This window comes from Muntiacus reevesi, chromosome 2, assembly GCF_963930625.1.
Source record: "Muntiacus reevesi chromosome 2, mMunRee1.1, whole genome shotgun sequence".
NCBI classification, from domain to species: Eukaryota; Metazoa; Chordata; class Mammalia; order Artiodactyla; family Cervidae; genus Muntiacus; species Muntiacus reevesi.
The window spans coordinates 47,882,668-47,954,756 of record NC_089250.1 but is presented as its reverse complement, the minus strand read 5'-3'; the positions used below and the strand labels follow the sequence as shown (position 1 = coordinate 47,954,756).

Here is a 72,089-nt window from a genome sequence, read left to right as displayed (position 1 = left end):
GCTCTTACGAAAACAAAAATTTTTTGGTTTATTTTGGAAAGCTGTGTGAGGCATTTTTTCCCTTAGATTTATCCTCCTAATGGTGTTTGTTCTTGACAAATGAATGCCCCTCCAAATGTACTCTAGGTGGATGAAGTATCCCAAGAGTGTGTCCACTTGGAGATTAAACACAAAGCAGTATAGGATAAAAATGTGCACAAATCACTTGTAAAATGCCCCTCCACCCACAAAGGTGCAGTAAACAGTGAGTGAACCATGTAGACCTAGCAGTTTAGCGGTGAGTAAGGAACTGCAAAACTTCTGAGTAAATTACCCTTCCAGGAGTGGCTGTATCACTTGTGGGGCCCAGTGCCAAATAAAAATATAGGGTCCATGTCTAAAAAAATTATTAAGAACTTCAAACAGATAAACAACAAAGAAATACTGTATGGAATAGGGAACTACATTTAACATCTTGTAATCATCTGTAATGGAAAAGAATCTGAAAAACTACTTGTATATAAATATAAAATTATATATATGACTGAATCACTTTGCTGTTCATCTGAAACTAATAGAAACACTGCATGTCAACTATACTTCAATAAAAATAAATAATTACAAAATAAAATAAAAAATATTAACAACTTCAAGATGGTAACAGAAGAGCATTAATCCAAGTGGAAGCACTTCTGAGCATCCTGGCCTGTGTGACTACATAAGTCACACACCTTCTTTGATTAAGCCAACATCTCTCCTTCGCCTTTCTTATAGCACCTGTCACTTTCTATCACCCTTAGTGCTCTGAGTCTCATCCTTAATTCTCCCACTAGCCTGGACATTCCTTGCAGGCAGGGACTCTGAAAAGAGCATGGATTCTGAAGTCTAACAAATCTGCCTTTACATTTCCAGCCTCCACAACTTTTTTAGTTGTATGAACATAATCATGTTACTTAATTTCTGTGAGACTGTTTTCTCATCTGTAAAATGAGAGAGGAAAGAATTGCTGTGAGGATAAATTAATTCACAGTGTTTGGCCCAGAATGAGTACTTAAGAATAGTGGTTGTTCATATTACTGCATTATAAGGTTGCTGAGATAATAGAAAAAAATTCACAATATTCAGTGTTATAAAGTTGGCTGAAAATAGTACGACAGTGGTGTGTCTGGCCGGAGCACCTGTCAATGGTGCACCAATGTGCAACATCAACAGCACCTGAGAGCTAGTCAGGAATGCAAATTCATGGACCTTGGCCCAGGCCTATTAAATCAGAAACTCTGGAGGTGGTACTTTGCATGTGCTAAGCCTCTAAGTGATTCTGATATGCTCTCCAGTTTGAGAACCACTCATTCTCTGCGAGTTGGGGCTGTGAACTGATATTTTATTTAATTACAAAGCAAGGTACAGAAGCATTCACAAACTGATTTCAAGCCCAGAGATTTTCCAAAGTTGAAGCCTATTTCTCCACCCTGTCGACATTAGTGAGGATATTTCTCTGGCCAATGCTGGAGGAACTAGTCTCACTCTTAAGACTTGTAGCCATTTTGCTTTCAGGGAGAGATCTTCCTTTTTGACTTTCTATACTGTTAGAATTTTTTCTAACCATTCATATACATGTGCATGTGCATGTATATGTACATAAACATATATATATATATATAGTCATGTGGTTTTTAACAATATTCCTCTTTATTTTTAACAAATGTTTTAAAGTAAATGAGCACACACATTCTAAATTTGAAAAAAAAAAAAAAAAAAAAAGCATTGTTTTGATTAACTAGAATGAAGCCAGAATAAAAAGTGTTTGAAAGTCAGGCCAAGTAGTGAGAAATACTCCCCTAAAAGCAGGGAACCAGCCCTAATCTGTGGACCTCTCACCAATGGAGCTGAGCAGACCCTCCTTGCCTGGGGAAATCCTGACAGCAGGGCCTCTAATTTCATGAAATAAGCCAGGGTGACCTCAAAAACTGTTGGCAAGGAAATTATCCAGGAGCCAGGGTACTTCGCACAATCTCTCTTTGGGTTTTCATTCTTTTAGGGCTGGTTTCCATGGAAATCTGCACCTGCCGGTCCCCTGGGGTCTCTAAGCCTGAGAATTTTGAAAAAACAGGGAGAAGAAAAGTGTAGATTTTATAGGATTCCTTTACTTAGCATTTTTAGTTAAAGTGCTCTCAGAAGTATAATTGTGAGGCTGCAAAGAAATTCCATGTGTAATATCCCCTTTATTTACTACTTTCGTGCTTTTTGGAACCTTGAAAACATAAGATAGTAAGGCTTCAGTGCATAGTTATTTTGTATACAGATATGAAATTGGGCCCAAATCCAGGAACAGTAATTTTTTCAGAAAGTTTTGGTAATGATAAGAGTCATTTAGGTTTACAGAGAGAAATCTTTACCCAAATAACCCAGGGCCTTTTAAATCTTTGAAATCTGCTTTGAGCTAGAGAAGTAAGAGAACATATTTCTATAACTTTGAATCCAGAGTGTTAAAGTCACTAAGACAGGTGGTCACCAGCTGGGAAGCAGTGAACTCAGCAGGTGACCTCTGAAAGCCCCTTCTGAAGTAAGAATGTGTGACAATTGTAGTTACAGACCAGAATGGTCTCTGCTGACCCATATGTGAAGCTCAGCCCTGATTGGCTACACGACTCTGTGCCCTGCCTCTCCTCCCATAAGAATTTAGGTAGAGAAAGGTTTACATGAAGTTCTGCTTCAAATGGGAGGGAACAACAGGTTTTTTCAGGATATCAGTCAGCATTGAGTTCTGTTTGTTGATTCCTGTCGGCGGGGATAAGAAGGTGATAGCAAATAAATAGAAGAAAGTACCTAAAGAAGCATACAACAGTTTAGGAATACACAGTATACCACAGGCACCTAACATTTTCAAAGGGTAGAGTACTTGTGTTAATTTTATTCACCAAAATTAACCTTCTTTCTGAGATACTATTTCAAAATTGACCAAGAGGTTCAGGGCAGGTTGAATAAAAAATTGGAGGTTTAATAGCTTTTTTTTCCCCCTGGTATTTAGTTTGCTTGCTTTGCAGTTGGTTGGTTTTACCTAGAACATCTTTCTTAACAATTTTATTGAACTGTAACTTATATACAATAAACTGTCCATTTTAAGTAATTCAATGAATTTTAGTAAATTTACAGAGTTGGGTTACCATCAATACAATCCTGTGTCAGCAACTTTCATCACCCCAAACAGACCCCTCAGGCCCATCTGCAGTCAGTGTGGATCCCAAACAATGAATGAACTGCTCTCTGTCCCTCTAGCTTTTCCTTTACTGGGCATTTCATATAAAGGAAATCATACTATAAATATTGTTTTTTTGGCTCTGGCTTCTTTCATTTAACATAATGTTTTTTAAACTGATCGATGCTGTAGCCTGTATCAGTAGTTTTATTGCTGAAAGTTATTCCATTGTCTGAATAGACTACATTTTTGTTATCCATTCAATAGATGATGGTTGGTTTCTACTTTGGGGCTATTATGCATAAATCTATTATACACATTCACATAAAGGTCTTTGAGGGAACACAAGTTTTACTTTCTCTTGAGTAGATACTTAGAACTGGAATTAATGGGTTGCATGATAAATTTATGTTTAATTTTTAAAGAAACCATCAAAATATTTTCCAAAGTGACTGTGCCAACTTAAATCTTTTCAGCAATGTATGAAGATTTTTCTACATTCTTAATATTTCCTATAATCTCATTTTTTTAAATTATAGCTTTCTCAGTGCTATCTCATTGTGGTTTTGATTTGCATTTGTTAAATGACTAATGATGGTGAACACCTTTTCATGTGATATCAGATATTTGTATATCTTCTTGGTAAAATATTTGTCTATCTAAAATCTGTTCAATTTTAAATTAAGTTGTTGCTCTTGTATTGAATTATAAAGTGAAAGTGAAATTGCTCAGTCGTGTCCGACTCTTTGCGACCCCATGGACTTTACCCTGCCAGCCCCTCTGTCCATGGGATTTTCCAGGCAAGGGTACGGAGTGGGTTGCCATTTCCTTCTCCAGGGATCTTCCCAACCCAGGGATCAAACCACATTGCAGGCAGACACTTTACCATCTGAGCCACCAGGGAAGGTTTTATTGAATAATAAGAATGCTTTTAATATAATGGTACACATTCTTTACCAAATATATGGCTCGCAAATATTTTTATCCATCTATGATTTGTCTTCTCATTTTCTTAATTATGTCTTTGAAGTGCAAAGATATACAAAGATCATACAGGAGAAGTGTGAAAGGGATTAGATTTGATAGAGTGCCTGATGAACTATGGACGGAAGTTTGTGACATTGTACAGGAGACAAGGATCAAGACCATCCCCAAGAAAAAGAAATGGAAAAACGCCAAATGGCTGTCTGAGGAGGCCTTACAAATACCTGTGAAAAGAAGAGAAGTGAAAAACAAAGGAGAAAAGGAAAGATATATCCATTTGAATGCAGAGTTCCAAGGAATAGCAAGGAGAGATATGAAAGACTTCATCAGTGATCAGTGAAAAGAAATACAGGAAAACAATAGAATGGGAAAGACTAGAAATCTCTTCAAGAAAATTAGAGATACCAAGGGAACATTTCATGCAAAGATGGGCTCAAAAAAGGACAGAAATGGTATGGAGCTAACAGAAGCAGAAGATATTAAGAAGAGGTGGCATGCATACAGAGAAGAATTATACAAAAACATCTTCATGACTCAGATAACCATGATGGTGTGATCACTCACCTAGAGGCAGACATCCTGGAATGGGAAGTCAAGTGGGCCTTAGGAAGCATCACTATGAACAAAGCTAGTGGAGGTGATGGAATTCCAGTTGAGCTATTTCAAATCCTAAAAGATGATGCTGTGAAAGTGCTTCACTCAATATGCCAGCAAATTTGGAAAACTCAGCAGTGGCTACAGGACTGGAAAAGGTCAGTTTTCATTCCAATCCCAAAGAGAAGCAATGCCAAACAATACTCAAACTATTGCACAATTGCACTCATCTCACATGCTAGTAAAGTAATGCTCAAAATTCTCCAAGCTAGGCTTCAGCAATACATGAACCGTGAACTTCCAGAAATTCAAGCTGGATTTAGAAAAGGCAGAGGAACCAGAGATCAAATTGCCAACATCTGTTGGATCATCAAAAAAGCAAGAGAGTTCCAGAAAAACATCTATTTCTGCTTTTTTGACTATGCCAAAGCCTTTGACTGTGGGATCACTACAAACTGGAAAATTCTTAAAGGGATGGGGATACCAGACCAACTGACCTGCCTCTTGAGAAATCTGTATGCAGGCCAGGAAGCAACAGTAAGAACTGGACATGGAACTACAGACTGGTTCCAAATCGGGAAAGGAAAATGTCAAGGCTGTATGTTGTCACCCTGTTTATTTAACTTATATGCAGAGTACATCATGAGAAATGGTGGGCTGGATGAAGCACAAGCTGGAATCAAGACTGCTGGGAGAAATATCAGTAACCTGAGATATGTAAATGACACCACCTTTATGGCAGAAAATGAAGAAGAACTAAAGAGCCTCTTGATGAAAGTGAAAGAGGAGAGTAAAAAAGTGGGCTTAAAACTCAACATTCAGAAAACTAGGATCATGGCATATGGTCCCATCACTTCATGGCAAATAGATGGGGAAACAGTGGAAACAGTGGCTGACTTTATTTGCGGGGCTCCAAAATCACTGCAGATGGTGACTGCAGGCATGAAATTAAAAGATGCTTGCTCCTTGGAAGAAAAGTTTTGACCAACCTAGACAGCATATTAAAAAGCAGAGACATTACTTTGCCAACAAAGGTCCATCTAATCAAGGCTATGGTTTTTCCAGTAGTCACATATGGATGTGAGAAGTGGGTCATAAAGAAAACTGAGAGCCGAAGAATTGATGCTTTTGAACTGTGGTATTGGAGAAGACTCTTGAGAGTCCCTTGGACTCCAAGGAGATCCAACCAGTCCATCCTAAAGGAAATCAGTCCTGAATATTCATTGAAAGGACTGAAGTTGAAGCTGAAACTCCAATACTCTGATCACCTGATGTGAAGAAGTGACTCATTTTAAAGGACCCTGATGCTGGAAAAGATTGAGGGTAAGAGAGGAAGGGGGTGACAGAGGATGAGATGGTTGGATGGCACCACCGACTCAATGTACATGAGTTTGAGTAAACTCCTGGAGTTTGTGATGGATAGGGAAACCAGGCATACTGCAGTCCATGGGGGTCGCTAAGTGTCAGATGCAACTGAGCAACTGAACTGAACTGAAGATCACACTGTTTTCAATAACACATAGGGATGTAATTTTTTTTTTTTTTTTGTACTCTTTTCCAAGTCAAGTCATTCTATCTAGCAGTTATGCTACTGGTCTTCTTAACTTGCTACACCCCAACAGAGCTTCAGCACTAACTGAAATTGGTCTTGTGAATGGGGTAAATGGAAGTCTCCCCAGGCTAAAGTGACATCAATTTTCAAAGTTCCCCCCAAATTTCTAAATTTGATTTTTGTATCTTTCGTGAATTCAAGAGTTCTAAATGTTTGTTTTCACAGTTTTGCCCAATTTTATCATTGCTTTCTGTCAAGAGGATTTGCCTTCCTCCTTCTTCTATATAGAAGTTCAGAACTCTGGAATAAAATTGCGTATCTTTGGAATCCCAGCAAAGTGATTACTAATGGGAAGAAATCTGGAAAATATCACTTTATTGCAAAATAAAATAAGAATCAACAACCTTGAATTTGGACCTTTTGATTGAATAGTAATAAAAACGAATAGTTAAAAAATATTTTCATCTGGGAATTAAGATAACTGGGTTCTGGTTCTGATGTTGCCACCCATGAGCTGCAAATCCCAGTGCATTGGTTCATCTAGCTGAGCCTTGCATTTCTCAGCTGTCAAGCAGAAGTCCCTGTCAGAGTCTTTATAGGTCTAATATTTGAGCTTCATATGAAAACAAACAAAAATAGCTGAAAGATGCTTAAAAGATCACAGTGATAATGAAAATAAAGCAAGTGTGTTGCACTATAATACCCATAGCCACTTTGGTAAAGCACAATAGTGATCATGGATTTGTCTTAGCACACACTCAGAGAATGTGAATATATCACTAGACTTTTGACATGATTGTATAATCAAAATCTGATCCCTTGGACAGCAAGGAGATCAAACCAGTCAATGTTAAGGGAAATCAACCCTGAATACTCATCGGAAGGACTGTTGCTGAAGCTGAAACTCCAGTATTTTGGTCATCTGATGTGAACAGCTGACTCACTGGAAAAGTCCCTGATGCTGGGAAAAATTGAGGGTATAAGGATAAGAGGGCATCAGAGGATGAAAGGGCTGGATGGCATCACCAATGCAATGGACATGAACTTGGGCAAATTTCAGGAGATGGTAAAGGACCAGGAAGCCTGGTATGCTGCAGTCCACGAAGTCCCAAAGAGTCAGACACAGCTGGGCAGCTGAGCAACAACAACATAATCAAAATGCTCAACCAATGGCCTCCTTGATAATATAAACATAACTAAGTAACCAAGGCCTAACACACAGATAACAAGTATAACATGGTGTTTGTTCATCTAAAGACAAGGCTTCAAATCTCTGCTCCCTGCTTAGCAACTGTGGGTGAGAATCTTAAATCATTCTAGGCCTCAAGTTCTTCATCTAAAAAATGAGTATAAAATCATATATCACTATAGCAGCTAAGAGGATTAAAACAGACATAGCATTTCAAGTTCACAGCAGAGTGTGGCACATAAATGTTCCATAAATAATGGTAGGTATAAATATTTCATATCTCCAGGGTTTGTTCTGAGCTGGCAATAGAGGTGACTATGTGCATAAAGGTGGACATCCACACCAGATCCTTATCCCTTTGCCTAGACTGATGCTGGGATAAGTTATGCTAGGAAAGCCCTCCATAAAATAAATATCAGTACCTGTTACAAGCCTCACAACCCTATAATGTGGAATTGGGAAGGTACAATGGGATGAGGTGGGAGGGGAAGTAGGAAAAATGAGAACTGAGCAGCCAGGGAACAGAATCCCACAGAGGGCCACTGATTTGCTTCAGGTGGTGGAAGGAATAAAGTGAGAATCTGTGAGAGTGACAAGAAGCACACAGGAACACAGAGAAGACTGGTTCTGCCTAAGGCTACCTCACAGGTTCCATTTCAGAAACTAAAGTCTTCTCCCTTCTCTCTTTCACAGCCCCAAGCATCTATATATCTCAATGACTCACTGTTTTCTCTTCTTTATCAGCAAAATATGCAGTTTCACTCCTCCACCTTGCCTCCCAAATTGGTCCCAAGCCCAGAGATTTCCGAAAACTGTGTCTCATTTATCCCCCTTGGCAGGTGTCCCTAAAGGTTCTCCCCAGGCTGACATGTTGCTGACCATGTTTATCCACTCTGGTGTGTGTTGTTTTTTGATGTATGGGCTTTTCTTCCAAGGCTCTAGTCAACAGCCTCTCCAAGTGACTCATTAGGATGTTAGGGGTTATGTTGATTCTTGCAACTGACAAAGTCAGGGAGAGAATCAGGTATGGTTCACTCGGGCTTCATATGGTGTTCTTGCCTCTCCCCATCCCCAGCTTCATCATGAGGCCGCAGCAGTTTGAAGAATCATGGCTGCATAGCATCTCAGAGAGAGGGAGCAAATGACTATTACTTTCTCTGTCTCTGTCTATAAAGAAAAAAATCCCCATTACCGCATTTCCTTGAAAACTTATCCTTTTCTGAGCCTATTTCTGTGGTCAGAGAAATGCCATATACCAACTGACTATAGCCTGCATTCTTAAACTGACCCCTCGCAAATTCCTCAAAATCTCATGTCTACATGAACCCTCTGGGGATCTTGCTAAAATACAGTTTCTGAATCAAGAAATTTGGAGTGGCATCTGAGATTCTGCATTTCTAGCATCCCAGGAAACACTGATGGCCTACATTTTGACTACAAAGAAATAGTGGCTATATGGACTAAATATGGAAGAGTTATAGGGCTTCCTGAAAATGACAACTTTATTTCTATTCACCATTGAATTACCAGGGCCTATAATACTACTCTGGTAGCTCAGACAGTAAAAAGTCCACGTGCAGTACAGAAGACCCAGGTTTGATTCTTGGGAAGATCCCCTGGAGAAGAGAATGGCAACCCGCTCCAGTATTCTTGCCTGGAGAATCCCAAAGACAGAGGAGCCAGGTGGACTACAGTCCATGGGGTTGCAAAGAGTTGGACATGACTGAGTAAACAACACACTTATAATGCTAACAGTATATAATAGGTATCCTATAAACATTTGTTTAATTTTGAAGAACTATCTTCCAAAAATTGGGAAATTGATGACTAGCCAGGTAACAGAACTTCTCTGAGCACTACTGTTAACCTTTGAACCTTTCCAATATTATTTAAAACACCCAATAGATTCTGAAAGCCCAAACTGTATAAGTGATATAATACTTGCACTTTGAAATTGAAAGTTAAGTAACTCACCTTTCCTTGAGAATTTTCATAAGAAAACAGCTCAATAGCCCTCCTGAGATATCAATAATTAAACAGAGGACTATCTTTTCCAGGTACACACATTTTTGCAATTAGAAGTATTACATACAAAGGTTATTGAATGTTTGAGCCTCCAAGAAAAACTGCAATAATTTTTTGCAAACTTTTAAAAAATTGAAGTATAGTTATTGTACAATATTATATGAGTTACAAGTATACAATACAGTGATTCACAACTTTTAAAGATTATACCCATTTATAGTTATTATAAAATATTGACTATATTCCCTACATTGTACAATATCTTTATGGCTTATTTTATATTCAATGGTTTGTACCTCTTTTTTTTTTAAATTTTATTTTATTAGTTGGAGGCCAGTTACTTCACAACATTTCAGTGGGTTTTGTCATACATTGACACGAATCAGCCATAGAGTTACACGCATTCCCCATCCCTATACCCCTCCCACCTCCCTCTCCACCCGACTCCTCCGGGTCCTCCCAGTGCACCAGGCCCGAGCACTCATCTCATGCATCTCACCTGGGCTAGTGATCTGTTTCACCACAGATAATATACATGCTGTTCTTTTGAAACATCCCACCCTCACCTTCTCCCACAGAGTTCAAAAGTCTGTTCTGTACTTCTGTGTCTCTTTTTCTGTTTTGCATATAGGGTTATCATTACCATCTTTCTAAATTCCATATATATGTGTTAGTATGCTGTAATGTTCTTTATCTTTCTGGCTTACTTCACTCTGTATAATGGGCTCCAGTTTCGTCCATCTCATTAGAACTGATTCAAATGCATTCTTTTTAACGGCTGAGTAATATTCCATGGTGTATATTGGTTTGTACCTCTTAATCCCCTTCCCCAGACTTTCCTTCTCCTTTTCTATCTCCCCACTGGTAACCACTAGTTTGTTCTTCATATCTGTGAGTCTGCTCTTTTGTTATATTTACTAGTTTGTTGGGCCTTTTTTTTTTTTTTTTGACTCCACATATAAGTGATACCATAAAATATCTGTCTTTGTCTGACTTATTCTACTTATCGTAGTGCCTTCCAAGTTCATGCATGTTGTTGCAAATGGCAGTTTCATTCCTTTCTATGGCTGATTAGTATGCCACTGTATATACGTTACATACCACATCTTCTTTATTCATTCGTCTGTTGATAGATACTTAGGTTTCTTCCGTATCTTGGCAATTATAGATAATGCTGCTGTGAACATTAGAGTACGTGTATCTTTTCAAATTAGTGTTTTTTGGCTAGATACTCAGGAGTGGAATTATTGGGTCATATGGTAGTTTGGTAGTTCTATTTTTCATTTTTGGAAAAACCTCAACACTGATTCACAGTGTCTGCACCAAGTTACAATCTCACCAACAGAGTGCAAGGGTTTCCTTTTATCCACATCCTTGCCAACACTTGCTATTTGTGTTCTTTTTGATGAAAGCCATTCTGACAGATGTGAGGTGATATCTCATTGTGGTTTTGATTTGCATTTCACTAAAGATTAGCGATGTTAAGAATCTTTTCATGTGCTTGTTGTTCATCTGCATTTTCTCTCTGGAAAAATTCTATTCAAGTTTTTGCCCATTTTAAAGTCATTGTCTTTTCAATATTGAGTGAAGTGTTTATATATGTTAGATATTAACATGTTATTGATCATATTATTAGCAAACATTTTCTCCCATTCAGTAGGTTGATGGTTTCCTTTGCTGTGCATAAGCTTTTAAGTTTAATTTGGTCCCGTTTGTTTATTTTTGCTTTTATTTCAATTGTTTTAGGAGACAGATTCCCCGCCCCCCCAAATATTAGTATGATTTACATTAAGATTGCTCTGCCTATATTTTCCTCCAAGAGTTATATAGTATCTAGTCTTACATTTAGGTCTTTAATTCATTTTGGGTTTATTTTTGTATATGGAGTGTATGCATATTGTTGCATTTTGTATATGTACTGTTTAATATGGTTTGATGATATTTTGTTGAGAACTTTCTGCATCTATGCTGATCAGCAATATTGATCTGTAATTTTCTTTTTTTGTGATAACTTTGTCTACCCTCTTACCCATTTTGTTGTGGTTCCTTTTTTATGTCCTTTGCTTTGGGTCTTTTTCATTGATGGTCATCTGCAGATAGTTGTGATTTTAGTGTGCTTATGAGAGGAGGTGAGCTTAGAGTCTTTACAATTTTCCATCTCGGCTATCTCTTTGCAAACTTTTTAACATGCCTTCTCATACAGGATAAGGATAAGTGGCTTGTGAAACTGACAAAGTATCCAAATTATTTCGTGAAGGTGAGCAGAAGTGTCCTGCTCTAAGAGATGTCCTATGTGTCCCAGCAGGGCTCTCCCCTCTTGTCACCAAGCTATTTGCTCTAGGAGTTCCCCCTACGGAGGCTATATGGGTCATTCTATTGTAGTGGGCTGGCTATGGGGGTGGTAGGCTTGTTTGAATCTTAGCCCAGTTGGTTGCTAGGCCCTGCCTTGTGCAGATATACTAGCTGTTGGTTAGCAGGGTCTGGTCATGAGATGACTGGCTGCAGAAACCCAGGGGGTCCAAGGGCTAGTGCTATCTCACTGGTGGGTGGAGTTAGGGTCCAGAAGACTCCAGAGTTGTTGCCTTCCCACTAAATGGGTGGAGGGTGCAGGTCCTGGGGTGAATGTCAAATTACTAGCAAGTAGAGCTGGATCCTAGAGACTGACTGCAGGGCCCAGGATTCCCAGAGCTGGTGTCAGATCACTGGGGGTAGGGGAGGTGGGGGTGGGTGGGAAGGAGAGCCTGGTTCCTGACATAGTTGGGTATGGGGTCTTCAGTGTCCCAAAGCTTGTGTTGGTCTGCTAGTGGTCCCAGGGTAGGGTCTGGCCTGCTGTGGGTTGGCTGAATCATCAGGCTGGGTGATTGTGGTTTTCTTGAATCTGGTGTCTGCCCCCTGGTGGGTAAGGCTGGTTTAGAGGTTAGTGCAGGCTTCCTGGAGGGCAGGACCAATTCCTGCTCACTCGACAGGAGACTTGGGTCTTGGCCCTCTAGTGGGTTGAGGCCATGTCTAGATGCCATTATTGGTTCAGGAAGTCTTTAGGCAACCTGTCCACTGATGAGTTGGGCTGTGTCCCTACCTAGTTAATTATTTGCCCTAAGGGATCCCAACACTAGCACTTATAGGCTATTGAATGGGGCCAGGTCTTGGTGCTAATGAGCTAGAGGGTAGATTGCATGATGGTGTCTGTCTGCACCTGTGTTCATGCAATAAAAAGCTCCAAAATATGGCTGACACCAATATTTATGTTCCTATGGTGAGCCTCAGCCAACCCTCACTCCACACACCATCACCAACTCAATGGACATGAGTTTGAGCAAACTGGGAGATGGTGAAGGACAGGGAAGCCTGATATGCTGCAGTCCATGGGTCACAAAGTGTCGGACACAATTTGGTGACTAAACAACATCAAAATGTCTATGTTCCCAGGGTGAACCTCAGCTGCACCGCCCCACCCCCCAAACACACACACCCTACACCTAGTCCCTCCTGGAGACTCTCCAAGACCAAAGTACTGCTTTTGGTCCTACCAGATCACTGCTTTTCTCCTGGGTCCTAGTGGGCATGAGATTTTGTGTGCATATTTTAAGAGTGAAGTCTTTATTTCCCCCAGTCCTTTGGGACTTCCAAAAGTAAGCCCGGCCAGGCCTTCAAAGCCAAATGCTCTGGGGACTTCTCTTCCCAGTGCAGAACCGTGGGCTGAGGAGCCCAACTCAGGACTCAGAACTCTCACTCCTGTGGGAGAACCTCTGCAATTATTCTCGAGTTTGTAATTTGCCCACCTGGAGGTATGGGTCTTGATTCTATTTTGAGTCTGCCCCACGTATACATCTTGTTGTGGTTCCTTCTTTATGTCTTTAGCTTTGTCTTTTTCTTAGATGATCATCTGCAAATAGTTGTGATTTGGGTGTACTCATGAGAGGAGGAGAGCTCAGGGTCTTTTCACTCTGCCATCTCAGCTCTCTCTTTGCAAACTTTTTAACATGCTTTCTCATATGGAATAAGGATAAGTGGCATGTGAAAATGACACAAATTATCCGAATTCAGATCGAAATATTGAAATGAGATATCCTTTTGTTAATACAATACGTTCTGATTCATTAGAAAACATAAGAGCAGGTGATTTAGATTTGAAAGGACTTATAGTTCTTTCTAAGAAGTTTTTCTGAAATAGTTTCACATCTTCCCAAGTGTTTCTTCCTGTTTGCAGTACTCAGCAGTAGCTCTGCATTCTGTAGGAGTGAAGACACTTGGATAGATGCCTTCCTGAATTCCATGCATTCGCCTGAGTTGATGGCTCTTGAGAGAAAACATTATCTCCAAATGAAAAACTTCAGATGGAAGACTGTAGAACATAAAAACAAACAAAAAGCCACACTCAGACTTATGACCCCGGGCACTTCCCAGCTCTATTCCCTAATGGAACAACTTTTTCTGAACTTAGAGGGAATAACAGCCATCCTCACATCAGTCAACACTGATGTAAAGCCTCTGTGACCTCCATCCCATTTACCTCTTGCTAGTAGATCTCAGGTGACTGTCAGAGACTCAGTCAGTTCCTGGGAAAGGACTAATCCTCAAACCCCATTTTCTTATCCCCCTTCTCTTATCAGGGGGAAATGCACTTATTCCTTCTGGAGACTGACTTCCAGAGGTGACAAATGCAAACTGTGTTTTCTCAGTTGCCCCTAAACTCCAATCCTAGCTCCTGCCAAGCTCATAGGCTAGAAGGTTCCTCTCTGGCCAGGAAGTTTATGCATGACTGTCTTTTTTCATGGGAGAGGGATATACAGAATAAGAAAAGAGAAAACAAGGCACAGATATTATCATACATTCTTCCCTTCTCCCAGCAGAAAATGTTCAGTGCTTCACCTAAACGAAGTGTAGGGCACAAGACCTATTGTTTTCCCTGGCAATGAAAGGGGAAAAGAGCATCTTGTACCACTTTGGACAATTTTGAAAGCATCAACATAGCCAGTTCTACAGCTGAGGGACTGGAACATACTATAAACAACTTAGAAAAAGGGAATCTCAGTAGCTATTGTAAAAAGTACTGCAAAGAACATCAGAATTCTTGTGTGGCTAGGGCATAGAAGCAGCCTAGATGTCCACTAACAGATGAATGGAAACAGAAATTGTGGTACATATATACAATGGTATTACTCAACTTTGAAAAAGAACACATTTGAGTCAGTCCTATTGAGATGGATGAACCTAAAGCCTATTCTACAGACTGAAGTAAGTCAGAAGGAGAAAGACAAATGTTGTATATTAATGCATGTGTATAGAATCTAGAGAGATGGTACTGATGAATCTATTTGCAGGGCAGAAATGGAGATGCAGACAGAGAGAATAGACTTGTGAACACAGTGGGGGAGGGAGAGGGTGAAATGAATGGAGAGAGTAGCATGGAAAAATAGAAATTTCCATATGTAAAACAGATGTGTTGTGCTGTTCTAAGTTGCTTCATCTGTGTTTGACTCTTTGCAACTCTATGGACCATAGACCATCAGGCTCCTCTGTCCATGGGATTCTCCAGGCAAGGATACTGCAATGGGTTGCCATTCCCTTCTCTAGGGGATCTTTCCCTGTAAAATAGTTAGCCAGTGGGAATTTGCTGTGTGACACCAACAGCTCATCTCAGTGCCCTGTGACAACCTAAAAGGGTAGGATGGGGTATGAGATGGCAGGAAGGTTCAAGAGAGAGGGGACATATGTATACCCGTGGCTGATTCATGTTGTTGTAAGGCAGAAACCAGTACAATATTATAAATATCTTACAATAAAGAAATTTAAAAAAAAATCTTAGTAGCTAAACTGTCTACAAAAGTCCAGAAATTGTTGCCTTCCAAGAGATATTTTTCTTGTCAAGTTTTGTGGGAAGACCAGGGGACAGAAGTGAAGACAGTCATAAGCAGTAAGTACCCCAAATAGAACCCCAAATCCCTAGGAGAAACTAGAACTGTTATAACTCTTGCCTATCCTTGGAAGCCAAGAGAATTTTCCATAAGAATGACTATATATACACACACACACACACCTCATTCTTCCCTGCCAGCCACCCCTGTTCCCCTATATTCTTTTTAAGAACTTTCACATTTTTGGACTTCCCTGGTGGTTTCAGTGGTTAACACTCCATGCTTCCACTGCAGGGGGCACTGGTTCAATCCCTAGTCAGAGAACTAAGATCCTGGATGCCAAGCAACACAGCCAGGGAAAAAAAAAGCATATTTGTTCTTCCTGCAATGTATGTCAGTCTGAACCCATAAGATCTGGATGAACCAAAATGGCCACAAAGGGATCAAGCAGAGAGCCCACTTCACTGCTCCTAAAAGGTCCTTCCCATCTCTTATCCCCCCTTGATTTTAGACTCAAGAAGTTTCGAAGAATGGCGGTAGCAGTCAAAACTAAAGTAGAGAAAGAAGTTTTCTGAATGTTCCGTTAGGAAATATACTAGAATTAGGAAATTTTGCTTAGGAAAGGTAATTCTCTGAGCTTATCATGACCTTTGCAATACTGAAAACCTTTCAAGAAGTCTAGATAATGGGTTTTAAGAGAGTAGTACAAAATCATTTTTTAAATACTAAGCAATATAGATAATTTATATGACCAAAAGTGTTCAGATGAAAGTATTACAAAGTCATCACTGCAAAGTGGTGATTTTCCCCATCCTTTTCATTTCTATGCAAATCTTTAATCTAGGAAATGGTAGTGATTACTAAATGTCTCTCAAGCTTCAGGATACAGGGTGAATAATTGAAGTCATTCATTTACAAGATAAGGCATTAATGAGTAACTATGGAGATCATATAATCAATCTGTGGAAATTAACAACATTTCAAAGTTCAGTTAAATCCCCCTGAGAAGTCCTGGCTTTGTAATTCTAAACAGTGGCTGCTTACACTCTAAAAAGTAATTCTTTAGCCTTCTCTTTGGTACCTTCCTTGCTACTGCACCCCCATCATCCCTACTCCCAGTGCTTTTCTAACAAACAGAGAAAGAAAAAGGAAAAACAAAATAATAACTGTTAAAATTCCAAGGTTTTACTTCAAGCCAAGGCCACATTTCTAAGCAACTTTGATCAGGCAAATTACCTCTAAGTGTCTCAATGTTTCCTCTAGAAAATTGAAATAATGGATCTGCAAATTTGTAAGGGCATTTAGAGATTGAATGACGCCTACCTGCTGAGCTTTCTGCTTCCAGAAAGACGGAGTAGACATCCTTTGACTTATTCCTCCTGTTCAGTTCAACTAAAAACAACTAAACTAAAAACAAATATTAAAAGATCTCAAAGGTGATAAGAGGAGGGCAGACCAACTAGAGACCTTGGCACCTAAAGAACATAGGTAATGAGTTCTCTGAAGTTTCTCTGCAACTCATTTTTTTCCAGATTGAATACTGAAGAGGTAGCACCCTACTAACACCATAGATGGAAAAGGAAAAAAAAAAAAAAAGAAGCATGACAGAAAGCCTGCTCCCTGTGGCCAAAGGATAAGGAAAGGGGTAGTCTACAAGGTGGAAAGCAAAAACAAAAAACCTCAGATAACAACCAGTCTGCTCCAGCCGAGCAGCAAAGAATAAAACTACAGCCCAATCACTACCTCTACCAGGAAAGGCCAAGTGGAGAAGCTACACATCCACACTTTGGCAGCTTGAAATGACGGGCTCCAATCCTCTCTATCTCAGGGTTTATCAAAGGAAGCCTAAGGGAGAGTCAGGATTTTCACCAACATTCAGTAGTAACAGGAACACCACAGCCTACAGTGTCAGTGGAAACCATATGGGGATCCTGAAATCCCATCCTTTCCAGCAGTAGCAAGGAGCCTCTCTCCCCTGGAGTATCAGCAGAGGCAGAGGGAAGAAGCTGGACTCCAAACCCACTCAGCAATAAGGTGGTGGTACCCACCCTGCCCAACCTTCATCCACCAGAGCACTGTCAGAAGGTGCCTGATGCAACATGAGACTTATATAAGCTCTGGAATCTTATAACATACTAAACTGTCCGGGTTTCAAATTTTTTAATTAATGTATTTATTTTCATTGGAGGCTAATTACTTTACAATACTGGGGTGGTTCTGGCCATACATCAACATGATTCAGCCACAGGTGTACATGTGTCCACCATCCTGAACCCCCCTCTCACCTCCCTCCCCATGCCATCCCTCTGGGTTGTCCCAGACCACCAGCTTTGAGTGCCCTGCTTTATGCATTGAACTTGCACTGGTCATCTGTTTTACATATGGTAATATACATGTTTCAATGCTATTCCCTCAAATCATCCCCCCCCTCAACTTCTCCCACATAGTCCAAAAGTCTGTTCTTTATAACTGTGTCTCTTTTGCTGTCTTCCATATAGGGTCGTCATTACCATCTTTCTTAATTCCATATATATGTGTTAATATACTGTATTGGTGTTTCTTTTTCTGACTTACTTCACTTTGTATAATAGGTTCCAGTTTCATCCACCTCATTAGAATTCACTCAAATGCATTCTTTTTTTTATAGCTGAGTAATATTCCATTGTATATATACACCACAACTTCTTATCCATTCATCTGCTGTTTGACATCTAAGTTGCTTCCAGGTCCTAGCTATTGTAAACAGTGCTGCAATGAACACTGGTGTACATATGTCTCTTTCAGATCTGGTTTCCTCGCTGTGTATGCCCAGCAGTGGGATTGTGGGTCGTAGGGCAGTTCTATTTCCAGCTTTTCAAGGAATCTCCACACTGTTCTCCAAAGTGGCTGTACTAGTTTGCATTCCCATCAACAGTGCAAGAGGGTTCCCTTTTCTCCACACCCTCTCCAGCATTTATTGTTTGTAGACTTTTTGATGGCAGCCATCCTGACTGGCATGAGATGGTACTTCATTGTGGTTTTGATTTGCATTTCTCTGATAATGAGTGATGTTGAGCATCTTTTCACGTGTTTGTTAGCCATCTATATGTGTTCTTTGGAGAAATGTCTGTTTGGTTCTTTGGTCCACTTTTTGATGGGGTTATTTATTTTTCTGGAATTGAGCTACATGAGCTGCTTGTATATTTTGGAGATTAATTATTTGTCAGTTGCTTCATTTGCTATTATTTTCTCCCATTCTGAAGGCTACCTTTTCACCTTGCTGAGAGTTTCCTTCATTGTGCGAAAGCTTTTAAGTTTAATTAGGTCCCATTTGTTTAGTTTTGTTTTTATTTCCATTACTCTGAGAGGTGGGTCATAGAGGATCTTGCTGTGATATATGTCAGAGAGTGTTTTGCCTATGTTTTCCCCTAAGAATTTTATAGTTTCTGTCTTACATTTAGATCTTTGATCCATTTTGAGTTTATTTTTGTGTATGGTGTTAGAAAGTGTTCTAGTTTCATTCTTTTACAGGTAGTTGACCAGTTTTCCCAGCACCACTTGTAGTATAGTCTGAAGTCATGCAGGTTGATTCCTCTGGTTCCATTTTTCTTTCTCAAGATTGCTTTGGCTATTTGAGGTTTTTTGTCTTTCAATACAAATTATGAAATTATTTGTTCTTGTTCTGTGGAAAATACCATTGGTAGCTTGATAGGGATTGTGTTGAATTGGGTTTGAATTTTTAAAAAAATCATTTTTTACATCAAGAACCAGGAGGAACTCAACTTAAATGAGAAAAGACAATCTTTAGATACTGCCCCAAGACAGGATGTTAGAATTATATGACAAGGACTTTTATTTATTTATTTTAACTTTTATTTATTTATGGCTGTGCTGTGTCTTCATCTCTGAGCTGGTTTTTCTCTAGTTGTGGAGAGCAGGGCTACTCTCAAATTGTGGGCATGGGTTTCTCATTGTGGTGGCTTCTCTTGTTTCAGAGCATAGGTTCTAGGGCACACGAGCTTCAGTAGTTGTGGCAAATGGCCTCAGCAGTTATGGCTCTGGGTCTCCAGAACACAGGCTCAATAGTTGTGCTGAGTTGCTCCACATCATATGGGATCTTCCTGGATCAGGGATCAAACCCATGTCACCTGCATTGCCAGGTGGATTCCTTACTACTGTGAGCCACCAGGGAAACCCTGACAAGGATTTTTAAAACATTCATCATAAAGCTGCCTTACTGAATATTTAGAGAAGCTTTATAGAGTCAGCAAAAACTAGCCCTGGAGCTGACTGTATCTCAGATTATGGGCTCCTTAAAAGACCCTGATGCTGGGAGGGATTGGGGGCAGGAGGAGAAGGGGACGACAGAGGATGAGATGGCTGGATGGCATCACCGGCTCGATGGACATGAGTTTGAGTAAACTCCGGGAGTTGGTGACGGACAGGGAGGCCTCGTGTGCTGTGATTCATGGGGTCGCAAAGAGTCGGACGTGACTGAGTGGATGAACTGAACTGAACTGAACTGATTGCAAAATTCAGGCTTCAATTGAAGAAAGTAGGGAAAACTAGTAGGCCATTCAGGTATGATCTAAATCAAATTTCTTATGATTATACAGTAGAAGTGATGAATAGATTCAAGGGATTAGATCTGGTAGATAGAGTGCCAACAAAACTATGGATGGAGGTTTGTAAATTATACAAGAGGTGGTGACCACAACCATCCCCCCAAAAAAGAAATGCAAGAAAGCAAAATGGTAGTTTGAGAAAGCCTTCAAATAGCAGAGAAAAGAACAGAAGTGAAGGGCAAAGAAAAAATGGAAAGATATACCCAACTGAATGCAGAGTTCCAGATAATAGCAAGGAGAGATAAGAAAGCCTTATGTGAACAATGTAAAGAAATAGAGGAAAACAATAGAATGGGAAAGACTAGAGATCTCTTCAAGAAAACTGGAGCTACCAAGGCAACATTTCAAGCAAAGATGGGAAAATAAAGGACAGAAATGGCAAGGGCCTAATAGAAGAGATTAAGAAGAGGTGGCAAGAATACGCAGAAGTGTACAAAATAGCTCTTAATGACTCAGATAACCACAATGGTGTGGACACTCACGTAGAGCCAGACATCCTGGAGTGTGAAGTCAAGAGGGCTTTAGGAAGCATTACTATGAACAAAACTAGTGGAGGTGATAGAATCCCAGCTGAGTTATTTCAAATCCTAAAAGATGATGCTGTGAAAGCACAATAGATCAGCAAATTTGGAAAACTCAGCAATGGATACAGGGTGGAAAAATGTCAATATTCATTCCAAACCCAAAGAAGGGCAATGCCAAAGGCTGTTCAAACTATTGTGCAATTACATTCATTTCACATGCTAGTAAGGTAATGTTCAAAATCCTTCAAGCTAGGCTTCAGCAGTCTGTGAACTGAGAATTTATAGATGTAGAAGTTGGATTTAGAAAAGCCAGAGGAATCAGAGATCAAATTGCCAATGTTCGCTGGATCATAGAGAAAACAATGGAATTCCATAAAAACTTCTACTTCTGCTTTATTGACTATGCTAAAGTCTTTGATTGTGTGCACCACAACGAACTGTGGGAAATTCTTAAAGAAATGGGAATAGCAGACCACCTTACCTGTCTTCTGAGAAACATGTATGCAAATCAAGAAGCAACAGTTAGAACTGGACATGAAACAATGGACTGGTTCCAAATTGGGAAGTACATCAAGGCTGTATATTGTCACCCTGCTTATTTAACTTTTATGTAGAGTACATCATGCAACGTGCCAGGCTGGGTGACTCACAAAATGGAATCAAGATTGGCAGGATAAATATCAGCAGCATCAGATATGCAGATGATACCATTCTAACAGCAGAAACTGAAGAGGAACTAAAGAGACTCTTGATGAGGGTGAAAGAGGAGAGTGGAAAAAGCTGGCTTAAAACTCAACATTCAAAAAACGAAAACCATGGATGGCATCTGGTCCCATCACTTCACAACAAATAGATGGAAAAAAAGCAAAAACAGTGTTAGATTTTACTTTCTTGGGCTCCAAAATCATTACAGATGGTGACTGCAGCCATGAAATTAAAAGAAGCTTGCTTCTTGGAAGGAAAGCTATGACAAACCTAGACAGCACAATAAAAAGCAGAGACATTACTTTGCCAACAAAAGTCTGCATGGTCAAAGCTATGGTTTGTCCAGTAGTCATGTAGTATGGATGTGAGAGCTGGACCATAAAGAAGGCTGAGTGCCAAAGAATTGATGCTTTTGAACTGTGGTGTTGTCGAAGACTCTTGAGAGTCCTTTGGAGGACAAGAAGATCAAACCAGTCCATCCTAAAAGAAATCAACTCTGAATATTCATTGGAAGGACTTTTGCTGAAGCTCTAATACTTTGGCCACTTGATGCGAACAGCTGACTCATTGGAAAAGTCCCTGACTCTGGAAAAGATTGAGGGCAGGAAGAGAATGGGGTGACAGATGATGAGATATTTGTATGACATCACTGACACAATGGACATGAATTTGAGCAAACTCAGGGAGATAGTGAAGGACAGGGAAGACTGGTGTGCTGCATTCCATTGGGTTGCAAAGAGTCAGACACAACCTATCCACTGAACAACAACAATAAATAAACATACCTGAAATAAATGATTAATAGAAAATCTTAGCAAAGCAATAGAAGACATGAAGAAAAATCAAATGGAAATTTTAGAACTAAAAGAAACAAAATCACTGATATATAAACTCAGTAATGAGTTCAACATCGGAAGAAACAAGGCAGAGGAAAGAGTCAATGAACTTGAATAAAACAATAGAAATTATAGAGAGGAAATAGACTTGAAGAAATGAACAGACTCAGGGATATGTGGAACTATATCAAATGACTCTGATATCACATTTTTAGATGATGATATTTTTTAAGCAGATGAAGCTAACAAAATTACCCATACAAAAAGTGGCAAAGTTTCCTAAACCTGGCAAAAAATGAGAGGTAGGTGGGGTCCAACAGGTTCAAGAAGCTGAGTGAAACTCAACCAGGAAAAAAGCCAAAGAAATTGATTCCAAGAGACATCATAGTTAAACTTACGACAACTAAAGACAAAATCCTAAAAGTAGCCCAAGAAATGATGTATCACTTAGAGGAGAAAAATAGTTCAAATGGCAGTAGTGTGTTTCTCACCAGAGCTATGGAAGCCAGAAGGAAGGGGCAGAAGATTTAGGTGCTGTTAAAAAAAAAAAAGAAAAGAACTATCAATTCTGAATCTTATACCCAGTGAAATACCCTTTAAGAATGAAAGGCAAACTTTAGACATTCTCAGATGAAAAATAATTCAGAATATATTGCCAGCAGATCTACTTGAGAAGAATAGCTAAAGAAGAGTGCAGACTGCCTGCATTCTGGTAGAGATTCAGTCATTGCCAAGGCCAACATGGAACTCCTCTTCTCCCACCTCCTTCCCCGTAGGCAGCAACAGTCCTAGGGTAAGGATGTATTCAGACCCCCTCCCCAGACAGCACTGCAAACAGAATGAAAATGGTCAAAGAATTCTTGAAATATCAGTAAGGAAGAAAGTCTGCAGAAAAGAGCAAATAAATAGGTTAAGCCCAGGACTTTCCTTCTCCATGACTTTTCGAAGTTATATTTGATAATTCAAGTAAAAATTATAATATTGTCTAATGTGATTGTCAATGAATATAGAGAAACCATTTAAAACATCTATATTACAAATAGGGATGAGTAAAAGGACATTCAGGGAGGTAATATTTCTTAAATGGGATGTAAAATGATTATGTTGCAGCATATTTTATGCCTATAGTATTTATATATCATAGACATGTATATACGTAAAGCATATATATACATATATATATGAAGCAAAAATTGATTGACTTGAAGGAAAAAAGCAACAAATCCACAACTCTAGCTGAATATTTCAACAACTGGAGAGAATAACTAGACAGAAAGCAAAGATAGAGAAGAATTCAACACCACTATCAATCAAAAAAGTTTAACATCTAAAGACATTCACAGAACACTCTAGACAACAACAGCAGAATTCACAGTTTCTTCAAGTACCCACATGGCATATACCAAGATAGACCAAATCTTGGCAATAGAACAAATGCCAACAAATTTATGTTTGAAATCAAATAGAGTATGTTCTATGACCACAATACAATCAAACTAGAAATCAATAGCAGAAAGGCAAAGTGAAAACATTCAAACACTTGGAAACTAGACGACAAACTCAACATAATCCACAGATAAAAGAGGAAGTCTCATGGAAAAAAAACAGAATAAAGCATTAAAATTTGTGAGTCAGATAAAGGAGTGTTGAAAGGGAAATTTGTAGCACTAGATGAAGAATGAAGAAAAGTCTCAAATCAATAAACTAAGCTCTCATCATAAGAGATTAGAAAACAAAGAGCAAAAATAAACGCAAATAAGAAAAGGAAGGAAATAACAAAAAAACAGAAACTAATGAAATTAAAAACAACGAATCAATGAACAAAAATGTAGTTCTTTGAAAAGACCGATAAACTCTACAAATCTCTAGCAAGAATGATAGAAAATAAAAGAGAGAAGACATAATACTATCTGAAATGAAACAGAAGACACCACTGCAGACTCTGTAGACATCAAAAGGATAATAAAGGAATATTACAAAATATTATAAAAGGATAATAAAGGAATATTTAAATGGACCAATTCCTTGAGAAGTATGATTAAGAATAAGTCACTCAATATTTAATAGATAATATGAATAGCCCTATTATTTTTTTAAAATGAAATTGAATTCATAATGTAAACCATCCCCAGAAAAGAAACCTTTAACCCATATGGTTTCACAGAATTCTATCAAGTGCTCAAAAAAGAATTAATGTCAATTTCACACAATTTTTTCCAGAAAATTCAAGAAGAGAGAACACTTCTTAATTCATCCTGTGAAGCCATCATTACCCTCATAACAAAACCAAAGAAAAATATTGATAGTACCAAAAAAATGCAAAACAATATTCCTCATGAATATGGATACACATATCCTTAAAAATATATTAGCAGACAGAATTCAACAGTATGTAAAAAACATTATATTTAATTATATTTAATACCATGACCAAGTTGGGATTATTCCAGTGATGCTGGTAGAAAATTTGAAAATCAACCAATGTAACCTACCACATTCACAAAGGAAAGGAGAAAAATCATGTAATCACAGCAATAGAAGCACCAAATGCATCTTTTGTGCATGTTTAAAACTTTTAAAACACAGAAATAGAAGAAGGATTCTTTAACTTGATAAAGAAACGTCTTTTCAAAAATACCTACAGTAACATTCCATATAGTGGTGAAAGGAATTCAAGATAAGAGAAACACTAAGATGAGATAGGCCGTCTGACAGTTGGCCAACTTAGTGAGAAGATGACCTGGGGAAGAGGAGTGAGTGGGAGCCAGGAGGCGATTAGCCCCAGAAATTCCCCCTTGTCTTTGTTTTCTTAATGGAAGTGTTCATCCAACTTCTGTTTCAGAGGGAGGAAAGTATATTTCACCAGTGAATGTTTAAGTTCCTAAAGAGTAAATAACTGTTTCAGCTTTTGAAATTTCATGTGAAATTATCAGAGTCATGAGAAAAATGCTAATATCAAAATTAAAGTCAAATGAATCATGGCTTCTGGCTGCTAAGCAGAAGCCTTTGCTCTGGGCCTATGCTATGCTGAAGGCCAATGGGCTGCCGGCTCCCTCCCACCTCACCCCACCCCCCCTGCTGGACTGGCCTTTCCCCCCACCATCCCACAGGCCGGGTTACAGAAGAGACAGCAGGGCAGTTCCTCCTCCACCATAAGCATTTTCCACCAGGAAAGGTCATGGAGTTACTCCTTTCCCCAAATTCGGTCCCACAATCATGGGAAAAGTAAATCACAATAGGATCGTGTTCCTTGTTCAAGCTAGCATCTCAGAAGAGATCTCTGGCATTGTGTTATTTTAGTTCAGCAAATGCTCAGACTGGTGACAACATAGGACCAATTCCCTCTCCTTTGGTATCAGATAAGCTTAGGTTTTCTAACTCCTCTTTCCCAAATGCATTTCCTCAGACTTCCCTGGTACCCAGAAGAAGGGAGAAAGAGACACAAAGAGAAGAGAGAGACACAGGGAGAATGGGATGCAAATAGAAGTATAGGAAAATTCTAATTGGTTTTTTGAAGATTAGGTAAGTGATGGGACAAATAAAGATACCAATTTCCACTCCTGCTAAGCAAGAACCACCACTTAACTTACCCCATTACTAGACAGCCTGCAATGTTCTTTGGGACTTAGAAATCAAACCCCGCCCCCCACCAGAGATCCCTTGGCAGGAGCTTTCCAGAGAGCTGTGTTTTGGCAACAGCTGCTATGGAGGAAGACTCTTATTTTTACACCACTGGGGCTGAAACACCAGTATCTCCCTGAACTTCCTAGAAACGGTACATAGTAATACGTGGAAGTGTTCTCATCCCACAAGTTTCCTTAATAAATTTCCTCAAGATTACCAGCAGTGTTATAGTTTTAATGTCCTAACTTTAATGGTTCTGGGAAAGGGGATCTTTGAGACTACCCCCGATGCTATGAGACTACACCTGCATACTAGGAATATCTAGCAAGCCCCGCTCTGCTCCTTCATGTCATGTCCTTAAATGTAAGGCCAGAATCTATAAAGCTCTTAGAGGAAAACATGGGAAGTATACTCTAACAAATCACAGCAAGATTCTCTGACTTACCTCCTAGAATAATGGAAATAAACAAAAATAAACAAATGGGACCTAATTAAACTTAAAAGTTTTTGCACAACAAAGGAAGTAATAAATGAGATTAAAAGACAAGTCTCAGAACAGGAAAAAATTATTGCAAATAATGCAATTGACAAAGGATTAGTCCCCCAAATATATAAGCAGCTCAAACAGCATAATATCAGAAAAACAAACAGCCCAATCAAAATTGAGAAAACCTAAACAGACATTTCTCCAAAGAAGACATACAGATGACCAACAAACATGAAAAGATGTGAACATCAATATTAGAGAAATGCAAATCAAAACTATAAAAAGGTATCACCTTATGCCAATCAGAATGGTCATCATCAAAAAAATCTACAAACAATAAATGCTGGAGAAGATGTGAGAAAAGGGAACTCTCCTGCACTGCTGGTGGGAATGTAAACTGATACAGACATTATGAAAAATACTCTGGAGATTCCTTAAAAAACTAGGAATAAAACTACCATGGGTTTGCATGCATGTATGCTAAGTCTTCATGTATGGGCTTCAGTTGTGTCCAACTCTGTAGCCCAGAGAGAGTTGACTTTAGCCCACCGGGCTCCTCTGCCCATGGGATTCACCAAGCAAGAATACTTCCCCACCCAGGGATCAAACCCTAGTCTCTTATGTCTCCAGTACTGGTAGGTGGATTCTTTAACACTAGCACCACCTGGGAAACAAAATCACCATAAGGCCAGCAACAGCGCTACTGGGCCTAGACCCTGATAATAGCATGATTCTAAAAGGCATATGTACCCCAATGTTCACTTCAGCACTATTTACAATAGTGAAGACATGGAAGCAACTTAGATGTCCATTGACAAATGAATGGATAAAGAAGCGTGGTACGTATATGCAATGGAAATACTACTCAGCCATAAAAAGGAACAGATTTGACTCAGTTGTAGTGAGGTGGATGAACTTAGAGCCTGTTATACAGAGTGAAGTAAGTCAGAAAGAGAAAAACAAATATCATATATTAACACATATATATGGAATCTAGATAAATGATACTGATGTACATATTTGTAGGGAAGGAATGGAGACACAAGGGAATTCAAAGAAAACCCTACTTCTGTTTCATTGAACAGGTTAATGCCTTTGACTCTATGAACCACAACAAACTGAAAAATTCCTAAAGAGATGGAAATACCAGACCACCTTACATGTCCCCTGAGAAATCTGTGTGCAAGATAAGAAGCAACAATTAGAACCTTACATGGAACAACTGACTGCTTCAAAACTGAAAAAGGAGTTTGACAAGGTTGTATATTGTCACCCTGTTTAACTTATATGTAGAGTACATCATGTGAAATGCAGGGCTGGATGACTAACAAGCCGGAATCAAGATTGCCGGGAGAAATATCAATAACTTCAGGTATGCAGATGACACCACCCTTATGGTAGAAAGCAAAGAGGAATTGAAAAGCCTCTTGATGAAGATGAAAGAGGAGAGTGAAAAAGCTGGCTTAAAACTCAACATTCAAAAGACTAATATCATGGCATTTGGTCCCATAACTTCATGGCAAATAGATGGTAAAAAAGTGGAGGCAGTGATGAATTTTATTTTCTTGGGCTCCAAAATCACTGTGGATTGTGACTGCAGCAATATACTCTAGAGAGCATATTTAAAAGCAAAAGACATCACTTAGCCTACAGAGGTTCGTATAGGCAAAACTATGGTTTTTCTAGTAGTCATGAACAGGTGTGAGAGTTGGATCATAAAGAAGGCTGAGTGCCAAAGAACTGATGCTTTCAAGTTGTGATGCAAACAGACAAAGGAGTAATCTCAAAAATATACAAGCAACTCCTGAAGCTCAATTCCAGAAAAATAAATGACCCAATCAAAAAATGGGCCAAAGATCTAAACAGACATTCCTCCAAAGAAGACATACAGATGGCTAACAAACACATGAAAAGATGCTCAACATCACTCATTATCAGAGAAATGCAAATCAAAACCACAATGAGGTACCATTACACGCCAGTCAGGATGGCTGCTATCCAAAAGTCTACAAGTAATAAATGCTGGAGAGGGTGTGGAGAAAAGGGAACCCTCTTACACTGTTAGTGGGAATGCAAACTAGTACAGCCACTATGGAGAACAGTGTGGAGATTCCTTAAAAAACTGGAAATAGAACTGCCATATGACCCAGCAATACCACTTCTGGGCATACACACCGAGGAAACCAGATCTGAAAGAGACACGTGCACCCCAATGTTCATCGCAGCATTGTTTATAATAGCCAGGACATGGAAGCAACCTAGATGCCCATCCGCAGATGAATGGATAAGAAAGCTGTGGTACATATACATAATGGAATATTACTCAACCATTAAAAAGAATACATTTGAATCAGTTCTAATGAGATGGATGAAACTGGAGCCCATTATACAGAGTGAAGTAAGCCAGGAAGATAAACACCAACACAGTATACTAACGCATATATATGGAATTTAGAAAGATGGTAACCATAACCCTATATGCAAGACAGAAAAAGAGACACAGATGTATAGAACAGACTTTTGGACTCTATGGGAGAAGGCAAGGGTGGGATGATCTGAGAGAATAGCATTGAAACATATATATTATCAAGTGTGAAATAGATCGCCAGTCCAGGTTGGATGTATGAGACAAATGCTCAGGGCTGGTGCACTGGGATGACCCAGAGAGATGGGATGGGAAGGGAGGTGGGAGGGGGATTCAGGATGGGGAACACATGTAAATCTATGACTGATTCATGTCAATGCATGACAAAAACCACTACAATGTTGTAAAGTAATTAGCCTCCAACTAATAAAAATAAATGAAAAAAAAAAAAAGTGATGCAGGAGTCCCTTGGATGCAAGGAGATCAAACCAGTCAATCCTAAAGTAAATCAACCCTCAATATTCATTGAAAGGACTGATGCTGAAACTGAAACTCCAATACTTTGGCCACCTGATATGAAGAGCCAACTCACTGGAAAAGTCCCTGATGCTGGGAAAGATTGAGGGCAGTAGGCAAAGGGGACAACAGAGGATGAGATGACTGGATGGAATCACCGACTCAATGGACATGAGTCTGAGCAAGCTCCAGGAAATGGTGAAGGACAGGGAAGCCTGGCATGCTGTAATTCATGGAGTCACAAGGAGTCAGACATGACTTAGTGACTGAACAAACAACAATGGAGATAAGTCCAAATAGAGAATGGACTTAGGTGATCTTAGATGGGGAAGAAGAGGGTAGGATGAATTGAGAGAATAGCAATGACATATATACACTATTATGTGTAAAATGGATAGCTAGTGGGAAGTTGCTGGAGCACTAGGAGTCAGCCTGGCACTCCGTGATGACCTAGAGGATTGGAAAAGGGAGAGGGGAGGGAGGCTAATGAGTGAGGGGATATACATACAAACATATATATATATATAGTTATGGCTGATTCATATTGTACAACAGAAGCCAACACAAACCTTAAAGCAGTTTTCCTCATATTAAAAGTTAATTTAAAAAAATTACTTTAGCAAATTTATGAGTACATGGTTAAACAAAGGGACATCCAGGTCTCAACCCTACCCAGTCAGTGCAAAATGATATTCAGGCATAAAAGATGCTCACAAAAAAGATAGAGGATCTAGAGCTCACTTCGACATTATTCCCCAACAAGGCAGAAATGTCTTTTCCTTTGTTTTGCGGATGTTGGTAAAAGGATTCTAGAATTCTTAGACTTCAGCTCTTTTTCAGTTAACAACTGTTCTTGTTTCTCCATGGTTCAATATAAAGGGAGCTATCAAAATCACTTCTGTGCCTTCTCTATACAGGTCAAATACTCTATAGCATCATCATGGAAGGAGTTACTGTTCCATAGAGTATTTAAAAATTCACCTCTCTGCTCATAAAAGCTGCATGAATCTCACTCACATACGTAAATTTTCTAACTACAACAACCCTTAACTTTTTCAGTTTTCCCCATTTTCTTTTATTCAGCCAAGTGATCTTCCGGTAATAAACACACAGCAAACAGCAAATCTTTTGAGATTAGAAAATACTGGAATTTCCCTGGGCCTATTTTCCTATTTCTGTTTAGCTCGCTCATTGATTGCCATGAGATTTGCAGTCAGATTCATTTCTGGGCCTTGATGTTTAAGCATCATTATTGCTGTGCCTCGTAATACTGTCAAGACAAAAGTACTGGTGAGGACAATAGGTTTACTGGTGAAGTCAAGTGACCGAGCAATGTTTAAGTCAGAATTAACTTGTGATGGTGATTTAGTCACTAAGTTGTGTCCAACTCTTGCAACCCCATGTATTGTAGCCCGCAGGCTCCTCTGTCAATGGAATTTTCCAGGCAAGAATACTGGAGTGCGTTGCCATTATTAACTTGGTCAGTGGTAAAGAATCTGCCTGCCAATGCAGGAGATGCAAATGATGTGAGTTTGATCCCTGGGTTGGGAAGATCCCCTGGAGAAGGAAATTGCATCCCACTTCAGTATTCTTGCCTGGGAAATCCCATGGACAGAAGATCCTGGTGGGCTACAGTCCATGGGATCAACTTAGCAACTAAGCATGCACACGCAAGATTTCTTCAGCTGAGAACATTTTATCAAATTTATGTGTAGGGCCAGATGGGCTTCAGAAGATCCTAATTTCCAAAACAGTCTACGATGAACAAACTTCAGGGCTCCCTGTTTGATCCTCATGCCAGGAAATCCTGCCTATAAATGATTCAGTAAAGTTGGTAAAGTTTTCCATGGATTTGACTGAATTACAGCACAGGGAACCCTGCGAAGAGGAAAGACAGCATCTCAGAGGATGGAGGAGGGAAAAGGGCAGACCTGAAGTGAGCAAAGCATGTCAGCTACAAATTGTGTACACATGCAACATGAACTTGTGAACACACGTCCAACTTGGCAGATGTATAAAGATTGGATATTAATAACGTGTTCCTGAAACATCTTACTGAAATGATGATTTAAGTGACTTTGATTTAAAATTAGACTTTTTAAGAATTTTTTAAAACATTTCCAATACTATCTACTGAAAACCAAATGCAGCTTCTTGGTGAACATGTTCTGCACCAAGTGAAGTCTTGTTTTTCTGAATGTTACCTCAAAAAGTAATTTTTTTTTTTTTTAAAGCAATCTTTTCTCCACCTCTTTGCCTTGCAACAATTGAAGCAGCTGGGGGCTGGCACACACTTTATTAGTGATTTAAAATACACCCTTGGAAACTAAGCTGGCTTTTTTTTGCCCATCCAGGTGGGAAGCATGTTCCAGCAAATGGGAACAACACTTAAGAAAGTTCTCAAACAGATAATGCTTTAAGAGCTCTACTTCAACAAATCTTCTATCAGCCATCTCAGCAACAAAAGACCAGAGTAGCCTGGTAAGAGAACTAAGCTTTCCATATAAAGACAAAGATAAAACAGTTCAAGCAGCCAAGATTCGACATCTTTAAAAATGCCTTTTCAATCTTTAATTTTTGTCTGCTTGGTTGTCTAGCAACCAAGTGCCAAAAGAAACTCCACCCAAAACAAAATGAAACAATGCAGACACTTAGCTTCAGGAGAGCGTGCGTGTGTGTATTAAGATTCTCAGGGAGCAAAGCTAGAAACTCGCCTTCAGACAATTAAAACAGAAAAAGTTCTGACTGTAGATAGCAGGAAAGGAAGTCGGGAGAGAGGAAAAAGCAACTCGAAAATGCGTAATGTGGGATGAGGGTATAGTTTCCACACACCGGGCTAAAGCAAGGTTTACACTCTTAAGTAATAAAAACAAACCATTAAGCTCGGCCCAGCACTGTCAGGAAGTATAAAACAGTTCTTGAAACTTTGCAGTGACTATACAACAGCTTTTCATAAACTCTGTTTCCTGATCTTCATTAAATGTTCACATCAAGTTGCCATGGGGCAATTAGCTTGCCTCCTGAAATCAATAAAAAATCAACAATTTGGAAATAGTTGTACAGTAAAATAGTTCAATAATTATTCTCTCATCGTGTTGTGGCCAAGCAGTTCCAGTGTAAATGCAGTCCAGATGAGAGTCTGCTCCTCACGAGGGGAGCTTTCAGCAATGGGCAGTTTGCAGGGAAAGCTGCAGATCAAGACACACTGCAGCATGAATATAGTCCTGGCATGACTTGGAGCGGGGCCCAGGGCTTGGGGCAAACACAGGCTGGAAGTGGCATTCAAGCCAGTGTCTGGCTGTCTGGCGTACTGCCTATGCACTCAGAGAGACTCAGTCCAAAGTGTGGAGACCTAAAAGAAATGATAGACCCAATAGATACAAAATTAGGCACCCCACACTCAGCGTTTGGACCCCAGACAGGAACAAACCAAGATTATCCCCCTGGGTTATGTATATCTGCAAGAGAAAAAATATGTGTATGTCTGTGTCGGTGTGTATGTATCTATATCTATGTATATGTCAACATTATATATATAAAGAGTGTATCTGAGATTAGGATTCATTCATTTCAGCATTACTTCCACAAATATTCCAAACTGAATTGCTTGCAAGAAACCTTCAAAGTGCTCCCCCCAAAAGTAAAATGAGTCTAATAAACAGATGACCTTCCTAAGACATCTTGCTACAAAAAAAGGGGTCAAGACAAAGTTCCTTCTTTGCTGAGGGAACTTAATTCCTTTTGCTTTTTCTAGCCAGAGTCCATTCACTTCAGCACCTTGTTCGAAGCCAACCGCGGCATTACAAATTCCAATATCCATTAAGTCAAATGTCAAATACCAGCTTGGGAACCTTTGTATCACCCTCTAGGCTCAGTGGTGCTGTACAGTGAGCTGTCTTAGAACTTAAAAAAAAAAAAATCAAGCATCATTTTTAGTATAAACAAGTGCTTCAAATGTATGACATCTATTTGCTGCCTTCAAAGAGAAAACTTTTAACTCAGATGCTTGGCACTAAGATCACACGGGATCAACTCCATGGACTGACTTAAGTGTTAAACTTTTTAAAAGTACGTTAAAGGCTTGCACCTGCTCCCCCATCCACATAGATGTACTGACACGTATTTGACTAAACTGACTACCTACATGCCCAAGCAAGCAAGCTGAGCAGATTTTACAAGATAAGTAACCAAGTGTTTTCATGTCTGAGGGTGGCTAGAACACAAAATTGCCAGTCATCTTGTGGGGGAAAGAATGCCTTTGAAAAAAATACATAGGGCATCATTTCAGATAAAATGTATCTAAATGCCTTCCTGTATATAGGTTTGGTTGTTTTGTTTTTCTTTTAAGTGCTGCTTCTTAATGAGGGGCCTAAACTTGGTCTGACTTTCTGCTGTTGTGATGGAGAATTCTTAGAACCTACACCTGGGAACATGATGGAAATGTAGAATCTCAGGCCCTATCCCAGATTCATGGAAACAAAACGGATGTAACATGATCCCAAAGGGTCTGTAGATGCATCAAGGCTGCATTCTCCTGGAAGTGATACTGGTGATTCCCACGCACAACAAAATCTAAGAAGTTTTATTTAGAGCATCATTTGTTAGGTAGACGTTCACTTTGAAGTTTGCAGGGCAGGGAGATGGTCAGAAAATTCTGCCCTGGAGAATACCATAAGGGTATAATTTATCCCAGTGGGGTGGAGGCAAGAGGAAAAGCAATTTACTGAGTGAAGTAGACCTGCATTTATTCTCCATCTCACCTTACCCTACCTGCCCCCTGCAAAAAAAAAAAAAAATAAAGCAGAAAAGGAACAGAATAGTTCCAGGGCAGTCCTACTTCTTTGTGATTGCGCATCTATGCCACACTTATTTCTACATTTAAATTGTTCTTCACCGCAAAGTTGTGTTCTTTTTGCTTTATTATAGATTGGGGGGCTGTAGCATCTAACATTCAGTGAATCGATATCTTAACATTAATATGAGCTAAGAATAGAAATATACTATTTTAAAAAGTGCTTTGATTTGCACAAATGATTATTCCACGTCTGATAAAAAACTAAGGAAAAAATGTGGAACATTTAGATTATCCATAATGATGTAGCCTGTTATACAGACCAGACTGATAGATAATCTCTCCATTCTTCGCCTCTCGAGGTACAATATAAAGCAGCAGTTGGAGTAGAAATTATGAAAAACATGGAAGCATAGAGAAATCTGTAAACCACTCATCTTCTTCCTCCCCAATTTTGAAGGCAAAAAAATGAACAGAGCTATCTGGACCTGCCATACAAGTTAAAACCATACCAGGAAGCGGACACAGCCCAGACAAGCACAAAACCAGATGACACAACTTAATCAATTTTGAAAGGTGATCTCCCCAAATTCAGAAACTTACATTTTTTGAAAGCCAATTCTAAAAGGATTCAAAGGTTCCTACAGAATAGAGACTGAAAACTGAAAACATTCAGTGTCATGGGGTTAGTTATGACACTTCTTTTCTCTCAGAATGAAGAATGTGAGCCAAAATGTCTGTAGGAATGTAGAATATATGTAAGAATATTCTGTTTCTCTACTCAACTGCCAAGAGGGTCAGAGTCCTCAACTATTACAAAATCTCTGGAACTAAACTGAAAATATCATCATCTACCTATATGTAATACTTATCACATGTATCTTTATATGTATATTTATATATTACATATATGTCTCTATATATTTACACATATATTTGTGTATATATTTATATGTATTTATACATTTGTATGTATATTCATACACATATATTTACATATATTACACATATATATGTCTATATATATTTACACATCTATATTATGCAAGAGAATACACTTGAGAATCATTTTCCGTAAGAAAATCAGAACCAATTAAGCAGAGGTATAAAAAGGGACGAAACTGCCAAATGTATGGAAATTCTTGGGCTATATACTTTTGCACTGTCATCTGAAATATTTGGAAATGACAAAACATGGATTACTATTTTTTAAGATATTAAGACTGTGCAGCCTGCCCCTCACGTCCACGGCGAGAGGAAGAAGAGTGTGAGGGACAGAGATGATCTTGCCGCCTGTTGGGTGCAAGAGCGATAGGATAGGGATAAAAAGAAACTAAAAGATTTTAAAAGTGGAAGGAGTAAAAGATAACTTGTAGTAATTTTTCTAAAAAAATATGATCTACATAATCTCAAAACTTGTTGCTTCCCAGGTGACTCAGTGGTAAAGAATTCACCTGCCAGTGAAGTAGACACAGATGATGTGGGTTCGATCCATGGGTTGAGAAGATCCCCTGAAGAAGGAAATGGCAACCCCTTCCAGTATCTTGCCTGGAAGATCCCATGAACAGAGGAGCCTGGTGGGCTGCAGTTCATGGGGTTGCAAAAGAGTAGGACATGACTTAGGGGCTAAACAACAACAAAAACACTACTTTTCTTTAAAAAAAAAAAAAAATCTGCCTGCATAATCTCAAAACACAGGGTCAAACCTATCATACCCAAAACATCATCCAAAATGTAACATGCTCATCACAGGTTAATTCCTGGGAAGAATCTGATGATGACAAGTGTTCCTTTACTAACATACTCTTTTGTTTGGCCAATTCCAAGGCAGGGCTAGGAAAGGAAATTAGAATAAGACCTGACCAATCACAGTAGGACCAGAGGTGACACAAAGTCCTAGAAAATTGACCTTAAAATACTTCAAGTAAAATTATGGGGTGTTGTGGGACCCTTGGCCATATAAGCATACCCACCCAACCCTTCCTTGGGTCTAATTTCAATCCAGAACACAGAAGCCCTGTCCCTTGTAAGTGTTCATTCTGAGTGGCCTAATTTGACTTCATTCTGCTTGGGCTTCAGTCCAGTTGGCAGATGACCCTGTAGAAGCTGATCTTAGACACTTTCTCTTTCTAATTTTTTGGCACCATTGCCTCAGTTGCATGGAATATCACCTCTGAAACTTTATCTTGGGTTCCCCAGGTTTTGTCTATTTTGTAGCTTTGGTTTTCTCTTTAATAATCCTGCTCCAAAGAAGTGTATGTGCAATACTAAAGCATTGATCAATTCCTAAGAATGAGCCAATGACTTGCTTGCAAATTTCCAACAGCTCCTTGCCTTCTTCCTCCCTCCCTCCAAAATGAGTAGCCTCAGAAGCAAAAGTGTAAGCAAATGTAAGGTAACTTTGTGAACACTGTACAAATGCACCATTTTTTCTTGCAAGTTGGTCTTTATAGAATGAAATGAAAGAACTTTGATATTTATTATCTGAAATAGGTTTAACATTTGGAGAAATGTGTTTAAACACATAACCTTGGAAAGAGAAACAAGCTGATAGAACAGAGAACTGGGGTAGGCAGAAAACAATTTTGCTATGTGGGGGGCAAAGTTAGAAAATTGAGTCCTTCTGAGCATAAAGAGCTCCCGGTGAGGTAAAAGTGAAATACAAATTGATTTCCAACTCTTCATGAGGGCCACTAGATATCAATTTTAAATATACATGATCACGATATCAATAATGAAGAAATCTTATATTTTATTTAATACTTTGGCCAGTCCAGCTCCTTTGAAGGGGTCACTAGTTTAGGAAAGAACAACAAACCATCATTCACTTTCCTGCAGGTTCATCGTTTTCCTAATTATTTCTATTGGTCTTGCTTTACTCTTTCTGCAAATTAAGGGTTAGGGGAAGGGCTTCTATATTAGATCAGTAATGTCTGGTTCTTATCCAAATATTCCACCTAATAAGGATGTAAATTCTCACGGACTGGACAACCACTCTGCAACATTCCTGAGAACTGAATAATATAATAATCTTGAAAGTCAGCAGAGTGGATTATCCACTTTTTTTTTTTTCCTGGACTTGAACTTGTGACCTTAACAGTAGCACTGCAAAAAAAAAGCAAATGTGCTAAGCACTTTGCCAGAGTAACCTTCCATGTAGACTTTTCATCTTAAATACACACAACTGAAAACAACTACAATTTTTGGAAAATTATGTACAAACCCAATACTTCCTTTGATTACATATAAATACAAATTAGCTATTTTTCCTAAAAAGTGGTTATAATAGTAAATAAATACAAAATAAATCTGACCATTATACTTCATGTGCTGGGGGCTGAACCCATATAAAATGTACAACTAAATACATTTTAAAATCTTTAAGGAATAATTCTCTGATTAAAATATTTGTTTTCCCAACTTCTTTTCGTAGATATAAATATATTTTCAAAATAGCTGTTTTTTTTTTTTTCCTCCATTCCATTCCATAAATAAAGTCTTCATTGGGAAATATTAAAGTGTCAACTTGATTTTTTTTTTTTGCTGTTTTTCTAAAATATATATATATATATTTATTTTATTTTGCTGTGCTAGCGACACCCACAACCCTCGACAACCATGTCCTGATAGTTCTTTAACACCACCTTCTCATTCTCATCAAGGTAGAGCATGGAGATGGCGCTGAGTTCTGTTGGGACACAGCATGCCTTGGGAATCTTAGAGTTAACTGAGTTGACCAGAGTTTGGACAATGGCATGATTCGTGGAGTTCAGGTGATCGGCCAGGGGAAAAGGGCACTCCCCGTGGCAGTAAAAGGCATGATACCCCGGCGGGGCAACGATCCAGTCATTCCACCCCACATCACTGAAGTCCACATATAAAGGGTGTCTCTTACAGCTGGACTTGAGGCGTTTCCGCTGTTTATGTTTTGCTTGCCGCTTTTCTCTTCTGTGGAGTGGGTGTCCTTTCCCATCGTGGCCAAAAGTGACAAGCAAGGGCCTTATCTGTGACCAGCTGTGCTCATCCTGGTGCAAAGACCTGCTAATCCGCACATGCCTCTTGGAGGCCCCATGGCTGTCCTCTGGGTGGGCTACCTCCACCACGAACCCGTGGTTGGCGAGCCCCTGGGCGGTCCACCTCATGACGGCGGGGGTGACATCGAAGCTCTCCCACCTACTGGCATTCTGAGTCACCAACCTGGTGTCCAAAAGTCTGGTCACAGGGAACTTGGAGTTAGCTGTGGCAGGTTTTATAATTTCATAAATATTAATTCGGTGATGGAAACTGCTATTGTTTTCCAAAGCTTCGGGCATATGTTTCCGAAAGACCTGAAGTTCTGCTGAGGTGATAAACTCCTCAGTGGGGATAGAAGTTAAATTAAAGAAGAATCGCCGGGTTGTTTTCCCACTCATTTCCGGCAGTTCTTCCAAAGATTCTAATTTGATATGGAAAAGTGGAAAAAAAGAAAAATTGTTCAGTAAGGCAAGTAAGACAGTCTGATTGTATATAAGGATTTATAAACATCACTTCAGGGTTTGATTCAACCCATGTAAAGTCTGCAACCAGAAAACTACAATTTCCCCTTTAGATAAAGAAACTATCCTCCCTTTTCCATACATTTATGTCAATATACACACCATGAAACAAAATTTCACAATTTGTCATTTTTTTTAAATCTCATATGTGAATACTGCTTCCAGGTGGCTATAATAATGGGGGGAATGGTGAAGCATTTCTTTGGAATTCACAGACTTTAGGGCAAAAAAAAAAAGTCAGCACTGTAGTTAGTAGAGGCCTAATGAGTGAGGATTTGAGGAAATTATTGCATTTCTTAAAAAGAAAAAGGCTTTAATGTCAATCCCTTAAGCGGTATTCTAAAACATTACTCTGCAATTTAGATGATTTACAAATCTCGATATACAGATTTCAGTTTCCTAATTAAAGACTCTGAAACTCAACATCAACGATGACATTTTGCAAAGTACACCCTACTATTTTACTCAAAAGTCCAGAAACAAAGGCATTTACAAGGGATCTGCTTCTTTGGAAACGTAAGGGTGGAACTAGGACACTATTGTAATTAAGGCTGGACAATTTCAAGAGAAGTTAACTTGCCAACTTTGTCTGTTCTCTCACCTCCTTATGACCTCAAAAATAAAAATCTCATTTCAGATGCTTTTGGGGAAAAAATAATTCTCTTCTATTTATAATTCCTTTATCTTAAAAACAAACAAACAATATATATATACACACCTAATAATAGGCTACAGGATACAGACAAACCCCCTGCTAAATCTATGAAAATCTACAGAAACGCCATTATGATATTCATGATGTAAGAGATAATCTAAGTACAGAATAATCATTTTGTATCTATTATCATTATTTTAAAATAGTCATTTAAGTGGGTTATATGTAGAAAATTCTTCCTGATTTAAAATTTTAGAATTTCAATTTTAAGTACTGCTTTTTGAACAAACAATATAACATAGCACCTTGAATGTTTAGTCTGCAATTCATAAAAAGTACCCATTATTATTAAATTAATAGTGAAAGCACTGGAATTTTGAGATATTTGGGTTTACTTTCATCTAGCTTTACCACATCCTGTCATTTCACTGTCAACAAATTTTACCTGCTTCATTCAGGATCCAACCTGAGTGCCAGCAAAATCAATTTAGCCACAGTTCCATGTCATCACCATAAGAGGAAATCATTTTTCATTAATTTTATGGTTGTTATTTCTCCTAAACCAAATAGCTATTCATTGTTCACAAAATCTAGATATCTTAGCAAAGGATAATCAGATCATTCACTCAAAGGTTCTACCTTATAAACTCTCATCATCAAAGCAACAGTCATTACTGCAAGCTAAGGTCAACAGGGGTGGTTTACACTAAACTATGGAGGAATGCTTTAATGGGATGCTTGGAAACTTTAACCTTCATGCAAATCACCTAGGACAACTTAACTCTTCAAATGTAGATTCTGATTCTACCGGTGAATCTGGGGTGGGGCCTGAGGTTCAGTATTTCCAGCAGCTCCCAGGTGAGGGAATGCTGGAAGCTGGGGAATTGCCCTTTGAACCTAAAGGTTTTAAAGAATGCTTTTCATGTTCAAGTATAATTGCCAGAAACAAAGTGCCTTTTTTGTTAAATAATATAAAGATGAACAGAAGAACCATTAGTGTCGGCCAAGGAGTAAGAGCTGAAGACATGGATGAGTAGATCTAAAGCTCCTTTCCTTAGACACGGACTAACCCACACCAAAGGGCTATCTTTGGGAGAGCTCTAAAATCTGCTGCCTGGCTAATGGTACTTCAGACCAGGCACTATTTTAAAATAACCCTCCCACCAATCAACCTGAGCCCTCCTTCAATATCAAGGATTGTGTTTACCCCCTGCAATTCAGGAGCCCTCTGATGTTTCCACTTTCAGCAGAGAAGCTACCAGAGAAAACAGAAGTGATGTAAAAATCAGCAGCGTCCTCCAGACACAATGACCCAAAGCCAGACCTGGCCCCAAGCAACTGACTTGGCTGATCTCAGAACACATATGAGTTTCTTGCTCTTCTTAAATAGGGGAAGGAAAGTCACATTATCTGGGGCCTTTGTGGAACAGCTGTATTGACAAACAAGCCCAGAGAAATATCACACACAGCCAGGAAGAAGATGAACAATCTCTCAGGTAAGCATGAGAAACGAGTAAATGAAGCAAGGAGGATGGGTATAAAAGAGGCATTAAATAGAACAATAATGAATGTATGCTCAGTCGTATCCAACTCTTCGCATCCCCATGAACTGTAGTCCACCAAGCTCCTCTGACCATGGGATTCCCCAGATGAGAATACTGGAGTGGATTGCCATTTCCTCCTCCAGGGGGACCTTCCCAATCAAGGGATCCAACTGGTGTCTCCTGCATTGGCAGGCAGATTCTTTACCTTGAGCCACCTGGGAAGCCCAAATAGAACAATAACCCTCCAAAAGACCAATGTATTACTGAATTATATAAAACTCCCACAATTCAACTGGATATAGCCTATTAAAAGGCAGTATCAGGTGCTCCAAAATCTCATTGGAGGTATTAATAAGTGGCAAAAGAAGGCTCACTTAGCAAAGGAAAAAACTTACACTATTAAATATTAACTAGTAATGTGAAGATCTTTCTCCAGTTTTGTAGCTTCATCTCAGTTAACCTAATCCCTACTGGACCACTATCCCTTCTTAATTCAAAGGCCTCTACGACAAGACCCCTGATTGCAGACTCTGGTCACAGAGATACATCAGAAGGTCTCAGGAATCCCCAAACCCAGGAAAACTGACCAAAGTTAGCATACCCTCTCCTTTGACCTGCAAGGGAACATGAATTTTTTCTAGAAGGTAGAAAAAAATCGGAACTTTTTGAAATGAAGTAAAGAAGTTACAAATCACATCAAGCCTGGGGATTCTGAAAATAACGGGGCACTTACCTAAGTAGGTAATGTACATTTCTCTGAGGTATATGTAAATAATCTTTATTGAATAAGCTGCACTTGCCAAGGGATCTGAGGATTCCAAACTATTTTAGATGTGGGTCCCTGAACTTCTAAGTTCTTAATCAAATAAACAGAGCTATGGCTGCAAAAATGTGGAAAAGTAAGGAAAAATAAGGTAAAAATGACATTCAACCTCTCTCCCAAAAGCAAAGTTCTAACTCAATCATCTACACTGTCAATTATTCATCTATATCAAAATAATCCAAAGATAAGGCTGAATTCCCACAGCTAGCCTAGGCTCATTTTGACTTCCTCTTCCCTAGACCAGGGAATTACCAGGGTAATATGAATTACTTTATGACAGATCAATTAGAAACTGTTACTGGCTCCATTTTGGAAATGAAATAAGTGGAACTCAGAGAGGTTATGTGACTTTCCTAAGGTCACAGTGCATAGCTATGCAGTTGAGCCTACTGCAGGCCCCAGGTTTCTGGCCACTAGATGGCACCATCTAACATGGGGGAGGAGTCAAAAACAAGTAAAAGTCAAAACCAACAGAGGCAGATTTATATTTAATACAAATGTATCTGTAGGGTGAGTTCTGTCCCAGTTAAAGGAATAGAAAATGATGGAGGAAGCAGACAGGACTAAATAAGCAGAAAAGTAAAGTGGCAGGCACTGGGACATGCAGATCTTGTTTGGAACCACTGATATTCTGTGGCTGTTTTTTTCTCCTACAGTATGATAAGTTTTAGCAAAAAGTGAGTTGTCATTACGTTTTGAGAATTTTGCAACAATCTTTGAATAAAAAATGTTCATTAAGAAAACAACAATGAAAACCTGCAAATGTTCTAGCTAGTCAGTAAGGTTGGAAAGTATTGCCCTGAAATAAAATGAAAGTAATGGAGAATAAAAGATAATCATGTCCAAAATGTAAAATAATGATTAGAGAATACACACACACACACACACACACACACACACACACACACACACACACACACATATAGAGAGAGAGAGAGGGAGGGAGGGAGAAAATTAATGCATTGAGGAGAAAAATAAGATTAAATACAAAAGGTTCAAATGAATCAGTTAAAAATTAAAGACAACAAAGGAGATGGCAGCTAAAAGAGAGAACATGGTCACATTCACTAACTCTGATGTGGCCTCTGCACACCCTTAACTCCAACACCTGTGGAATGATCCAGGGTCCTCTTATTATAAGTTGCCTACCTGGTGAAAGATACAAAAGGCCAAGTCTTTAAAAATAAGACAAAATAGCTCAATGAGGAGGGATCAACAGGGAACAGAGAGGAGTCACTAAAAAAGCAGCAGCATGTAAAACATTAGTACAAGAACTCTCTGGGCACCAAAGGCTCCATCTATGAGCATTTCCCAACAGAATGCCTGTTCCACATGGGGGTGGGGGGGGGCTTTCCTATTCACGCTGAAATACCTGGGGACACCTGGGAAGCATCCCCAGGTGAACACTGGTTTGGTGAGTATATGTGTCCAAATCCTTTGGTTGTACTGGGAATCTGTGTTCAAACTGGGAATCAGTGTTTAACTGGGAATCCCAGTGTTGTACTGGGAATCAGTGTTCCTTCACAGGGCAGTAGTTGTTTCCTGAATTTTCCTTTTAATTGGGTATTTTCATGAAAATTACTTTTGTAGAAAAAAGGCTAATGTTTAACTCAAAGTTTTAGCCATAGGGCAAATAATTCAGTTATTTCAGGCAAAAAGAGAACTGTGTCCTTCAGAGTCTGGAGAGCAAGCATGTGGTCCTTCCATATTCCAATCTGACAGGAAAGAATAAAGATTTTTTGCAGGGCCAAAGAAGTCAACCAGTTTCAATGTGCTTTTAACTATAAGCAAAGCACAGAACATTTTCCAGTTAAAAGAAGTGATTTTTTATCCTCAGTGGCAGTTCTGAAAGGCCTATGAGGCTGAAGTACTTTTTAACAACTTTGAAAGAAGAAAATGTTTTGCAGTACTTGGGCTCTCCCAAATAAAAGCCACTGTAGAAAGTACTAAAGAAAGTTTAATAGGAGAAATGACAACTGATCATTTCTGTGACTGAGCACCTACGAAGTGGATCCATTATCTTCTCACACTGGCTGAAAGAATGCCACCATGATATTTCTTGTCTTGTATTTCACCAAATCACCTAGATCCTGCCCACAAATAAAACTAACAGGTAATTCTTGTAATCAGATTCTTTGATCCTTTAATAAATAAACACCTATGAAGACTCTAGGAACCAAATTCTGCTCTTAAACCCTAAGCCTTAATCACATGATTTATTAAAAGATTTTTTTTTAGTGTTATGCATGGATGTTTTATAAACAAAAATATTTACAAAAACCAAATTCTGGGCTATATAAAAATGAACTGGTCTTCAAAAGAAGGGCAACTTGTAGCATACTGATTATATGCTAGTCATAACAAGAAAAGAAATGGGTTTGTTGAAATTTGGGGCAAACATTACATAGCTTTTTCCTATCATCTAATTGCATTAAAATCTGAAGTTATTACAAATTGATTTTAAGCAATTTGGTAACTTCTGTACTATTTGGCACATAACACTTAACATGTTTAAAGACATAAATTCTGACTTATAAGCTCAAGTATGCTATTTAAGTTAAAACAATGCACTATATTAAGTTTGCCTGTTTAGATTTGGTCAAGGCACTTCAAGAGGAAGGAGTAATATGGAGACTTCACTGATGGGATCATCACGCAACTGAGTATTTTTAGGTGTCAAATGTTTTAAATGATCTATCTTCCTTTTAAGTTCCAAGAGACACACAGTACCTTCTTGGCCTTAAAAATAAAGAATGATTTCCTTGCTATATCTCCAGGAGAGGTAGCCAAAATAGCAATTTGTATTACTTTTCTATCCAGAAAAACAAATCTAATCAGCATCAGTTGGGAATGGTGAGCTGGATCTATAATCACTCCAAGGTGGTGATGATAGAATGTACATGAACAAAAATATTTCTACATGACAACAGACAACTTGTGCTTTCAGTAGATGAAACCTGAAGGAGTAATATGAGATCTTTCTTCCTTCCAAACCTAATTTCTGCTAGCAGAGAGCACCTCACTTAGAAACGTGCTGAAAAATGAACTGATTATCAATTCAATGTCCCCTTCATTAGGTATACCTGCCTTGATGAAGTAATGTAGCCTGCCTTTACAACCCCTTCCCACTATCAACTGCTGTTCTCACAGTGTAAGTCTTCCACACTGGGAGAAAATGCCTGCCTGTGACACTACTGATTTGCTTATACCAGAACACAGATTTCCACTTGAAACCGACCACCTTGGCAGGGCAAGGTAAGAAAAAGGGAACTATATCCTAGTTCTCCAATATTCTACAAGTGGCTGCTCTGTGATATACAACTTTGGATCCTCCTCTAGAACTTGAAGGAACCTGGGCTCTGTTTAGAATGTGTTAAGCCAAAGGAGTATTTAAAAGTGTAAAAAAAAAAGAATTGCAGTGGAACGTATTTTTGAGTAATTGCCCTAAGAACTTGGGTACAACAGATCTCAAAAGTTGCTCTAAGACATTTCAAATCCACTAAATGCCTTTCTGATGAAACAAGCAGAAATACCCTACCTTAGAAAAACCACATCCATATCATAAAAGAAAAAAAAAAAATTCACATTTCAATGCACTAAAAGGAAAACAAGCAGCTAGCTGCTGCAAAAGCTTTCATCTGAAGGCTAGCCTTGTCTCTGTTAGGAAGTTCATCTCAGATTTAAGCAGAAGACAAGAAAGTCATTGTGGAAACAGTAAGATTGATTGGGGAATTGATCTCCCACGAGGATTAGATAGGGATTTGAAATCTTCCAAACCAGGCCCAGATCTACTGTAAATTAGAAAGACTTTGGGGCCCTGGGCTTTGATTTTTCAATGCTATCTCTGAAAATTCTGCCCGTGGCGCTGTCATGCCTGAAACCCTGGCTTAAGCAAGAGAAGCAGATTTATAGAGCAAAGGCTTCCAAACAGACATGGAGAGATCCCAATCAGCCCCCCTCCTTCTCATTCTTCTCCTAAGGAATTCTTACACGTTTCGCAGTCTAGGGGCATGCCTTTTGCCCTCATCTTCCCCATCATTTGATTTCTCTCCAGTTCCTGGAGGAGGAGTCGTTCTTCTGGCTCCAAGCCAGGAAAAGAGTGCCGATTTACCGAAAGGGAATCCCTGGGTCTCCCGCCACACAGGCAGTGCGTGAAAGCCAGGTTCGGAGAGGTTCTTACAAACAGGGAAATGTCTGCAGCGCCCGGGCCAAGCTGCCCTGCCAGGGATGCCTGCAGTCTGCCCACGGCGGGGCGCTTTGCCGGACGACTCCCCGCCCCCGTCTCCGCCCCCAAGCTCCGGCCCCGCGCCTCACCTTCGTGGTGGAAGCTGCGCACGGTGTTGGCGAGGCTGGCTGCCCTCTCCAGCCGGTGGTCCGGGGCGGGCGCACCGGGCTGGCCCGAGTGCTGGCGATACAAGTCCAGCATGTAGGGGGGCACCACGGCGTCCCTGCTGGGGGTGGGTCTCTGCTTCAGGCCGAACATGCTGAGCAGCCGCAACTCGAACTCGCTCAGGACGTCGTCCGAAGGCTGGGATGAGGAGCGGCCAGCAGACGCCGCGAACTTCCTCCGGCCCAGCTCGGGAATGAGGCCGGCCGCGCCGCCCAGGAGGACCTGGGGAAGCAGCAACGCTAGAAGACAGCGGGTCCCGGCCACCATGGTCGACCTGCGGACAGGGCCGACATTAGTCACGGAGTTTCCCGCCCAGTCCTCACCCCTTCCGCCCCCGCGGGCTCCCGCTTCGTCCATTTGCCGCCTCCTCCAGGGTGCCCACCTGGCTGACAACACTCGCGGGGATACTGCAGAGGAGCTGAAGCTCAAACGTTTGGGAGAATGGAAGAATACCTAGTTCCTGCGCCAGATGGCTTTTTCCCGCTCCCATCCCATTCTCAACCCGTCAAGATTTGCCCCCCACCCCACCCCGCGTCAGTGACTGTCACTTTTTTTTTTTTTCCTGTGACACTCACGCTGACAGCTGGGAAAACCACCGCTTAGCCTCACATTTCTCCGTCCCCTAACCTAACCCAAACACACAGCGCTCACTTGCATATCAACACACACAAATGGTGCATGTGACTGCCTTACAGGCACTATATAGAACTTCCCGATACACACAGGGTCTGTAACTTCCAGAGCGAATAAACTCAAGGACACAACTTCCGAAATCACTCGCAACCTATGACCCGAACCTAACCTCAGAAGTGTCAGGGCATTCCACTCCACTCCCCACCCCCACCCCCGCCCCCTCCTATGCAGTAAATATACACAGGTATCTTCCTATTAGGTAGATGGCTAGTTATCTATTAATTCACGTGTCAGTTCAAGGCGGCACGAAATAACTGCCCCCCTTGCATTCATGGTAAAAAAAAAAAAACAGGGAGAATCCCAACTTATGATATTTTCCTAAATGGGACGCGGCTCTGAGTAGAGAGAGCAGTTCTCCGGGAGAAACTTGAAATTAAAACGGATCGCCACGGCAGGACGTACAGGTTGGCAGCTAACGGGTGAAATCCACGGGCCACCCTCTAGAAGGGACTTTTTTAACTTAAAAAAAAAAATCATCCAAGTGTTAACAGCCCTAATAAAATCCCGAAGAAGGAGAGGGAGGAGGGGCGGAAGAGTGCGAGCCAGGAGGGCAAAGCCTAAGGTCGCCAGGGGCGGTAGGATGTGGGTATCCCCTCAGCGGCTCGGCTGCACGTGGACCTGTTCTGTTTACGTCCCGCCAGGCCTGGCCCCGGGAGGGGCTCAGCTGCTGTGGCTGCCGGAGACCCGCGCCCACCCCCAGCCCCGGCCCACGTTGTCACCTTTAGGAGACCGCAGACTGTCTAAGAAGCACGCGGGGACACGTCCATTGAAAGAGCCTCCACATGGAAAAAGCTCTGGCTGAAGGACCTGGCGCGGGGACCGGGTTCCTTTCCTTCTCCTCTTCCTTCTCCCGGGTGCCGGCCAGGCAGTCCCTCCCAGCACGCAGGGAACGGCGTCTCGGGTCGGGCCCGGCGGAGAAGTGGCAGGGGCGGCGGGGTTCGCAGGCGGTGAGGCTGGTCCGCTGGGGCAGAGGCACCCGGGCGAAGTGGAGAGCGCAAGTTATTCTCCCTGCAAGTTCAAGAAGTCTCCAGCCAAGTGCTGACACACAACAGCGGGCAGGGGGAGGAGTGCAGAGCAGGGAAGGGAAGGGAGAAAGGAAAAGCTGGTGCTGTCGTCGTCCTTAGGAACCAGCGCCCGCGGGACGCGTGGCCCCGCGCGGGGCCGGCTCCGGGACTCTGGGGGCGAGGGTTGGGCGCTCGGCGCTAGCTCCGCCACGGCCCATGGCTTGGGCCAGCCATCCTGGGCGACGCCGGGTCCGGGGAAGGGCGCAGCGGCGATCTCCGTGCCGGGCGAGTTGCCCCCCCGCATCACTCTGCCTTCCTCCAGCGCACCCCCATTAGCGCTAGCCAGTTGAAACCACCGCGGCTCCGGCGCTCCGGCGTCCTCGGGCACATTCTCCGGCGAGTCGAGCCGAGTATCGGGCCGCCGAGGCGGGTGGCCGCACTCTTCCCTCGGTCTCCTCGCCCCCAGGCCAAGCCACTGCACCCTTTGTGGCCAGCCTGGGGTCCTATCACACTTCGGTCGGCGCGTTCCAGGTCCCCGAGCTCCGGTGGGAGGTGATCGGCATCGCGGCGCTCGGGCTCAGCGCGCCGGTCTTCGGCTCCGGCGCGGCCCGGTCAGCCGAGGCCACGGCGCAGCGGCGCGCACTGCCGGGCGCTCTAACCAGAGCGGGGTCTGCGGGCGCGGGTGCCTCTGAGTCCCCAGTAATCCGCGAGGCGCTCGCCCCGAGGTAGTTCGGTGGGCGGCGGAGCCTACGGCGGCTGATGTCTGGCGGCAGCTGCCAATCCCGGGCAGGGTGTGGGAAGCAGAGCGGCGGGCGCAGCGCGAGCCGGGCGCAGCGCGGCGCGGCGGGGCGAGGACTCTGGCGGCGACGGCGGCGGTGGCGGCGCCGTGGCGCGGCGCTCGCGGCTTTTAAAGGGGACGCCGCCTGCCGTCTCCCTCCCGGCCCAGGCCGAACACCCTCCCCCTCGGTGGCGCGGCTCGCCGGGGATCCCCGAGCGGGCGGGAGCAGTGTGCAGGGGTGTGGACGGCCAGCCGGGGCAGCCGGGGCAGCCGCGGTGGGGTGGGGCCGAGGGCGGGGACCCGCGGCCGCCGGGGGGGCGCTCGTGCCTCCAGCCCCTGCCCTCAAAGGGGAGATCCGTCGGAGCGCCTGGCCCTGGCTGGGACTCCCAGGACGAAATTCCGACGAATGCCAGGTCGGGCCTTATTTCCCCTCCTGGCCCGTTATTTAGCTTTCAGTTTGAAGATACTCCGTAATAGACGATTAAAGAAGAACTCAACCAAGTTACAAAGCATCTTGGCATAGGCGTGGGGTACACTCTTCTGTGTTTAGCCGAGGTGAGAGGAAAATTAAAAGGAAACTAGAGATTGGATTTGCGTGTAACTTAAACGTTAACACTGAGAGACATATGTATTTACATATGTAAATTTATTTATATAAATGCACTCTTTTATTCCAATAAATGTATGTTTAATACACAAATATACACGTGTGTTTCTATAAATATATCCGTATATGTAAATTTGTGCTGCCAAAGCACAGGTTTCTATAAATATGTCTGTGTGAAGTGGATTTCCTTCTACTATATGTGACATGCGCAACGTGGAGTGTGTGTGTGTGTGTGTGTGTGTGTGTGTGTGTGTGTGTGTATGAAGAGAGGATGAGAGGGATTTTCTTTCTTTTTACCGTAGAAATCACTTCATGCCTTCTATTTATCTCGCCTAGCTCAGGGGCAGGCCATTAGCAACTGCAGAGGAAGGTAAAATAATGGCACAGTGTGAGCCGAGGGGACAGAACAACTCTGGTCTGAGACCTTAGAACCTTCTGCCCCACCCACTTCCACCAGGTCCCAGCGGCAGGTCTGTGACATGTGGTCAAGTGACTTGTTTTCCTCAGCTGAGACAGTTTGCTGTACCGCCAAGTCCCAAGGCCAAGGCTTGCTGTCCTTTCCAGGATCCCAGGATCCCCCGTGCACAGCTCAACCAGTTTACCCGAATGATCCCAGAAGCCAAAAGCAGAAAAGTTTTGGAAAAGGCCAGATGGACAAAATCAAGCTCGCCTGCTCAGAACCTTCAGCCTGTAGAGCAGAAAAAGTCTGAAGCAAGAGCTCATAGCAATCTATTATCCATGTGTATTATTTTTTCAGTTGGGAAGCTAAAATAATTGTAGGTTCCGCTCACGTAAATCGGATTAGCAACCCACAGAGGGGGAATTAGGCCCTAGCTGTTTCTGAAAGTATAAAGGTCAAATAAGGTATTTCTGAGGAAGCCTGCCTACCAGGAAAATAAATGAGTTGGGGAGGGGGGTACAAAATATTCAGGAACATGGTACTTCCCCCCCCCCCAAAAATGAAACTCTATGGAAGCTGATTGCCACTCTGAATCATTGGACACCAAACAAGTTGGCAAGAGAACATATTCTATTCACAGGCACTTTAAGTCACAAATGTTTATTGTGCTTTTGAAACTATTTCCTTCCCTATCAAGTTTGAGGAGTTAACAATTGTTTCTGTCATCAGTGAGATTTAAAAAACAAAACAAAACTTATGTGAAACCTAAATCAGTGTGTAAATTCTAAAGAGGAGGAGAAAGTTGACAGCTATTGAACATGCCTCAAGTGAGGATGAAAAATAAATCTCTGGTGTTGACATCAAGGATGTCTCACAGCTGTAGCCCTTCATAACTTGGGAGCTTTGTCAGTTTGTGAAATAATCTTTGATCATCAAGAATCACAGGGACAATTGGCACTTCTGGATACTCTATCCCATTCAGTGTTGCCCATCACAGACTCTCTTATATATGTGATGCCTGATTACATGGGGCTGCCTTTCCCAAGAAGAACTTCCTAAACGTTGGCCCTGTTTCCCCTAAGAGCCAGGCTCTCTGGTTGTTTTTTAGAGATGGCTGCCCTCTTGTGGTGAAAATGAGTTTGAACACTTGGGAGAAAAGCCAATAAATAAGTAAATACATAAGTAAACATTAATAAATAAGCTCCAGAGACTGATTTGGGGTGCAAAGTTCAGGATGATCATACCTACCCATTTTCCAGGCAACAGAAATAGTTTAAAACAATAAATTTAAATGAGCAAATTGTTTTTAATCTCTTTGTGAACAGCCACCTTCCCACCTGCAACTCAAAATGTAGGATTACTAGTCTGAGCTGACAGTATCTGTTTCCTTTGAAAATATCGCTTGCTGCTAGCTATGGCCAATGCTACCCTTTTTAAAAGTTCATTACAAATTTTTCAGCCCATAAAGTGAGATTTTTTCTTTCTTAGTGTATTAAGTTTAGTTTATCTGCCAGATGTGGGGTGAGGTGAGAGGAAGTTACATGAAAAAGTAAAGCCTATCAGGTTAGGGTTCTATACGAAGGAGGTTGCTGCTATTCACTGCCAGTCACTTCTTGCCAGTTTTTCAAGAGATACCAGAAATCTCATTTAATTGTATGTGGACACAACCTGGGATGAAATTAAGTGCTTAAAGAGTCATACTTTGGCAACTTTTCCTGTAGCAGTTCAGCCCAGATGATGTTTAGTTTTATTGCATCCTGCAGCTATTAGCATTCACCACTGTTCTTGCAGGCCTACCATTATGCAAATTAACATTAAAATCATGAGCCTCACATATTGTAAAGGTCACAGCAGGCATGAAATGGTACGTCTACCTTGTAATCGTCATTCCACCAAAACCTGCAGCAACTCCTCAGAGAAACCTCTAGGCTTGGCAGCACACCTATCAGCTTGTTACTAGAGTGGCACCTAATAGCAGTTCTACTTACATCAGCTGGATGATGTTCTTTCACAGGAACCAGGAGCCACAGAAAAGCACAGAATCTGGTCAAACTTTTACCTGTTTGATGTATAATTAGATATGGTGGGGGCTTCCCTGATAGCTCAGTTGGTAAAGAATACCCCTGCAATGCAGGAGACCCTGGTTGGATTTCTGGGTTGGGAAGATTCCTGGAGAAGGGCTAGGCTACCCACTCCAGTATTCTTGGACTTCCCTTGTGGCTCAGCTGGTAAAGAATCCACCTGCAATGCAGGAGACCTGGGTTTGATCCCTGGGTTGGGAAGATCCCCTGGAGAAGGGAAAGGATACCCACTCCAGTATTCTGGCCTGGAGAATCCCATGGACTGTGTAGTCGGTGGGATCACAAAAAGTCAGACATGACTGAGCCACTTTCACGTGTTTAGATATGGTGGAAGGATGGATGGGATAAAGTGATATGGGGTAAAGCCATACTAGAAGGCCTAGTATCAGGAGTCTGGGTTATTCTTTTCAGGCAAATACTGACTTCTTAAAAATTAAGAGACAATGAATTTTATGTATCTAACCAGATTGTATCATATTGTAGGCTGCGCACAGTAGATGCTGTATGCACATGTTGCTTACGGCCCAAGACATAGTTGGGTGACTTACATTCTACTTCTAGTTTGGCTATGGATGGCTGATTTTAAAGTGGTCATCTTTTGGCCTCATTTGTTAATCAGGGTAAATAAATATGTTCTACCTGCCTCAGATAGCATCAGTTCAGTTCAGTCGCTCAATCGTGTCTGACTCTTTGCAACCCCATGAATCGCAGCACACCAGGCCTCCCTGTCCATCACAAACTCCCAGAATTCACTCAAATTCATGCCTATCTAGTCGGTGAGGTCAGATAGCATGATAAAGTTCAAATGCTTAGCCTGTGTGAACTTGAAGTAAAAAATGCCACACAAACACAAGATTCTGATTGCTACTTACTCTATGTATCTTTAAATGTATTTCTTGGCCTTCTGCCTGAAATTTTATGGCCTGATTTTGAAAGATAGGACTATTATGTCTTTCTTCTTCTTTTTTTTCTAACAGTTTTTATCAGGTTGCCTAACAGTGGGTATTTATTCAGAAAGGTTACAACTTAGATTGATTAAGGCAATAACAAATTGGGACAGTCTTAGCTCCTTCATGAATAGCATGTAGAGATTAATAGCTGATCTCCTCACAGAGCTGTATTGATAAATAAATGAGAGGATATGTGTCAAGACAACAAAAATGTTGCCAATTTTGAATTACTACAAGGGACTAGATCTGATAGATAGAATACCTGATGAGCTATGGACAGAGGTTCGTGACATTGTACAGGAGACAGGAAATAAGACCATTCCCAAGGAAAAGAAATGTAAAAAGGGAAAATGGTTGCCTGAGGAGGCATTACAAATAGCTGTGAAAAGAAGGGAAGCGAAAAGCAAAGGAGAAAAGGAAAGATATACCCATATGAATGCAGAGTTCCAAAGAATAGCAAGGAGAGATAAGAAAGCCTTCCTCAGTGATCAGTGCAAAGAAACAGAGGAAAGAATAGACTGGGAAAGACTAGAGATCTCTTCAAGAAAATCAGAGATAACAAGGGAACATTTCATGCAAAGATGGGGCTCAAGAAAGGACAGAAATGGTATCGACCTTACAGAAGCAGAAGATATTAAGAAGAGGTGGCAAGAATACACAGAAGAACTGTACAAAAAAAGATCTTCACAACCAGATAATCACAATGATGTGATCATTCACACTCACTGACAGCCAGACATACTGGAATGTGAAGTCAAGTGGGCCTTAGGAAGCATCAATATGAACAAAGCTAGTGGAGGTGATGGAATTCCAGCTGAGCTATTTCAAATCCTAAAAGATGATGCTGTGAAAGTGCTGCACTCAATATGCCAGAAAATTTGGTAAACTCAGCAGTGGCCATAGGACTGGAAAAGGTCAGTTTTCATTCCAATCCCAAAGAAGGGCAATGCCAAAGAATGCTCAAACTACTGCAAAATTGCACTCATCTCACATGCTAGTAAAGTAATGCTTAAAATTCTCCAAGCCAGTCTTCAGCAATACGTGAACCGTGAACTTCCGGATGTTCAAGCTGGTTTTAGAAAAGGCAGATGAACCAGAGATCAAACTGCCAACATTCACTGGATCATCAAAAATGCAAGAGAGTTTCAGGAAAACATCTATTTCTGATTTATTGACTATGCCAAAGCCTTTGACTGTGCGGATCACAATGAACTGGAAAATTCTGAAGTAGATGGGGATACTACACCACCTGACCTGCCTCTTGAGAAACCTGTATGCAGGTCAGGAAGCAACAGTTAGAACAGGACATGGAACAACAAACTGGATCCAAATAGGAAAAGGAGTACGTCAAGGCTGTATGTTGTCACCCTGCTTATTTATATGCAGAGTACTTCATGAGAAATGCTGTGATGGAAGAAGCACAAGCTGGAATCAAGATTGCTGGGAGAAATATCAGTAACCTCAGATGTGCAGATGACACCACCCTTATGTCAGAAAGTGAAGAAGAACTAAAGAGCCTCTTGATGAAAGTGAAAGAGGAGAGTGAAAAAGTTGGCTTAAAACTCAACATTCAGAAAACTAAGATCATGCCATCCGGTCCCATCACTTCATGACAAATAGATGGGGAAACAGTGGATACAGTGGCTGACTTCAGTTTTTTGGGTTCCAAAATCACTGCACATTGTGATTGCAGCCATGAAATTAAGACGCTTACTCCTTGGAAGGAAAGTTATATCCAACCTAGAGAGCATATTAAAAAACAGAGACATTACTTTGTCAACACAGTTCTGTCTAGTCAAGGCTATGATTTTTCTAGTAGTCATGTATGGATGTGAGAGTTGGACTATAAAGAAAGCTGAGCACAGAAGAATTGATGCTTTTGAACTGTGGTGTTGGAGAAGACTCTTGAGAGTCCCTTGGACTGCAAGGAGGTCCACCCAGTCCATCCTGAAGGAGATCAGTCCTGGGTGTTCATTGGAAGGACTGATGTTGAAGGTGAAACTCCAATACTTTGACCACCTGATGCGGAGAGTTGACTCATTGGAAAAGACCCTGATACTGGGAAAGATTGAGGGCAGGAGGAGAAGGGGACAACAGAAGATGAGGTGGTTGGATGGCATCACCAACTCAATGGACACGGGTTTGGGTAGACTTCAGCAGTTGGTGATGGACAGGGAGGCCTGGCGTGCTGCGATTCATGGGGTTGCAAAGAGTTAGAGATGACTAAGTGACTGAACTGAACTGACACACATGCAAATTAAGGTCATTAGTTCTTAGATGATTGATTTTGTTTTATGTTGTTTTCTATTGTACTTGGTAGATACCAAAAGTCAATGTTAAGTGAACCCACACTTCTGACAAATAAGCTTTCTAATAGGTTGTTTTATTAATCTATTTTTAATTGGAGGATAATTACTTTACAAAATTGTGTTGGTTTCTGCCATACATCAACATGAATCAGCCATAGGCATATATATGGCCCCTCTCTCTTGAACTTTCCTCCAGCCTTCCACCTGATCCCACCCTTCTAGGTTGTCACAGAGCACTGGCTTTGAGCTCCCTGCATCATAGCAAATTCCTACCAGTTATCTATTTTACATATGGTAATGTATATGTTTCAGTACTACTCTGTTTATTCATCCCATCATCTCTTTTCCTCACTGTGTCCACTAGTTTGTTCTCTATGTCTGCATCTCCATTGATGTCCTAAAATAGGTTCATCAGTGCCAGCTTTCTAGATTCCATATATATGCATTAATATACAATATTTGTTTTTCTCTTTCTGATTTACTTCACTTTGTATAATAGGCTCTAGGTTCATCTACCTCATTAGAACTGACTTGTGTTTGTTTTTATGGCTGAGTAATATCCCTTTGTGTATATGAACCACAATTTCTTTATCCATTCATCTGTTGATGGACATCTAGTTTGTTTCCATGTCTTAGCTATAGTAAATAGTGCTGCAAAGAACACTGTAGTACATGTGCCTTTTTCAATTTTGGTTTCTTCAGGGTATATCCCCAGTAATGGGATTGTTGGGTCATATGGTTGTTTTATTCCTAGTTTTTTAAGGAATCTCCATACTGTTCTCCATGACAGTGAAAGGGACAGTCACTCAGTCATGTCTGACTCTTTTTTTTTTTGCTAAAATTGAAGGCTCTAGTTGGTTTTTTTTTTCAATTTTTATTTTTTATATATATATTTTTTTCAGTGGGTTTTGTCATACATTGATATGAATCAGTCATAGAATTACACATATTCCCCATCCCGATCCCCCCTCCCACCTCCCTCTCCACCCGATTCCTCTGGGTCTTCCCAGTGCACCAGGCCAGAGCACTTGACTCATGCATCCCACCTGGGCTGGTGATCTGTTTCACCATAGATAATATACATTATACAGAGTGAAGTAAGCCAGAAAGATAAAGAACATTACAGTATACTAACACATATATATGGAATTTAGAAAGATGGTAACGATAACCCTATATGCAAAACAGAAAAAGAGACACAGAAGTACAGAACAGACTTTTGAACTCTGTGGGAGAAGGTGAGGGTGGGATGTTCCGAAAGAACAGCATGTCTGACTCTTTGCAACTTCATGGACTATAGCCTGCCAGGCTCCTCTGTCCATGGAATTCTCCAGGCAAGAATTCTGGAGTGGGTTGCCATTCCCTTCTCCAGGGGACCTTCCCGACCCAGGGATGGAACCTGGGTCCTCTGCATTATAGGCAGATTCTTTACCAACTGAGACTTCTCCATAGTGGTATCAATTTACATTTCCATCAACAGTGTAAGTGGACTCCCTTTTCTCCACATCCTCACCAGCATTTATTGTTTATAGATTTTTGATGATGACCATTCTGGCTGGTGGGAGGTGATACCTCATTGTAGTTTCGATTTGCATTTCTCTAATAATGAACCAGTTCATCCTAAAGGAGATCAGTCCTGGGTGTTCATTGGAAGGACTGATGTTGAAGCTGAAAGTCCAATACTTTGGCCATCTGATTCAAAGGGCTGACTCATTTGAAAAGACCTTGATGCTGGGGAAGATTGAGGGGCAGGAGGATAAGGGGACAACAGAGGATGTGATGGTTGGATGGCATTACCAACTCAATGGACATGAGTTTGGGTAGGCTCTGGGAGTTGGTAATGGATGGGGAGGTCTGGCATGCTGCAGTTCATGGGGTCACAAAGAGTTGGACATGACTGAGCAACTGAACTGAACTGAACTGAATAATGAATAATGCTGAGCATCTTTTCATGAGCTTGTTAGTCATTGGTACCTGTTTTTGAATAAATGTCTGTTTAGGTCCTCTGCCTACATTTTGATTGGGTTGTTTATATTTCTGGTAATGAGTTGCATGAGCTGCTTGTATATTTTGGAGATTAATAGGTGGTTTTAGATGTCTATTAAGTATTATTTCATTATATTAACATCAATATATTTATATGTCTTGTCAATGATATTAAAATGCTTTGATCCATATTAATTATATTGTGAAGAGTCAATGATAATATTTCTCTTTATGTATCTAGTCTCCAGATATTTCTTGAGCAGCTATTATAGCCATGACTCTATCCACTTAAGGCCCAGGAAATACAAAGTTAAGAAGTCTTTTCCCATAATGCATTTATAATTCAGCCGAAGAGATGGGGCATGTTTTCAGGTAAATATAACAAATATAAAACATTCAAAGTAAGAACTTTAAGAGAAGTGAGAAACAAGTGCTGTAGTTTCAGTGGAGGAGTGATCTCACTTCTGAAGTGTGGACTCATTAAATTCATGGAAGTGAGAATACTTGACAGAAAAATTCAGGGGGAGTAAAATTTCAGTAGAATTAGTAGGTGTCCTTATGAATGTATATGTTAACAGAAGCAGTATTTACACCAACACCTTTAGTTACTGAGTTTCACGTACTAGCTGCTTTCCATTTATTTTTTCATTTAATCACCATAAGACCCTTACTCAGTGGGTATTATTATTCCCATCTTAAAGATGGAATTAACCTTACAGGTGTCTTAACCTAGAGAGGTTAAGACAGCTTCTTAAGGTTACACAGGTTGCAAGGAGTTGTCTGTCAGTAATCTGTTCTGATATTCATATTTTTGTTTGTTTGGGTTTTCTTCCCCCACCATGCCAATGGTCTCTAGATTCCAGACAGCAGGAGAAATCCAATGACAAGACATTATGTGGCAAGGTGTTGTATTGTGCTCTGTGCAGCATGGCTGGTAGTTCAGATTTGGAAGTGGGTTTGAATAGGATACTAGGAGGTAAATTTACTCTTCAGGTAGGGTCCCAGCTGGAAGGCAATAGCACAATCTTTAAAAAAGAATTTGATTTACAAAGGGACATTCCCTCAAGATGTGGGCAAAGTTGAAGAAAAATACCTAGGGATAGTGAAGTACTCTGATTTTACAATAGGAATCCAAACCAGAGGCTTTACCAGCCTTAGGTCTACAGGGACATGGGAGGAACAGTTGGCTGCAGCTAAAGAGAAGCTGTTGGCAGAAGTTGGCAGGCAGCAGGAGCTCTGGTAGAGTGTCAGCTGAGAAGGAACTGGCAGGGAGAATAAGTACCTCAAGCTCTCCTTCATCCTACTATCTGAAAAATCTTTGATTTCTCCTATTGACCTAATTTGCCCAGGTTGATAAGCATATTAGTTAGTTATTGCTATGTAACAAATTACCACAAAACTTAGTAGCTTCACACTCATTTCTTATCTCACATGGGTCAGAAATCCAAGAGCAGTTTAGCTGGTTCCTTACCAAGGATCTCACAAGGCTACATTCATAATGGTAGCCAGAACTGCAGTCTCATTTGGGCTCAGGGTACTCAGCTTATGGGGTTGTTGGCAGAATTTATGTCTTTATAGCTGGAGAACTCACTCATGACCATCAATGCCAGCAGGAGAAATCTCTGACTACTAGACTCTCTTCTGAAAGACTTACCTGATTATACTAGGCCTACTCAGCATAATTTCACCATTGGATAACTCAAATTAAACTGATGAGGGATCTTAATTAAATCTTAAATAGTAATTAAATCTGAAAAATTCCCATCAATTATTGCCATAACCTAATAAGGGGAGTGATATCCCTCCATCATATTCATAGACCCAGGTCATACTAAAAGGAGGGGATTTTGAAGAGGCTGAGAATCTCAGTCCATGAAGCCATAGAGATTTGCCTCTCAGGCACAAAACAAGGTGAAGAGTGGATCTGGGATACAAAGAGAGAATAGCCAACATAGTATATTTTGAAACATAAGCAAACTTCAGGACCTTGGGGCTCCTGAGTACTAGTCACTGTGGATCACTGTGAAAGAATTTTACCAGAAGAATGCTCTGATTAGAGATGCATGTTAGGAAAACCAGTGTCATTTTTGATGGAGTATCATGGAAGGAGTAAGGAGTATAGAAAAAATCAGAGGTGAAGGGACCAGATAGTAGTAGGAGCTTGAAAGCCATACAAAGAAAAAGACAATGTTGTTGAGTAGGGGAAGAATCAGTGATATCTGTTGGGTTTGGAATCTAGGTGACAACAACTAGTGGCACCCTTAACAGAAAGGAGTGTGTGCAGAAGCTGAATAGTACAAGGGTGGTTCTTTTTGGAATTACCTATGAGGCTCTGGTTTAATATTCTCATAGAAGTTTAGAGCAGGTGTTTAGGCATGGGCCCACAGTTCAGAAAGAGAATTAGTGTGTTGTGGATTTCTTAGCTAAGGCTTAACCATATGGGGGCGTCCCAGGTGGCGCAGTGGTAAAGAACCCACCTGCCATGCAGGAGATATGGGTTCAATTCCTGGGTTTGGAAAGTCCTCTGGAGAAGGAAATGTCAACTCACTCCAGTAGTCTTGCCTGGGAAATCCCATGGACAGAGGCACCTGGCAGATTACAGTCTATGGAGTTGCAAAGGGTCAGGCACAACTTGAGCATCTGAGCACACACGAACATTTGGGAGAAGATTGCCAAGGAAGGGAATAGATATTGCATGAAAAGGTTCAGAGAAGTGAAAAACAGCAATTTGTCTTAGAATTCATACAAAGAGAGCTTTCAGAAGAGGAGTCAGATCAACAGTCTTAATGCTGATGAGGACTAGAGGGTGATTCAAAGACTAGGAATTGACAAGAGCTCCCTGGACATATTTTTAGATAACAGGTATAAAAGAAAAGTGAAGTAGGGGGCAGAAATAGATGTTTTTCTGGAACTCTCTTGCTTTTTTGATAATCCAAAAGATGTTGGATATTTGATCTCTGGTGCCTCTGCCTTTTCTAAAACCAGCTTGACCATCGGGAAATTCACAGTTCATGTACTGTTGGAGCCTAGCTTGGAGAATTTTGAGCATTACTTTACTAGTGTGTGAGATGAGTGCAACTGTGTCGTAGTTTGAGCATTCTTTGGCATTGCCTTTCTCTGGGACTATGCCAAAGCAATTGACTGTGTGGATCACCACAAACTGTGGAAAACTCTTAAAGAGATGGGAACACCATACCACCTGACCCACCTCTTGAGAAATCTGTAAGCAGGTCAGGAAGCAACAGTTAGAACTGGACATGGAACAACAGACTGGTTCCAAATCAGGAAAGGAGTATGTCAAGGCTATATATTGTCACCTGCTTATTTAATTTATATGCAGAATACATCATGAGAAATGCTAGACTGGATGAAGCACAAGCTGGAATCAAGATTGCTGGGAGAAAAAACAATAACCTTAGATGTGCAGATGACACCACCTTTATGGCAGAAAGCGAAGAAAAACTAAAGAGCCTCTTGATGAAAGTGAAAGAGGAGAGTGAAAAAGTTGGCTTAAAACTCAGCATTCAGAAAACTAAGATCATGGCAACTGGTCCCATCACATCATGGCAAATAGATGAGGAAACAGCGGAAACAGTGACAGACTTTATTTTTTGGGTTCCAAAATCACTGCAGATGGTGACTGCAGCCATGAAATTAAAAGATGCTTGCTCCTTGGAAGAAAAGTTATGACCAACCTAGACAGCATATTAAAAAGCAAAGACATTACTTTGTTAACAAAGGTCCACCTAGTCAAGGTTATGGTTTTTCCAGTAGTCATGTGTGGATGTGAGAGCTGAACTATAAAGAAAGTTGAGTGTAGAAGAATGATTGCTTTTGAACTGTGGTGTTGGAGAAGACTCTTGAGAGTCCTTTGGACAGCAAGAAGATCCAACCAGTCCATCCTAAAGGAAATCAGTCCTGAATGTTCATTGGAAAGACTGATGTTGAAGCTGAAACTCCAATACTTTGGCTATCTGATGCGAAGAACAGACTGACTCATTTGAAAAGACCCTGATGCTGGGAAAGATTGAGGGTGGGAAGAAAAGGGGATGATGAAGGACAAGATGGTTGGATGGCATCACCGACTCAATGGACATGAGTTCGAGTAAACTCCGGGAGTTGGTGATAGACAGGGAGGCTTGGAATGCTACAGTCCATGGGGTCGCAAAGAGTCGGACAAAACTGAGCAACTGAACTGAACTGAACTGAAGTAGGGAGGGCGCTGCATGGAACTGGAGTAGGAGTCAACTGAGGAGACTGGGTGAATGAGTGAAAGAGAGGAAACTATCAGTAGGTGAAGAGTATCTCCAAATAGTTCATTAAAATGTTGAAGCTGTCTGGGGGTCTTAATAAAATCAATACAATGTTTTTATAACTGACTTCATTGGAGAGGTTCTGTGTGGTCATTTGCTTTTTACAAAAATAAATCTCCCAGGGGAATAGTATATTCTAACACTATAATTAATACCTAGAGATTATTCATCTACTTAAAACTTTATTTGTGTGTTTCTGTACCTTTCACAGTTTCTGATAGTGCATGAAGCCTGGGAAGCCTAACATAATTATTCCTGAACTGTTAGTCACGTTCATCTCTCCACAGCGTTCTCATAGGCCCAACTGCAAACCCTTTTCATCTTGGTTACCTACAAGTTCAGTAAGAAAGTGTTTCAAAGGCAAAAGGTGTTTGAAGGCAGCAACTTTAGAATAATGATAAAGTTCATATTGCTATGAACAATAAGAATCCAAGAGAATCACTCTGATTGGTGATTCTTAAGAGATATTCTCATCCTGGGCATACATCACAAATAATCTTAATTAGACACAAAAGATTTTGCTTCCTGCCCTAATTAATGTAGAATTTGTTCATTGAGAAAATAATGTGAGGTCTATGTGGCCTAAGACATTTTGGGAAATATTGCATTTTATCCTCTCATGTTTACAATGACCACTCCCTGTCACCGCAAACTGGCTACAGCCCACATAGCAATGTTCACTGCAGCCACTTAACCCTGACAACACCAGCATACCCCTGATTGCCAAATTCCACCATCTGGTGGAGTTTGCTTTGCCTATATGTTCTACTAGCCAGGTGTGCTAGGGAATTGATACCTCCCAGAAGCAGCCCTTAACCAATGATCAATGGGCCTTAGTAAGCGAGCACCTCGCCTCTCTCATATCACTGGATGGGATGACTTTGAGGTGCGTGATCCAACTTCCCACGGACCCTGTCACCCCCAGAGCTAACTGGAATATATTGCACACATTACTTGCCTTCTCCTTCCTGCCTCACTTCCCCATTTCCCTAGTTATGTTTTCTCCACCTTCCTGTAATCTGCTTAGACTAAAACCCTTGTCTTAGTGTCAGCTTCTAGAGGAGCTTCAAATAAGCCCTGGGTTTTCTACCCATCTAAAATAATCCCTCAAATTCAAATTGCACTCTGCCAAGAATGAAGTAAAATGGTTGGCTTTAGCAACCTGCCTCCTGCACTTTGTTCAATGACTTATAATTTTATTCATTCAGTGACTTTCACTTTTCCAGACACTGATAAGTTTCTGAGGCTGCAAGGATGGATACAGTAAAATACACAAATTGATCAAATTGAAGTTTACATATGGCCCAAAATGTGAACCAAGAATAGAGTTACCACCTTCCCTTGTAGGTAAGAGGTTTCTTGGGAAGACATAATACTTGAGTTGAATCATGGAAACTGAGCAGGTGTTGAGAAGATAAGAAAGGGGGAAGGGAATTCCAGGCAGGGGGAACAGCAGGGGTAAAGGCAGGAAAGCGTAAAACATCAACATGCATTAAAGCAATGGTTGGCAATTGACTGTGCCTGAACAGAATAGGAGAGAAGGGTGCCTGCATTTTACTGGGCAAAGGAATTTGGACTTCTCGCCATAGGATCTACTTTAAGAAGAATCTCTTTGGGAGACATGAGCATGAATGACTTGGAGTAGCGCCAGATTGAAGGTGCTACTTGTTCTCCTGAACAAATTAAAAGGCTGTTTTAATTATTTAAGCAAGAAACCAGGTGTCCTTGAACTCAGCAGAAGCATAGGATGAAAAAGAAGGCTATCAGGAGACTGAAAAGGTAAAATTGGATGGCCCTTAATTGCCCAAGATGAATGAAAAAGGAAGTGCAGAAAACCTCATTTAAAAACGTACAATAGAGATTGAGAAAATTCTTAAAAAACCTATGTGACTTCCAGAATTCAAAATTTCAATTCCAAACTATCAATGATTATGTTCTTGACATACCAGTGACTATTGCTGATTATGTCCTTAAGATTATTCTCTCAAGATCATTCATGTCAGTAAGTGTACATCCTTACTTCGCAGTAAATTGTCTACTTTTAAACTATTAAAATACACATGAAATGAAGTCATTTTAAACTATTAGGGTGCCATTTTGTGTGTGAATAATTAATAAAGATCAATTTGCATCCATGAAGTAGCTAATAGATGTGCAATATGTGGTCTAATCCAGGGCAGAAAATGTTATAAGAAAATTAAGGAAAACAGTCATTACATTAACATGCCTTGAAAATTAAAGTAGTCCTTCTTTTCTAACAATTAATTTTTGTCAACTCAGTAAAGTACTGTTTAAGTATCTTATTAGACAAGTAAACAAAAATTGTATACAGAAAAGATTGAGACTAAGGGGAGTTAATTATTTTAATATGCAGATAAATGGACTTATCATATTGAACATTTCAAATGAGATCAAATTGCAATTTTACATTTTATTTATTTATACATTACAAGTAATCATAAGAAAATGTCACCTTAGCACAATCTGTTTTTGAAAATTTTGTTTGCTTTTGTTTCTATAATGAAAACCTCAGCACCATACTACTTGATAATGACCAAGTATTATCCTTGTATCAGCTATTAATAAAAAAACAGTACATAGAATTTACATCATATTTGTCCTGACCGTTTGAGACATATTTGTCTTGACCATTTGAGACACTTCTTCTTTCAAAGAAAGAAGAAGAAAAAGGAGGGAGGAAGGAAAGAAGGGAGAGTCAAAGAAATTAGTTCTATCTGCTTTTCATTCATTTGTCATGAAACTAATATAAGGGGGTAAATATCTCTGGTTGTTTGAATGTTCTTGTTATTAGTATTTGAATTCAGAGTAAATTTTAAGTCTTATTGATTTTAGCTAGAGAGTTGATACAGTATCGCAAAGTGCCAAACATAGAATCAGACAGAACAGAACTATTTGGCTAATTTCAGTTTAAGTATATTTGTGGTAATTTATTTCATTTCTGTATGCTAAGTGATTTTCTTTAAGATACTACCAAGAGATGTTTGAATTGCATCCCCATATGTCCTCCTTCATTTTCAACAATAAACAAATGAAGCACTTTTAGAACAAACTTTCAGATCTGCTGACTCTTGCTTCTTGCCCTATGTCAATAATTAAAAATCAAAATTGGATGCTTTTCCTATTGTGTTCATTTGACTTCTACCTTCAATTAAGTGGAAGGTGAATGGTATCAGCTCTTCTCTGGCTGCCTTCCTCTTTTTGAGATAACTTGAATAAGGTGAATGGATCTTAAAAATGACTGACTCCTAAGGAAGGAGAGGGTGGAATGAATTGAGAGAGTAGCATTGACATATATACAGTACCATGTGTAAAACAGATATCTAGTGGGAAGTTAGTGTATTATACAGGGAGCTCAGACTGGTGCTCTGTGATGACCCCGAGGGGTGAGATGGAGGGTGGGTGAGAGAGAGGCTTTAGAGGGAGGGGACATATGTACATTTATGGCTGATTCATGTTGTTGAAACACAGAAACGAACACAAAATTATAAAGCAATCATCCTTCAATTAAAAACAAAGTAAATAAAAAATGAATGACTAATTAATTCTTCCATGAAATCCTGCTTTAAAGAACACTTTCAGAAGTGTCTTCTAAGTTACATTTTCTTTTTTACTTCATACTGTTTTCTGAGCTCTGTGGTCTCTGTTCCAATTTCACGTAATAGGAAACCCTCCAGTGGTATCTGTTTTTAATGGAATTTAAAAGTTTCACTTTGGAGAAGGCAAGGTTCCAGGGCTGGGGAAGGAGAACTAGGGGATGAAGCCATTATCTTGTTGTATGGACCAGGAAACCACTAGGGGACAAGGAGAATGCTAATAACAAATGATAGCCTTGTTTAGCCGCCAGGCCACCCTTCACGTTATAAACTGAAAAACTTGCTCCCAGTTTACAAAATATCTGAATACCTTAGGGGAATCACTTTCCTTTTAACATGTTTATAAACCACTAAAAATTTAATAATGATGAAATCACATTTTATTTTAAATAATATTTCAAAGCATTTTTAATAGAGAAAAGTAAAGAAAGAAATTTATGATGATTCATGATTCTGTTACCCAGATAACTCCTGTTAACTTAAAAAAATGATCCACATGTTTATTTCAAAAAATTAAACATTACCAAAATGTGTTAAATAAAAATAAAGGTCTCTTTCCTTCTTTTCTACCCCAAATGACTTTTTCTAAAGGCAACCAGGGTTAAAGGATGCAAATGTAATCTTATAGAAATCAAGACATTACATATACTCTAGCATTTGCACATACATGTGTGTATTTGTATTTGTGAAAAAACATTTTGCACAGAAGACTGATATCACACACTCTGATATCCATATCTTTTTATTTTTAAAATCCAAATATCATGGATAAATATGCATATATATATATCTACATATATATATATATATTTATATGAAAGGTCACATAGATCTGTCTTACTATCAGACTAGTATTATTGCCATGATTTCTTTTTGTTTGTTTGTTTGTTTGTTCTTATTTATTTATTTTTTCCATTTATTTTTATTAGTTGGAGGCTAATTACTTGATTTCTTTCGTTTGTCTCTCCTGATAAACATTTAGCTATTTTCCAGGTTTTGTTTTGTTTGCTATTGTAAGAATGTTTTAATAAGAAATTCAAGTACAAGTTTGCAAGAATATTCAGAGGGTGCATTTCTAACAATAAAATTTCTGGATCAGAATATGTTTATTTAAAAAATATTGAAAACATATAGTTGAAAACATATAGTTGAACTCAAAATATATACTGATTTATTCTATAATCAACAGAATCCTCATCAACCTTATGTACCATCAACTGATGGTAAAATGATTAGGTACAAATACTATATTATCATTTCTATTTCCTATCTGGGTGAACTCCAGGAGTTGATGATGGACAGGAAGGCCTGGCGTGCTGCGATTCATGGAGTCCCAAAGAATCAGACACGACTGAGCGACTGAACTGAACTGATGGTTGAAAAGTTTTACCTTATGCTTTGTTGTTGTTGTTCAGTCACTAAATCACGTCTGACTCTTTGCAACATCATGAACTGCAGCACGGCAGGCTTCCTTGTCCTTTACTATCTCCCTGAGTTTGCTCAAACTCATGTTCATTGAATCAGTGATGCCATCCAATCTGTCATCCTCTGTCATCTACTTTTCCTCTTGCCCTCAATCTTTCCTAGCATCAGGGTCTTTTCCAAAGAGTCAGCTCTTTGTATCAGGTGGCAAAAATATTGGAGCTTCAGCTTCAGCATCAGTACTTCCAATGAATATTCAGGTTGATTTCCCTTAGGATTGACTGGTTTGATCTCCTTGCAGTCCAAGGGATTCTCAAGAGTCTTCTCCCACATCACAGTTCAAAAGCATCAATTCATCAGATTCTTTATCTGTTTTTCTAGACTGCTTGTCTCTTTCTTATTGACTTAAAAAGCAAGCAAATAGAATGTTATAATACTATTATAACACTTAAAAACTTTAATTAATTGGTACAAGTTATTTGTATATTAAAGAAAATAGTCCTTTGTCAGAAATTAGTCCTTTCTGATATGAACATTTATTCCATCCTTTGACTGACTTTTGACTTTATGATGCATTTTTTTCTGTATTGAAATTTCAAATATTTTTGTAACTAAATGTATTCATCTTTAATTTTGTGACTTTCATTGTTTTATGTCTTACTTCAAAGGGACTTTACATACTGCAAGATCTTAAATTCACTGATTATTTATTATAATATTTTAATGAATTTCAGTATTTACCTTTCAATCTTTGACTTTTCTGGAATTTCTTTTTGGCTTGTCAGTTTCCCATCACATTTATTGAATTATCCGTCTATTGTTGCTTGTTTGAAATGACATCCTTATCATGTAATTGCCCATTTATATTTGAGACTCTTTCATTGATCTGTTCATCTGTTTCGTTTTTTCTTATCTAATTGCATGGTATAATCATTTCCTATTAGAATATGAAGTATGAAGGAAGGAATGGGGATCTTACATGCCTTCAGTTCAGTTCAGTTCAGTTGCTCAGTTGTATCTGACTTTTTGTGACCCCATGAACCACAGCACACCAGGCCTCTCTGTTCATCACCAGCTCCCAGAGTCCACCAAAACCCATGTCCATTGTGTCGGTGATGCCATCCAACCACCTCATCCTCTGCTGTCCCCTTCTCCTCCTGCCCTCAATCTTTCCCAGCATCAGGGTCTTTTCCAATGAGTCAACTCTCCGCATCAGGTGGCCAAAGTATTGGAGTTTCAGCTTCAACATCAGTCTTTCCAATGAACACCCAGGACTGATCTACTTTAGGATGGACTGGTTGGATCTCCTTGCAGTCCAAGAGACTCTCAAGAGTCTTCTCCAACACCACAGTTCAAAAGCATCAATTATTCTGTGCTCAGCTTTCTTTATAGTCCAACTCTCACATCCATACATGACCACTGGAAAAACCATAGCCTTGACTAGACAGACCTTTGTTTTATTTGTAGTTAAATCCACACCACCTAGAATAGTTCCTGACACATAGCAGTTTCTCAGAAATACTAGTTGAACATAAGAATAACAAAAAGTTCTAGTTCTTCATTCATCAACTTTATATATAATCTACTGATGGTCCATATAAAAATAGGGTATTAGTACACTGACTAATCTCCTTAGCTCTGCCCTTCAACTCTGGATTTCCTGTTGCTCTATTGTTATCTTTTAAGTTTCAGTAATTAGAATATGGAACTTCTGAAATCATATTTCTCACATTGATTTAATTTTAGTTTTATATGTAAATATGTTCAATGCATCAATATGTAGTCTGATTAGGGCTTCTCCTAAAATAAGTTTTATTGAAAAGAGGTTATGGATTTAATGAGATTTATTGCATTCTTGTTTAATGAGTTAAATAACATTTACATAGTGCTTTCTATTAGTATATGCCTGGCTCTGTTCTAAGTACTTTTCAAATATTAGCTTATTCACAAAAAGGTATAGTTCCTGAACGTTTGCATATAATTTACTTGACTTTTTTTTTTTTTAATTTTTTATTTTTCAGTGGGTTTTGTCATACATTGATATGAATCAGCCATAGAGTTACACGAATTCCCCATCCTGGTCCCCCATCCCACCTCCCTCTCAACCTGATTCCTCTGGGTCTTCCCAGCCCACCAGGCCCGAACACTTGACTCATGCTTCCCACCTGGGCTGGTGGTCTGTTTCACCACAGATAATATACACGCTGTTCTTTCGAAACATCCCACCCTCACCTTCTCCCACAGAGTTCAAAAGTCTGTTCTGTACTTCTGCGTCTCTTCTTCTGCCCTGCATATAGGGCCATCGTTACCATCTTTCTAAATTCCATATATATGTGTTAGTATACTGTAATGTTCTTTATCTTTCTGGCTTACTTCACTCTGTATAATGGGCTCCAGTTTCATCCATCTCATTAGAACTGATTCAAATGAATTCTTTTTAATGGCTGTGTAATATTCCATGGTGTATATGTACCACGGCTTCCTTATCCATTCATCTGCTGATGGGCATCTAGGTTGCTTCCATGTCCTGGCTATTATAAACAGTGCTGCGATGAACATTGGGGTGCATGTGTCTCTTTCAGATCTGGATTCCTCAGTGTGTATGCCCAGAAGTGGTATTGCTGGGTCATATGGTAGTTCTATTTCCAGTTTTTAAAGAAATCTCCACACTGTTTTCCATAGTGGCTGTACTAGTTTGCATTCCCACCAACAGTGTAAGAGGGTTCCCTTTTCTCCACACCCTCTCCAGCATTTATTGCTTGTAGACTTTTGGATAGCAGCCATCCTGACTGGCGTGTAATGGTACCTCATTGTGGTTTTGATTTGCATTTCTCTGATAATGAGTGATGTGGAGCATCTTTTCATGTGTTTGTTAGCCATCTGTATGTCTTCTTTGGAGAAAGAGAAATTAAGGAAACAATACCATTCACCATTGCAACAAAAAGAATAAAATACTTAGGAGTATATCTACCTAAAGAAACAAAAGACCTATACACAGAAAACTATCAAACATTGATGAAAGAAATCAAAGAGGACACAAACAGATGGAGAAACATACCGTGTTCATGGATTGGAAGAATCAATATTGTCAAAATGGCTATTCTACCCAAAGCAATCTATAGATTCAATGCAATCCCTATCAAGTTACCAACGGTATTTTTCACAGAACTAGAACAAACAGTTTCACAATTTGTATGGAAATACAAAAAACCTCGAATAGCCAAAGTAATCTTGAGAAAGAAGAATGGAACTGGAGGAATCAACCTGCCTGACTTCAGACTCTACTACAAAGCCACAGTCATCAAGACAGTATGGTACTGGCACAAAGACAGAAATATAGATCAATGGAACAGAATAGAAAGCCCAGAGATAAATCCACAAACCTATGGACAACTTATCTCTGACAAAGGAGGCAAGGATATACAATGGAAAAAAGACAATCTCTTTAACAAGTGGTGCTGGGAAAACTGGTCAACCACTTGTAAAAGAATGAAACTAGAACACTTTCTAACACCATACACAAAAATAAACTCAAAATGGATTAAAGATCTAAATGTAAGACCAGAAACTATAAAACTCTTAGAGGAGAACATAGGCAAAACACTCTCCGACATAAATCACAGCAGGATTCTCTATGACCCACCTCCCAGAATATTGGAAATAAAAGCAAAAATAAACAAATGGGACCTAATGAAAATTAAAAGCTTTTGCACTACAAAGGAAACTATAAGTAAGGTGAAAAGACAGCCCTCAGATTGGGAGAAAATAATAGCAAATGAGGAAACAGACAAAGGATTAATCTCAAAAATATACAAGCAACTCCTGAAGCTCAATTCCAGAAAAATAAATGACCCAATCAAAAAATGGGCCAAAGAACTAAACAGAAATTTACTTGACTTTAAATTTGTATGCCCTTTTGGCTTGGTTTAGAATTTTTTACCAACCCCTCCATCCCAAATGACTTGAAGACAATAGAATAGATACAGGTTGATTTTTACCCTTTGTACTCAACTTGCTTTTTCTATCTGTATTCCTGAAGAAAATCATATTGATCCTTAATGTTCAAAATTTAGCATGATGTATCTGTGCTTGCCATTATTTATTGGTTTATCTTAGAATAGATTTTATAATCAGTTTAACAGATTTGTTAATTTAAATAATTTTCATTCAGGTGACATTTTCTCTTATGCATGTTTTAATCCCCTTCTCTCTTCTACCTATTAAGATTAACTATTGGGTTCTTCAAAAAATTTTAACTTTTAAAAATTGAGGTATAATTGATATAAAAATTATATTAATTTCAAGTATACCACATAATGATTCAATATTTATATATATCACAAAATGATCACCACAATAAGTCTAGTTAATATATGTCACCATACATAGTTACATTTTTTTCTTGCAATGAAGACTTTTATTTGCTTTTTTCAATGAAGACTTTTAATAAGATCTACTGTCTCAATAACTTTCAAATTGTAATCAGTACTACATTCTGAACTTTGCATCCCCATGACTTCTTTTTATAATAATTTTACTTATTTATTTTTGACTGTGCTGGGTCTTTGTTGCTGCATGTGGGGTTTCTCTAGTTGTAGTGAGTTGAGGCTACTCTTCATTGTGATGCCCAGGTTTCTCACTGTGGTGGCTTCTCATGTTGTGGAGCATGGACTCTAGAGCACAGGCTGAATAGTTGTGGTGCATGGGCTTAGTTGCAATATGGCATGTGGGATCTTCCCGATCAGGGATTGAACCTATGTCCCCTCCATTGGCAGGTGTATTCTTAGCCGTTGGACCACCAGGAAGTCTCCCATGATTTCTTTATGAGTTTTATTCACATTTTCTATGAACTTCCTTCATATCCTCTGAGTGTGCAATACTACAAATTGGAAATAGATGTTCACTAACAGTCTTTCTTCCATCTGTTTAAGGTTGGGTAGAAGTGATAGCGCCATTTGGGAGGTGGGGGGAGGCCAGAGTTTCTCATTTCTTTCTGATTCTGACTGTTACATTTCAAAGGCGTTCTGTTAAGTAGTGTGTCTTTTCCTTTGATTGATTCCTCTATGCAGTATATTTTTTCCCTCCTTTTTATCTAATTCTTTTTATTTTTTTAAACTTACTGTTCTGTACCACTCTGCCATTTTACTTTGGACTCTGCATGTCAACTATTTACTTACCATGTGCTATTTCATGTGTTTTAGTTTGCTTGATTTAAAAGCAGATGCCAGTATGTAAGAATAGCCTTAAAATCCCACAAAGTTCAATGACAATAAATGACTTCCCCATGGCCACCAGATGATAATGTTGAAGGTAGGACTTATCCTGCTTTCTCAGTTGTGGTGGCTAGAGAAAGTATGTCAATAAATTGGTAGGAATATCAGAAGCAGACAATAGCATACATGATAGCCATGTTCAATGAACACACAGTATGCAAGATACTCTACTGGACACTGAGCATGAAGGAACTCATTTGATCCTCACAGTAACACTATAAAGTATTAACTTTAGTTGTTTTTATTTTATAGAGGGAAAATAAAAAGTGCAGGATGTTAAAGTGATTTGTCCAAAGCTATCCAGCTCCTAGTAAAATTAGTACTCAAACCTTGGGGATACAGTTCCAGAAATGGTGGTTTTAATCCTTAACTTGTAAAGAATCCTCCTACAATGCAGGAACTCCGGTTCAATTCCTGGGTCAGAAAAATCCTCTGGAGAAGGGATATGCTACCCAACCCACTATTGGTGGACTTCCCTTGTGGATCAGCTGGTAAAGAATCCGCCTGCGGTGGAGGAGACCTGGATTCAGTCCCTAGGTAGGGAAGATCCCCTGGAGAAGGCAAAGGCTACCAACTCCAGTATTCTGGCCTGGAGAATTCCATATTCCAAGGGTTCTCAAAGAGTCGGATACGACTGAATGACTTTCACTTTCTCTTTATACTGCCAAGTCACATGAGGCTTTCTGTATTTCATGTGTGAACTTAAAAGAGGTTTGGTCATAAGACTGTGTTAGCTTCCTACTTAAGTCAACTCTGTCAATTCCATCCATTCATTTACATGTTCCATGTACAATACTCCTGGTGACTGGGTTTATGAAGTTCTTGTTGAATTGATTGGATGATTCAATTTCATATTGGCTCATCCTTAATCAATAAAAGCAGTTT

At 40.0% G+C, this 72,089-nt stretch overlaps 1 protein-coding gene across 1 annotated transcript; it reads right to left on the bottom strand.

The window, feature by feature from the left end:
* Positions 1-36,173: 36,173 nt before the first annotated feature.
* On the bottom strand, positions 36,174-48,352 carry BMP2 (bone morphogenetic protein 2). Its single transcript, XM_065921479.1, has 3 exons — positions 47,187-48,352; positions 45,699-46,048; positions 36,174-38,262 (listed from the first exon to the last, which is right to left on the bottom strand). The coding sequence occupies exons 2-3, from the start codon at positions 46,039-46,041 to the stop codon at positions 37,418-37,420; spliced, it is 1,188 nt and encodes a 395-aa protein (XP_065777551.1). The 5' UTR covers positions 46,042-46,048; positions 47,187-48,352; the 3' UTR covers positions 36,174-37,417.
* Positions 48,353-72,089: the final 23,737 nt, after the last annotated feature.

Excerpts from the sequence above, each read along its gene's own strand:
- BMP2 (XM_065921479.1), bottom strand. The coding sequence starts at position 46,041 with ATGGTGGCCGGGACCCGCTGTCTTCTAGCGTTGCTGCTTCCCCAGGTC. Across the intron at positions 38,263-45,698 it reads GCGCAGCTTCCACCACGAAG|AATCTTTGGAAGAACTGCCG; the intron begins GTGAGGCGCGGG and ends ATATCAAATTAG.